Source organism: Coptis chinensis, chromosome 5 (assembly GCF_015680905.1).
Source record: "Coptis chinensis isolate HL-2020 chromosome 5, ASM1568090v1, whole genome shotgun sequence".
Classification (NCBI taxonomy): domain Eukaryota; kingdom Viridiplantae; phylum Streptophyta; class Magnoliopsida; order Ranunculales; family Ranunculaceae; genus Coptis; species Coptis chinensis.
The window spans coordinates 50,480,848-50,547,198 of record NC_141460.1 but is presented as its reverse complement, the minus strand read 5'-3'; the positions used below and the strand labels follow the sequence as shown (position 1 = coordinate 50,547,198).

The 66,351-nt window shown below is 40.0% G+C and overlaps 2 protein-coding genes across 2 annotated transcripts; one reads left to right on the top strand and one right to left on the bottom strand.

Moving 5' to 3' along the window:
• Positions 1 to 9,246: 9,246 nt before the first annotated feature.
• On the bottom strand, positions 9,247 to 22,357 carry LOC147497806 (uncharacterized). Its single transcript, XM_086563015.1, has 8 exons — positions 22,336 to 22,357; positions 21,286 to 21,389; positions 21,163 to 21,219; positions 21,009 to 21,078; positions 10,218 to 10,259; positions 9,995 to 10,036; positions 9,795 to 9,836; positions 9,247 to 9,563 (listed from the first exon to the last, which is right to left on the bottom strand). The coding sequence occupies exons 1-8, from the start codon at positions 22,355 to 22,357 to the stop codon at positions 9,514 to 9,516; spliced, it is 429 nt and encodes a 142-aa protein (XP_086419141.1). The 3' UTR covers positions 9,247 to 9,513.
• A 14,751-nt stretch (positions 22,358 to 37,108) lies between these two features.
• On the top strand, positions 37,109 to 37,717 carry LOC147497805 (uncharacterized). The gene has a single exon (XM_086563014.1). It carries the CDS (start codon positions 37,109 to 37,111, stop codon positions 37,715 to 37,717), a length of 609 nt encoding a protein of 202 aa, XP_086419140.1.
• Positions 37,718 to 66,351: the final 28,634 nt, after the last annotated feature.

Genomic DNA, 66,351 nt, shown 5'->3' with positions numbered 1-66,351 from the left:
GTTCCCATAAACTAGTAGAGCCTCATATCCTGTGACTGGAAATAGGCTGCCAGTAGGACGTGTTGATATGGGTGATCATATAGAATAGTGCTCGTTTCTTGACCCAACTCATGAAAAGTATATACTTCTTCCATAAGCAACTTGCTGAAGCCTAGGCCCAGATTTGTTTTTGGGAATATGAAGTGTGAAAGTCTCCATAGAATATTAAGGGACACCTTTCATTTGCATCTTTTCCCACATACATATATATCAAGATGGATCTATCATGTGCAAAAGAATGATACAAAGTATATAGCTATTAAATCTACATTAATTATATGTCACAAATGCAAAGGTCAACTAAAAAGTAAAATGCCTTTTGAGTGCAGAACATACCTTGGTCATGGGTGGGTGAGAAGATTTTCCTTCAACATCAACAGTAGGGAAACGTTCCACCTCCACTCCATTGTCAAATGATATATAAGTCGGAAGTTGTCCCATGTTCACTACAAGATTATACGCAAGATCGCAAACAGGAGAACAAAAGAAAAAAAATGTCAATGAAAAACTTGGTAGCCAGTGTATAAGTCAGTATATTCAAATGAAGTAACATGCTATTCAAATAAGGTGGTACAATTAAAGGATGCATGTTAATCTGTTAAAACTTAAGAGTATGATGAGATGAGTAGCACTTACCTCCTAAAAATATTCCAAATTTTTCTGCAACATTTGGGAATAGACCAAGATCCACTATCCCAAAAGACAAATCTTTGTTTGAGTATCTGGTAGAAGTTATCAATATAAGAATGTGGAATTATCAGTAATTACTTAAGATGGAGGGCCAGTGCTGACAATGACACTGAGATGGAGTAAAATAAAATCTAACGGAAGAGTCAATTTAGTCAAATCTTGCAAGTTTCTGATTAGGCAAACCCACTGTTGGGGCAAGGCATGCAGGATGATGGTGATGACACAACATGCTTCCATGAATAGATTGAAGCATATTTTTTACACGGGATAATGCCAGAAACTTGCGTTATTGAGAGATCAGAAAAATACTGGCTCGTACGTGTGCAGGCAGACGACCATGAGGCTCGAAATTCAACCTGGAAAGCAATGAGAACGCCATTGATTGTTAATATCCATGTACGCTTGAGCTATCCGTATGTATACATGTTTATGTTGGTCAAAACCCTTAATCAGTTTCAAATATATATCTCTATCCTGCCAACTTTATATACATTCCTGTAATAGTTCTCTTCTTTCTTATAATTTTGATATTCCGATGGTCTAAAGGAAGACTCCTTTTTGTTAACATTTATCTTTATTGTGGATGTGACTATTATTACGCTAATACCAATAAAAGAGATGTGCAACCTAAGAGCATCTTTAATGGTGAGACCTGAAAAACACTAAATATTTTGAGCAAATAAACACCAAACATCTTCAATCTAGACATCAAATATTCTATATCAAATCCCGCTGCTTTGGATACACGGCAAGAAAAAGCCCACACGGCTTTCAGAAAACTGCACCATATAAGCCCGAATAACAGGCCCAAACCCATGCAACTTTCAGAAAGCCACGCGGTGTTGGGTACACCGCGTGCTATCACCTTATAAGTTAACCAAACTGTGTGGCTTTCCTCATTTCTCACCTTCTTCTCTAGAATTAAACTCCTCTCCTTGGCAAAAAAAAAATACTACCGAAAAACTATGGAGAACATGTATGAATACTGGTCTTTATCTTTTTTTGATTTATCGAGCTCTTCAGATGATAATACTGCAATTAGGCGTTGTTCAAAACTGGTGGCTACTGCTCTACTTTTGGTTTAACATCGCATGATTTTATTGGGTGAGCAAGAAGCAGAGTCTTCTTATAAACCACATGGTGGTCCAAAGGAAGGAAAAAAAAAAAAAAATACAAGCATCGTTAGTATGAGACAACATTGGTGCGTATAAATGCTAACTATTTCTGTGCAAATCCTATTTATTCCCCGACCATGACTTTCGACGTCGATTTCGCATGGGTCAGTCATTGTTCATTCGTATTTTTTATAATCTTCAACACAATGTACCATATTTTTAACTAAAAATTGATGCTGCGGGTAAGTTTGGTATTCACCAAAAAATTAAAGCAATTGCTGGTTTACGAATGCTTGCTTATGGTTTGCCAGCTGATCTAATAGATGACATGTTACATATTGCTGAGTCAACTGTTCATGAAAACATGTGCCATTTCTGTGATGGAATTATTAGAATTTTTAGGGATGAATACTTGCCCAAACCAAATGCTAGAGATATTCAGTGCTTGCTCGAAGAGTCGGAGGAATGTGGATGGCCTGGAATGCTAAGAAACATTGATTACATGCATTGGTGTTAGAAGAATTGCCCATCTTCGTGGCAAGGGTCTCACACTGGCCATGTGTGTAAACCAACAGTGATCCTGAAGGCGGTAGCTTATCGTGACACGTGGATTTGGCATATTTTTTTGGATTGGCAGGTTCTCACAATGATTTAATGATTTGAATGTGCTTGACCGGTCACCAATATTTGATGCAATGATGAAGCTGTTCCTTGTAACTACACTGCAAATGGCCATCAGGGTGGGCTATTACTTGGCTGATGGTATTTATCCTCATTATGCCACCTTGATTCAGACAATTTCTAAGCCAACTATTGGACAAGACAAATATTTTGCAAAAAAACAAGAAGCTGCTAGAAAAGACGTTGAGTGGACATTTGGTATATTGTAGTTGTGTTGGGCCATTTTAGCGAATCCATGTAGGTTATGGTATTTGGAGACCATAGCTACGGTGATGAAGGCTTGCATCATTTTACACAATATGATTGTGGAAGATGAACGTACGTAATGCCGATATACCACAGTATCTTCTTGATTATGAACCTCCAAGAAGAGATGGGGCAATTGAAGATGAACGCCACTTTGTTTTGTCTCGTTGGGCAACTGGCGTTGATCGGGTTCATTCATCAGTTGTTCATAATAGGTTGAAGAATGACTTGGTCCAGCATTTGTGGAGTAGGCGTAGTCGACGTTGATTCTACTTCATTTGAACTTTGTTGTGTTCTATGTATTTGTGTTTCATGTTTTATGTATATTTATTTTGTGTGTCGTTTTAAATTCCCATGTTGTATCAATTTTAGAACTCATTATCATCACCAAAAGATCCCTTGTGCTACTACCAAAAGATCCCTGTGCTACTTCCACTGCTAGCACCTATGCCATGAATTCGATTTTTCATTTTTTGTATAATTTTCGCCTTTTTGAATTGTAGGAATTCACGCTCATCTTTAAGTAATCCATCAGAGCACGCTGCTTTTAATACACCGCGCGGTTTTATCAAAACCGCATGAGCATGAATATAAAGTCCACATTGCTTTCAGAAAACCGCGCCGTTGAAGCCTATAATTCACTAAAAGCCCATGCGGTGTTCACAAAACTGCGCGGTGTTGCGTAAACCACGACGTACATTTGGTTCAGTAGCAATCCAAACACTAAATTTCAGTCGATTTGGTGTTTGGTTTGATGTTTTTTTGGTTTAGTGCTCAAGAAGTCTCACCATTAAAGATGAAAAACACCAAATTTTCAAAAAATTTCAAGAATTTGGTATTTGGTACTCAAGAAGTCTCACCATTAAAGATGCTCTAAGGCAACTAAGCTTAGCATTCTTCTTTCTGAATTTTCTTCTTCCTCTCATTATAGTCTCTTCTCTTCTTTATTTCGTTGCCAAAGTTCACTCTCTCTAACGCATAAAGCTTCATTCATCCATTTATAAGATCAAGAAATACCAAAATGAAAGATAACAAAGTTAGGGAGGTAGAGGAGAGCCTTTGTTTTCTTAATGCATCGGTGCAGGTTCAAAATCCTCAGTAATCTATATTAACAATAGAGAGCAGTGTGGGGCCCGCAGGGCTCCCATCCTACGCTCTAAACTTGTTCTCTCAGCTTGTGACGTGGATCATCTAAGAGATAAAGGCCCGTATGCTGCTTTACACAGCAACATACGACCTTATTGGATTTCATCTAATCTAAGTCTCCCGATCATATCTCTCTTCTCGCTCTCTTCAAAATATCCGAATCCTTTAAAATCATCCAAATTTAACTTTAAAACATTACCGCAGGTAATCTTTCTCATCTTAGTTTTAATTTCTAACAGTTTCTTTTGTCAATACCACTATTAGAGCTTTCTGTGTCTCATGTGTAAAGCTTTCTGTTCTATGCAGTCTCGACCTTTTAGAGTCTCTCTTGCTGGCTACGACGAAATGGGCTAAACTTGTAAGTTTTTTTTTTTTTTGAGGTTATAATGTGTGTCTGTGTGTGTGGTTTTCTGTATTCTGAACTTGAAGGTGTGCAGACTCTTACTAAAGCAACTTTGGAAGAAAAGTGGCCAGCATTCCGTATTTTTAGTCAAGTTTTAGAAGCACATTCAAATGCCTTATGAAAATTTTAGAAGCACATTCAAATGTCCACCGTTGCTACTTTACAATTGGAATCTTAGAAGAATTACAACTCTATTTACGTCGTGTTTTTCGACAGGTTTTTTCTTGGGTCAAATAAGGTTATGCAATTGTTAGGCCTGCACTTTATAAAGTCTCCAATGTTTGTATGCATTATTGTCTTTTATAAAGTTATATTTTATTTTTTCTAATGGTTGTTTCTTATTTTGTTTTTCAGCTTCTGCGGGGAAATTCTGGACTTTTCTTTACTAACTTGCCCAAGGAAAAAGTTGTAAGGTGGGTCTGTTTTGCAGAATGGCAAGGATGTTGTAAATTTATAGAATCTTGTGGTGCTTTATGTTTAATGGTATATTATATTTGTTATGAGATGGTTACAAATATCTACTATAGTGCTGTACCAGATATAGTACTATGCACATTCATATTTGGGCATTTTATTTTGTTTGGGAAATAATTGTGCAAGTGCCGAAAACAATGACTGTGGCTCAAAAAATGAGCATGCAATTGAATTTTGTAGAACTGTCTTGTTGGTTTTTGGAGCTATACATTCCCTTCCACACTATGACTTCTGGCTTTCTTTGTTCCAATTATGAAGTTTGGCAAATCCTTTTTAACAAGTTCTTTTAGTGAAAAACTGTTTTTTGACAATTAGAACCTTTATTCCCAAATCCCTTTTCCTCCGGTGAAGGTCGTAATTGAACCTAAGACCTTCCACCAAACCTCCCAAATCTTAACCTGTTGGCCAGTGGACACTTTCATCTTACATCTCTTTGCAAGTTCTTTGAAGAATTTGAAGTGCATGATTTTGCAAGGACAGGAAGCACTATATTTTGAGGATATTTTACTTTTTTGTATATTTTATTGTGTTCTGATGCTGTACCAAGTCCTGCTGACAACAGTGTGAATCCTCACTCATGCATGTTGTAAGTTCTGTTTAACTCTAATTTGGGCCACAGCTGGTTCTCTTGGGGTGTGTGTATGTGTTATTTTCTTATTTTTTTAATGGAATACAACTTGGTTTCTGTTGTAATATAGATGTCCAGTCATGGTACGTGGTATTAAAACCTGCCAGATGCAAATCCTTAAAGCTTTAATATTAACTTTTTATGGAATGTTCTTATCGGTGATCGCCATGGTGGTGGCAGCTGTAGTAGAGAAAAAAAGGCTTCAAGTTGCTATAGATTCTTATCGGTGATCGCCATGGTGATCATTTCGGTTCTTTAATACTCTTCTTTGATTTGTAAATTTTTCTCATGTATGTTGCTCCATCCAATGACCTTGTGTTGAGCATTCTTAATTCTTGAATATCCTCATCTTTTTCGTCATATTTTGGAAGCTTTTGAACCAGTAAAATTCTTACCTAGCCGATTGTGATTGGGAACAGCTTAACTAACTTTGGGTTATCAAAGGTTGGTCTTATCAACAACACCGATGATTTGTGCAGTCCGGCAGCTTAGTGTGACGACACTACTTGAAGAAGATGAACCTCAGCTATCTCAGATCCGAAAGCACTTAAATCAGCGTGAAAGAAGGCAAAAGGGTTCGGTTGTAGGCACACCGATTATTTGGTACCGAGATACTCTTAGGGACGGGGCATGGTAATCTCTTTGATTTTCCATTTTCCCCTTGATCTATTGAACCACTCAAACTCTTTGTAAGATCTATTTAATTACTTTGTGGCTTTTTTTTTGTTAGGTTATTATCTATTTCCCGGAGATGGAGTATTCAGTAGGGGTCTTCTCATATCCAACATGATTTGGCCCTTAATTAACTTAGGTATCTACTTTTCAATCTCGGTTTTAGTTTTGTTTTTAGATGTATGAACTTTTGAAGTATTCGTTGTTTCATGCCTAGCATTTAATCGATATTTTTGTTAATATGGTTCCTGAGTTGTGATTTTATTTTTTGTTACATGAGCACGGATAGGCGTGCTAATTCAATTATCCGCGGTTAAGAAACTTTGATTTGTGGAAGCCTGCATTCATGGGCGGTGGAGTTCTTGAATTCGGGGATGGGCGGAATCAAGAAAGTACCAAATGGCGTTGAATGGATATTATGTTGCTGCCTGTTTGGATTTAGTTATGGTGATGCTTGTGTTATCGATGTTGGATCAACACTTGCAGCGATTCCGTGCTGATTTCGGTTTGGAGTGTATAATGAATCATCATTACCATTTGGGATATTTTCTTTATGGTATTACGGTTTTTGAAGATTGATCCGGCATGGGGTAGCAAGTATAAACCTCAAAGCCGCACTCTTTGATTGCTGATTTCATGAGCTTGGATAGGCAAAGCTAATTCTAATTATCCGCAGCTTAAGAAACTTTGATTTGTGGAAGCCGCATTCATGAGCCGGTGGAGTGGATGAATTCGGGGATGGGCGAATCAAGAAAGTACCAGGAGGCGTTGAATGGATATTATCTTTCTTGCCTCTGTTTGGATTTAGTTATGGTGATATTGGTGAGTTGACCATTATTACGTAACTATTGCTTTCTTTGGTGGTGTCGCCTATCAATGTTGACAACAATTATTTTCTAGAATTGGTTGTCGAAGACTTCAATCTCACAAATAATACAAGAAAGAACTCAAACAAACTTGAAAGGTACTACAATGCATGCGGTCTCGAAGAGAATGTTATCAAGAATATCATTCCCCAGTTGAGAAATTGGCTCCCGCCTTCTCTTAAGCCCCGACACCGCTTTCGTTCATCAACACTTTCCAAGAAATGAAGACGGTCGTGATTAAGTGTATTAGTACTCTCTCTCTCTCTCTCTCTCTCTCTCTCTCTCTTCTATTGAGAGTTACAAGCTCACAAAGGGGAGTTTGAATTCATCCGATTATTGTTTTCGTTTATGCGGGCGCCGCAAAGATATCGTTTAATGTGGCACTACTTTCAATACTTGGCAAGGATGAGATTATGTACGAGAAGAGCTCGAGTTGTTATTGTGTAATCGGAGAAGGGGTACAATTCCATGCCCATCAATCTTCCAGGGGCTCTTCAACAAATCCATGAAAGCAAGGAAAGAGTTGGCTCAGATTCTTGCCGGGATCCTCTGCTCAAGGAGGCAGAGGAAGGAAGAATGCTATGACTTGCTTGCATCTTTCATGGGTGATAGTCAAGCTCTCACCGATGAGCGATCATTGATAATGTCATAGGAGTCGTCTTTGCCGCTCGGATACCACAACAAGTGTATTGACACGATCCTCAAGTACCTTGGGGAGAATCCCAAAGATTCTACAAGCCGTCACCGTAAGGATTCTCGTCACACCCAATAATGCAAACCAAGAGCATCATCTCATCCACGAACCGTCAAACCTGCTTATACTAATCAAACTTTTGTTTTCTTTGTTTGTGACTCCGACTTTTACAGGAAGAGCAAGAGTTTATACTTAAAAAAATGTGCGGTGATGAGAAATTACTGAATTGGTCGGATACAAAGAAAATGCCAATTACCTCAAGGGTGATTCAAGAGACACTGAGGGTTGCTTCAATTCTATCTTTCACTTTCAGAGAAGCTGTGGAAGATGTTGAATATCATGGTTTGTAACGCTATAGCATTCTAATGCCCATGTATTATTATTAGTTTTTCGTCTTTGCAAAATGAAAGAAAAAGAAAAATGACTGACTGCGTATAAAATATTGAATCCAATCACAAATGCCTATGTCTTATTAGTTTTACGTGGTTAGTTTCTCATATTATTCTCTCTATAATAACCTATTCAGGGTACCTTATACCAAAAGGATGGAAAGTGTGACCCCTCTTTAGGAACATTCCCCACAGCCCTGACACCTTTCCAGATCCCGAGAAGTTTGATCCTTCAAGATTTGAGGTAAAAACAATTTATTCACGCCAATTAAACAAGACGAACAGATGTGTCGAGTGTCGAGGTAGCGCCAAAGGCGCGTCGAGGCCTCGTGGGCCGTAGGCACGGGCATACCCTAGTATGATAGACAATTAATAGCATTAAGAGAAATAGAAAGAAAAAGAATGAACGTATATGTCTTGAATGAAAATAGTGCCAAAGAAAGAAACGGGAAGATACGGATGACGGAAGACTGGAAGAGAATCTTATCATTTCACCTCCTGTTCCACAAATGCATAGAGTAAGGCTTTGTTAATGCAAATGATGATTCTTTACACGGTTTGATCAACTCACGTGGATAATTATCGGCTTCCTTTTTTTTCCATTTTGTTGTAAAGCATTTGTGTTATACCTGTGAGAAATGAGTTTCTAGGTCTTTTTTTTCTTTTTACAAAGCATACTGAAGACATGTTTTGAACTCAAATGTTTAATTGATTTGCTTCCGACGAGTAGCAGTTTCTGGAATTGTCGATGCATATATGGTCATAGTATAAAATATCATGATATATCGTAATATTTGGAAATATCTATTCAGATTTTAGAGAAAGATATATAAATATCATGATATGTTTAGAAATATATACGACTGTAAATATCGGTAATATTTCGATAATATTTGTGATATTTATTATATTTGGAAATATTTTGTGTATATAACAATTTTATTTAATATTTATCATTATATTTCAAATAAATATAAATAATGTATCATGATATATCAAGAAATATTCACAATATCCACGATATTTGCTGATATTTTGGATATATCTATAATATTTGTATGTAAAACAATGTCAAATATCTCCAAAGAGAGATATATCTAGAAATTGAATATCGATAAATACCCATATCTTAATATTTTGTACTATGTATATGGTTGTTTCAGAAGATATACTGCTGGAAATTAAATACTTTTGGACATAAGGTTGAAAAAAGAAAAAACATTCTTTAAATAATTAAATTAATACTAAGAGAACTTTCCCCAGTAACTAAAAACACTTTTTAAGGATGACACGATCGTATGAGAAACCATCGAGTCAGTGAGATAAAATTCAATGCATGAGACCAGTAATCAAATTACAAAAAGTTACTAAAGCTCCACCCAGCTATTAAAATATTTCTTTCATTGGAGTAGAAGAAAGTTTGGAGAGAAAAAGGACATACGGCCTTGTATTTGGGGGAAATGAACGGTGTTAACTAGCCAAAATCTGGATGTCTTGCCTTCTGTCAATAAGACTCCCAACTGCAACGGTGTTAACTTACTCGAATTACTTAAAAAAATCAATACAATAAAGAATGAAACTTTTTATAACTAACTGTTCCAACAAGAAATGTTTCTTATAAACAAAATAGAAGTCCAGATGACAGATATAAGGAGGGGATGGAGGAGAAATAGAAATGCCCTTCATTGTATTTTAATTCCTTAAATTGAAACCAATACAACAGATGTACATTTGTAAAAATTACTACATACCTAGTCCTTCATGAAGTGGTTGCTGAGTTAGAGCATATATCACTGCAAAATGACACCAAAGAAAAGTGAGCCGGAAAAAGTCTCTAAATTGAGAATAAAGAGACTAATTTGCTGGTAAAATGTAAATCATTAAACTTCATGAATATATGTTGCTCCACAATCCTTGCGACAGATGTACATTTGTAAAAATTACTACATACCTAGTCCTTCATGAAGTGGTTGCTGAGTTAGAGCATATATCACTGCAAAATGACACCAAAAAAAGAAAAGAATAAAGAGCCGGAAAAAATCTCTAAATTGAGAATAAAGAGACTAATTTGTAAAAAAAATGTAAATCATTAAACTTCATGAATATATGTTGCTCCCAAAGAAAAGTGAGCAATCCTTTGAGACAGATGTACATTTGTAAAAATTACTACATACCTAGTCCTTCATGAAGTGGTTGCTGAGTTAGAGCATATATCACTGCAAAATGACACCAAAGAAAAGTGAGCCGGAAAAAGTCTCTAAATTGAGAATAAAGAGACTAATTTGCTGGTAAAATGTAAATCATTAAACTTTATGAATATATGTTGCTCCACAATCCTTGCTAGTTGATTGTCATGCAAATGATAGGTGAAATGACGTGGCTTCATCTTCGTGACAAAATTCACATATTATTTGGTTGAAAACAAGGAACTTAAAACCGGAGACCATAAAATTGATATAACAGATAAGATGTATTGCAAATTTGTAATACCGTAGGCACTGGAGTCGTGAAATTCTTTTGTAAAGTGAAATTACATTTCTCCTACAGATGTGTTGTTTGCACCAAATACGAAGTGAAATTTGAGCTCCCTGCCATGCCATGATGGAAGAGGCATATTATACAAGGTTTTCTGTTACAACACAAACTGGTTGCTTGTATCGTTTGTATTACTGATATGACGGTAGTTTACCTAGACAGTCAAGGTATGGTGCTTCCATCATCGAGACACAGAGGTGACTACTTGCTATGAAGCAGAAAGTATAGCCCTTGTTGAAGGGATCAGTAAATCCATAGAAATGTGGTTGCATCACTTACGGATTGAAACTGCTTCAGTGGAAACAGCTAAGGCTTTTCAAAGCAACAACGCGAGTTGGAAGGTCAGAGCCAAGTGAGATACGATCAAGAAGCAAGAAGCCTGGATGCACATCATCAGTACATGGATAGAAGTGAAGAGAAGAGCAGACAAGGGTGCTAAAAAATGGACTCTCTTAGTGGAAGGAGTTAAGCAATGGCGTAACGGCAAAGCACCAATTCTCACCAAGATTGAGAGACCGGAGAAAACTTATTTCAGGTTTCTGAATTACTAATGTATAGGGGGGCAAATAACCCTACAAATATATGATTTTGTTTCTCTTACGGATATGTAACACTTATCTCTTTATTAAAGTCAAGTACAATTTAGAGAAGAAAAAATAAATTGCTAGAACACAAGTGTTTCTTATGTTAATAAATCAGTTATTATTCCAGCTATCTTTAGCTAATTCTTTTGCATTTGTGGTTATGTGACCACTATGATCTAAAACAGGTTTTGGCTCTTTCAACCTAAAGGTATTAAATTGCTCAACTAGTATGTATGTTTCAGATTTTCCTCCATATGCTTGAGTGCTTGACTAACAGCCCCAGACATTTCCTTAGCAGATGGTTGCTGTTTATATACTTTTTCGGCAATAAACTGCTTCAACACAAGGAGAGTAATGGTAAAGAACACACTAAGAAACAGAGGAATTTGATGTTGAGGGAGATGAAACTGAACCAAATAATGGCTGCCTACGTACCCAAGATCTATTATCTAGGGATGAAGTTTCAACGTAGTTCCTTATGAAAAATAATGTGGTATTTATATAGGTAGAGTAGAGAGTCTTTGTAGCTCAAGTAATCTTGTTGCTTGAGTAATTGTGATAGAATATAACTGTCAACTGATAATTATCTCTTTGATAAGAAATGAATCTGGACATAAATCAATGCACATTAGTGGCAAGCCATGTGGCTAAGGTTCAACCTTAGGCGGATGAAGTTAATGGGCCCATACATTGATCCATGGTATTGCAAATTGGGCATTAGCCCCGCCGATTAAACGAATAAAGTAGAGATTCCTACCAATAGACGTTAAGCGCCACGTGGGGTGGGGTCGAACACATCCCTTCTTTGGCATGTGAACAAAGTTCATATGGCAAAGAAGAAAGAAAAATGAGCGGAATGTATAACGAAGTGTCGTGCGAAAAGAAATAATTGGAAAATTGACTGTTGAAAAAAAATCCGTGATTTAGAATTTAGAATTCATTATCACGTGAAACAATCAAGATGGTAAGTACAAGAAGCAGACCAAATAGTAGACATATTCCTCCTGCTAATAGGACTCGCAACCCTCGAAATTCAAATCGGCCAATGCAAGAACCGTTGAACAATCAAGTTGCTCCTAGTGGTAGGATCAATTCTCAACATCCAACGGTAGCAGCGCAACCACCACCGCCGCCACCACCACCACCACCGCAAAAAGCAGTATAACCGCCGGCACCAACCCTAACAGTCTTGCAACAAGAAAACCGACAAGTCAGTAATCCTCCATGCGGTCCACCGTCTGTCCATGTCGATCCTTTAGTTGACATGGATATGGACGTGGACATTACTCTCACACCAACTAACGGAAAAGGTGATAGTAACAGCCAATTCACCCATAATACGGTTGAGCGTGAGTTACGACGAGTCAAAAATTTAAATAGAAACTTGAGAAGGAAGCTGGCAAAGAGGCAAAGGCCGGTGGATGATGCTGCAAATTCAACAACATCAGGCGACCACGAAGGGACGCAGGCCATTCCAGTGTATGGGACCATCTTGAAGATCCACTTCATCGTCCTCAACAACGTGTTATTTCTCAAACACAATCAACCAGTGCACACTCTAAAAGTAATGACCCTATTACCCGTACTTATGGGGAGAATCGGATTGGCAGGGATAACTACTACCCTAGACATGTCCGATCTCAAATGGAAGATTTACCTCTGAGAAGTAATTTCAGGGAAGACCGCCATCTGAGATATGTCCGACATGACCGGAAGGCGGGCATCCCGCATAAAACCACAATACATGGACAAGTGGTATAATTATACCGACCACCCGTCCAGGGTGACTACCGCCTGCAACGGGTTGGTTACGAGGGATAGACAAAGACAATCACCGGGTCGAGCCGATCGCGTCGCATCATGAAAGATCTCTAACTCCAATAAGAGGTAATGGAATGTATCCTTCTCGACATGGGCACGGCCACGGGCGCCCAAATTGTTCGAGCCAATACTTTAACTCTAACATGTAACAACAAATGAAAGAGTTGATTGCAAAAGAACTTAACGATAGAGTCGAGGGATGTAAGAATGAAAAACTTGGATACCAATGATGGCGTGATTTGATAAGTTTTAAACCGACATTCGAAAGCTTACCACTATCCCGACTTCAAACAACCCGATTTTGAACTTTATGATGAGTCGGAAGGAGATCCCGGCTTGCATGTTCTATCGTTAAAAATAAGTTGGTGTTATGAGGTGGAGATGATCCGCCACGTAAGCTCTTTCCATCAACTCTAAAGGCGAAGCATTACGTTGGTTTAGTGAGTTGCCTTCAAGATCAATTCACCAATACAATAAACTAGAAAATCAGTTTGTTAATCGTTTCTGCCACAATTGCAAGACGCCAAAGGATGTCGACTCACTTTTGAACATCAAACAACAACGTGACGAAAAGTTACGTACTGTTGTTACTAGGTTCCGGAAGGCTGACCGCCGCAATTACTGCAAACGGTGGTACAAACGCCTTCGAAAGAAGGCGTCGTGGAAGAAAGTATAAGGAAAACCTTCATCCCAGACTGGACCGACCTGACAGGGAAGGCCGACCTTGCAGATTTGAGAAAAATCGCCATCCTAGACAGGTCTGACTAGGCAGGGAAAGAAAGCGTCACGGAAGAAAGTATAAGGAAAACCTTCATCCTAGACTGGACCGACTTGACAGGGAAGACCAACCTCGCAAATTTGAGAAAAATTGCCATCCCAGACAGGTCCGACCAGACAGGGAAAGAAGGTGTCACAGAAGAAAATATAAGGAATACCAATATCCCAAACGAGACTGACCTGACAGGGAAGGCCGACCTCGCTGACTGAGGAAAATCGTGCGTCGCCCTAGATAGGTCCGATCCGATAAGGAAGAAAGGTGTCACGTATAAAACTAGAGGAAGACCACAATCCCGCAAACTACCGACCTAGATAGGTTGGTTACACGCAAAGAAAAGACAATCTCGGTCGGGACCCGAAAGTGTGTACCTCCTAAAATCTCTAACTCTTTGTAAGAGGTAATGGCGGTGTCATCTTCTACATAGCTCAACCGGGCGCCTCAATGCGTCTGCTTAAATCTTCCGGGTGAAATGGATTTCACTCTTCAATACAATTTTTTCCGACTGGCGGGAAAAATAATGGGGCTTATATCGATGATATAGTCGTTAAATCGAAGAATACGGTGATCATCTTTCCGATCTTTAACTTGTTTTTATAGGCTTAACAAGTATAACATGTGACTCAATCCCGCCAAATGTTCTTTTGGGCCTCTCTTCCGAAAATTTCGATACCTCATGACTTGTAGAGGTATTGAGGCTAATCTTGATCGATATGCTACCGTTATTGATATGCCATCACCCAAAAATAAGAAGGAAATTCAACGACTTTTCGAGGTCTTGCCGGCTTGCTTCTTCATAGATTTATTTCTAAATATTTCGATCGTTGTCATCCCTTCTTCCGGACTTTAAAAATGGCGCAACTTGGAACATTGATTGTGAGATGACATTGCAAACAATCAAGAAATACTTGGTCGGGCCCTCCTATATTGACAAGTCCTTCAACGGGTCAACCTAGTGGCATATACCGGCAAATTACAACTCAATCTGTTAGTCTTTTTTTTTCATTGATGATGAAAAAATCTATGGAAGACATTTTGCCGCCGCTTAATCAGGGCTTAATGAAGACCAACATGAAAACGCAATTCCTAATCCCATCGACCTATGGATTGTTTACTCGGATGGCTCCCATAGTAAATCTGGTTTGAATTGGATGTGTTTTGTTAAACCCGGCAAAGAAAAGATTGGGAAATCAATGGCGACTTGGCTTCGCGCCGCTCAAATAATGAAGCCAGAATGAGGTCATCATTTGTGCCTCGAGAACGGCTTTGACATCAGGGCGCGAAGCTCCAGCTATACACCTGGATTCTCGCCTTGTTGTAAATCAATTTGGTGGGTCTTTTTTTGAAGCAAAGAGATAAGCCGTATGACGCCTTTATCTTAGTTTGATACATAGTCTTGCTCGACAATTTGATAGCATCTCTATCACTCAAAGACCACTCGAACGACTTTACGTCCACACGATTCATCGGCTTATCTCTCTCGCTAGTTTAGAAGCGAAGGGTTTGACACATCACTTTTGCGATCATCTTTTCATCGGTCTAAGTTTGAACGCGTTTTAACGCCGTTTAGTTCATTACTATCATTAAAAAAAATCGACGGTTACCACATTTAGCTTTGTCGGTCTAAGTTTGAACGCTTTTTACGCCGATTAGTCATTACTATCGCTCATTTCTAAAAAAATCGGACTGTTACCACATTGAGCTTTGTGTGTCAAAGTTTGAATGTTTTTTACGCTCGCTTAGTCATTACTATCGCTACAACAAAATCTGACGAAGTTACTACGTTTAACTTTGTCAGTCTAAGTTTGAATGCTTTTACGCTCGCTTAGTTCGTTACTATCACTACAACAAATCTGACAAAGTTATCACATTTAGCTTTGTCAGTCTAAGTTTGAACGCTTTTTCGCTCGCTTAGTTCATTACTATCATTACGAAAAAATCGTGAAGTTACCACATTTAGCTTTGTCGGTCCTAAGTTTGAACGCTTTTACGCCGACTTAGTCATTACTATCGCTATAACAAAATCCGACGGTTACTACGTTTAACCCGCCAGCCTAAGTTTGAACGCTTTTACGCTCGCTTAGTTCGTTACTATCACTATAACAAATCTAACAAAGTTACCACATTTAGCTTTGTCAGTCTAAGTTTGAACGCTTTTTTGTTCGCTTAGTTCATTACTATCATTACGAAAAAAATCGTGAAATTACCACATTTAGCTTTGCGGTCTAAGTTTGAACACTTTTACGCCGCTTAACCATTACTTACTCGCTATTTACGACAAAATCGGGACGGTTACTACGTTTAACCGGCGCCTAAGTTTGAACGCTTTTACGCCGCTCAGTCATTACTATCGCTATTTATTAAATCGGCGGTTACTACGTTTAATTTCGCCAGTCTAAGTTTGAACGCTTTTATGCTCGCTTAGTCCATTACTATTGTTCCGACAAAATCTGACGAGGTTACCACGTTTAGCTTCGTCAGCCTAAGTTTGAACGCTTTTATACTCGCTTAGCCTAATTTTATAAAGTTAAGTACGCATTGGGGGAGTTTTTCTCTACGTGGGGGCGTCTCGTTCTATTTCATTTCAACTGCATAAATCTACAACATTGTCAGTTTTTCGCAGGTATGTTATCTGACACAACAATAATATTCAATAACAAACCCATCTTTATTTTTATTTTTCATCAAAAGAAGTTTTAGCTCTATAGTATTATATTTACACAATTATCTAATCAATTGTCTCTGTCAATTGTTTTACGGTTGTTCGATTAAATCTTTATTTTCTTCTTCGAAATCGCATTAAATTTCGGCTTAACTTCGTTAATTATTTTCCGCAGTCATTATTTTTTCTAAGGCATTGTGCTGATCTTTCTACGAAATTTTTTCGTCAACTTCATTATTTTTTCTAAGGCATTGTGCCGATCTTTCTACGAAAAATTTTCCGAGAGAAATTTTTTGTCAGCGTCATTATTTTTTTTCTAAGGCATTATGCCGAACTTTCTGAGCGAAACTTTCCGAGGCTCGTACAACCGTCGTTTCTCCGTGCAGCAAAAATTCACATTACGTTAACCTTCTAAGCGAAAACTTTATTCAGCTTCTTTATTATTATTATTATTTTTATTTTCTTCTACGGCATTGCGGCGCGGTCACCCTGAGCAAAACCTTTCTTCAGCTTCTTTATTTTTTTCTAAGGCATTGAAATCTTTTCGCTTGAAATTTTTCGTCAATATCTTTTGCTCGTAATTCTTCCATTTCTACCTGCGACAAAAATACAAATCTTTTCGTCAGTCTTTCAGACTTAACCAAAATTTTAAGATAACTGATAACAAGTACTAACATACCTGTTTCATGCTGTTGAAAATCATTGACACCGTTTAAAATATTTTTCGAGCTCATCCACGGTGAACGATACTGTTTCGTTAGCTTCATTATTTTTTCTAAGGCATTGTGTCGATATTTCTACGAGAAATTTTCCGAGCGTAAATCTTTGATAACTTCATTATTTTTTCTAAGTCTACAGCCCAATATTTTTTAGCCGACCGAAACCCAACTTATAAAACACAACTTAAGCCTACATGTTTTTAAACCAACTCAAGCCCACAAATTCTAATTAGGCCCAGGCCCAACTGAACCAAAACATAACCCCTGGAGCACTAGATCGTAGTCTCTTTCATCTCCCTCAACAGCACACTTCACCACCGATTTCACCACCGCAACTCTCACTCCCCACCACACCAAAACCATTTGGTTTTGATCCCCCTCAAAAACCCAACTCATTGCCACTAACCAATTTCAATTCCATCACTCCTCAAAAATTCGATCGCGACCGCCGTTAACAAGCTTTTAGAGCTTCAATGTTCCACTCGACAAGATCCACTCAACCCAATACACGCATCTCGATAAACCTGTTTTGTCTCGCCTAATTCCAACGAACAAGTGATGGACGATGACAGTGTTAAGTATTTGTTAGATCACTACATGCCAAAGAAACAGAATCAGTTGAAGAACGATTAGGTAAACGAAGGTTTGAGCTCAAGTTCCATAAGACATATGAAGACATTGTGCTGGGTTCTTACTTGCCACACGTACTCAAGACAGCAGACATCATGAAAGAAGCAGATAAAGCATATATTCCGGAAAGATAACGCGCCTGACTCTTTTACTAGCGAATTTGATGCCCTCTCAAGACTTCGTCACCCAAACCTTGTTTCTCTACTGAAAACAGCAAACTTTATCTACGAGTACGGTTATATAATATTTAGTAGATAAAATTTTACCTTGCTAGTTAGATTCTTATCTAACTGGGATTTTTATCTAATTCGTTCAAGTTTTCACATTCGAATCCAATTCGTATTTCATTTTTTTTTTCTTCCTATTCTTACTAAATTGCCCTTACATTTAATTTCAATAGTCTAATCCTAATATCAGTATTCCGCTAGCATGCGTCGTCGAAATCAACTTTTGTATTGTTACGTAATGCGTTCGGTACAGTTTCCGACACTCAATTTCTTTCGAAATTTTTTCTGTGCATTTTTCAGCAATTTTTTAACTACAATGCGTCCCGTATACGTTAGTTTGACATTATTTCGTTCCCGATAATTAACGAATTTTTTCCGATTGTCCATTTTCCTATCGTTAATGTTCACACGACACTTTGTTATACATTTCACTTACTATTTTCGTATTCCATTTTTTCCTTGCTTTTTCTTCTCTTTTTTGCCATGTGACCTTTGTTCGCATGACAAAAAGGGGGCGGTGTTTTGACCCCCACATACGTGGCAAACGTCCATTACTAGGGGTCTCTATTTTATTCATTTAATCGACAGGGCTAAAACCCAATTTGTAATACTATGGATCAATGTACATGCCTATTAACTCATGTGTCTAAGGCTGAACCTTAGCCACATTGCTTGCCACTATTGTACATTGATTTATGTCCAAATTCATTTATTATCAAAGAGATAATTATCAGTTGACAGTTATATTCTATCACAATTACTCAAGCTACAAGATTACTTGAACTACAAAGACTCTTTACTCTACCTATATAAATACCATATTATTTTTCATAATGAACTACGTTGAAACTTGATCCCTAAATAATAGATCTTGAGTACGTAGGCAGCCATTATTTGGTTCAGCTTCATCTTCCCCAATATCAAATTCCTCTGTTTCTTAGTGCGTTCTTTACCATTTCTCTCGTTGTGTTGAAGCAGTTTACTACCGAAACATATACAATTTCTGATCAAGATCCATAAAGGTTATTGTAGATTTAGCAGCCTTATCATCCTCTAAAAGTCACTCGTATATGCACATTGCAGCGGGATCAACGTTTGCAAGCAGTTTCAGAAATTGGACATATCAAGCACGTAATTAGTCTTTTCTTCGAAAAGAATGTGCCTTATATGCCTTTTCCATGCTTAGAAATTGGTGCTTCAAGGCGTCCAGTCTGGCTAAGCTCATCGCTTATACGTTGGATGTCATGTGCGAAATTAAAGGTTTTATGTCATAAAAAGGAATAAATAATATTAAAAAAAAAAACACAAACAATGTGTAGTTTTCCACAACTATAGAGATCTTTGACTTACTTTCACTAATTCCACGTTCAATATTCCTACAATCTAATTGACGAGTAAAGATAAGAAGGAAAGTAGTAAGAACATGCTAAAGAGTAAAGACTTGTGACAGATTTAAGATAAGGAAATTCTTGATGTACAGCTAGTAGCTCGAAATAGTTTCTTACTGAACATAGGAGTAAAAAGATATAAAACCGAAGCACTGATACAAAAAAATATCTTTCACATACAAAGCTACCTAGTTTTGTTTAGTAGCAACTATTTTCTAGACCATATACACACCAAAATTAGGTACTTAGTGCCACCAAAACTATTGCTACTTCATGAACGCTTATACAATTTATCCTAATCTGTGGAACCAACCACTAAGATTCAAATATTACCTTGGCCACTTGTTTACAAAAAATTGTACATTTTCCTTAATAGACACGAGAAAATTTGAAGGTAAGGGAACTTCGACAACAGGCCTCATTCAAAACTGCAGCCATTACAATTTTAAACGTTGTAGTTTACAGATTGTGAATCCTTCACATTCAGTTCGTTCTTTAAAAGGCAACAAAACAGTTTATCACTTCATAGACCACGTAGGTGGATTTTCAATCTACACCACGTTATAATCTTCACTTCTACAAGATGCAATTCTGAGGGACATCTTCCTGACTGCCATTTACTCCAAAAGTGCTACTAGAAAGAGACACGAGGATCAAGGGTCAAAGAAGTGGACCAACAATGTCAGGAAAGAATTACAGAAAACAACACAAACTGTTTCCTGCCTGACATCAGGTGCTAACTGAAGTGCAACAGTCTGCTAATGGCCAGACGCACTTACTTAGACGGCGAGCTAGTCAACTGTTTGGTGGTGAAAAAAATTGAACACACGTAGGCAATCAATCAATAGTAATAGAGTTCCATGGCTACAACTACCAACAGTTACCCGCCCAGGGTTGTCATCCATTTCAACTAAGTTTGATGGCTTACTGATGCACTTGAGTGCAATGAGACTATGAACGTGATGCTGAAGAATCACGAACTAGTTGCTTGTGAGCCACTACAATTGTTGTGTGTGACAACTAGACTTGAAACCCACAAATTAAGAAGGGAATCACAAAAGAGACGCAGCAATTAATCAATCAAAAACACACACAAGAGAAGAAACCTTTCTCACACAAAAACAAATTTTATTTAATCAACAACCAAGTATAGGTAAAGGTCTACAACTCAATATATAGACTAAAGGAACTATGAACTTAGAAGCTAGCCTTCTGACTCAATTTTAGAAACTAAAATACCTAATTTTCGGAATTAAAAATAATCTATTGTAAAAACATCAAAATAGCAATCAAACAATATTCTAAAAACCCCTATTAATGCACAAACCAATATGGAGTAAAACCAAGGGTTTAGAACCCTAGAATGCATCACTTACACTAAAATCAATCAAATCACAGATTAATGATTGATCTAAAGTCTACTTTCACTTTTATGTTTCATATTTCCTTAATCAAATCCATTAAATGTAGAAAAAAAAAACCTCACTCAAGACGTTCTCTTCAATCTTCACTCATGCTGTCATGTGACAAGACATAATATATACTTCCACAATGCATACGCTTAACATGTTTGCTTATATTTTTTTCTCAATAAACATACTTTAAATAAAGCATAAATGCTTACCAAAGAAACCGACGCCATAACAAAGAGCCAAGTGAAAATCCAATATCAAAGTCACTACAATAAGAAATCCCTACAAAAGTAACATCCATCCATGTCCATAAAACGCGATAACTTTCATACTAAAGCAATAGACTAATAATAATAATAATAATACCTTTGCGAAAAACAAAGCATCAGCTATAAATCCCTCCCACGTCTCCTCTTTCACTAGCTACAAATCCAAAACATTAAATTATATATACAACATTGTAATATATATTGATCTTAAAAGTCTTACCTTAATTACAGTCAACACCAAAAAAGTCAAAAGTGATTGGATTTCCTGAAGACCCAAAAAAAAAAAAAAAACACAATATGAGATGATAATAATAATAATAGAATCTTAATAGAAGGTTTAGCGAAAAAAAAAAGAAATCTTAATAGAACTATATTCCGGTAAGAATACTGTACTACAGTTGGTTTTTTATTCTCATCTGTTTTGGTAAACTGTAATAAAGGTCATGTATAGGGCGTATTCATGACACGTGGGGTTATAGGTGGCAAGTGGGTCGTATGCCGAATAGCGAAGAAAAAACCTAGTGTAACGGATCGTGTCCGCGGCAATACAATTGCCGAGAGCTACCCTATGACGGCAGAGAAGGAGTGGGAGCGACGGATCAAGCCCGCGGAACAGAGATATATCGCGAACCTAGTAAGGCATAAGATTCAAAAGTATCGGGGGCCTAAATGGATGTGGATTAAGGAAAAGGTAGGAGGAGCACATGAGCATTACATGATACTTAGAGAGACGGTTGGACAAGGGCGACGGGACAAGGAAAAAAGATCATGGAGAGCGTTAAAGAAGATAGAGCGGTTGGAGAAAGAGGCGGTTATGGGGATATATATAGGGAACATCGCTGAGAGAAAAAGGAAAAGAAAAGGGAAAAAGAGAAAGAGAGTGAGAGAGATATATCGCGGATCTCGTATGGTTGTAAATTTGATCATACATTTTGGCGCCGTAGGGAACTTGTAGGAGAAAATGACCACTATAAAGCAAAAAGAGGTGTAGGAAGACTTAAGAAAGGAGCAGCTTTAGAGAAGACGCTGAGGAAGTTGAGAGCTACTGGGTTGGAAGGGGTAGGAGGGAAGAATTATCGATGTGGGCGGCCGACGCCACCGACTTCGGCAGAAGAGGTAGTTAGGGCCGAGAAATGAAAATGACGAAGTTGAGGAAGGACAGGGAGACTACCCGAGGGAAACAGAGTCGGGGATCCTAGGGGCGATGAAGTAGAGGGGAGAATGTGGAGTACCCGCCACCGGACGTTGAACCACCAACAAATGGTATCACCTTGGGAGGTAGTTCGTGCCATGATCGAAAAGATAGGGAAGTGAATCGTGTGGCGTAAAAAGTGAACCAGAGTGCAGCTCGAAAAGAGGTAGCGAGCCTCAAGAAAATCCGTTGGCAGATTCAATATGGAATTCGGCACCTAAAGGTTCTCCCACCCCAGATTTGAACGGTATGATGGGGAAAGGAGACCCAACGGATCATTTGCAACATTTTCGGCAAAGAAATGCCGTTATGGCGAGAGAGTAAGTATGATGGGCTCCGGCCAGATGATGTTCCCCACCAGCCTTGCGGAGGCCTGACCGGTATTACAGGTTGGCTTCATGAGCATCAAAGTGTTTGAAGAATTGGAGCGCGCATTTATCGATCACTTCATTCACCAGAAGAGAAGGGTGGTCGATATCGCGGCTTTATTCAATATTAAACAAAGGTCCGTAGAATCATTAAGGGAGTTTCTATGTAGGTTCAAGGAAGAGACGCTAAGAGTGGAAAATTTGGAGGAGCATACGGCGGTCATAGCTTTCCAGCACGGATTGAGATCAGGAACGAGGGTCCATGAGTCGGTTTCTAAAATCGAAATTACTACTTTGCATGCACTATACCCGAAAGTAGAAAAATACATACGGTATGAGGATATAATGCGAGAACGCAAAGGAAACGTAAGAAATCGGAAAGGCAAAGCAAAAAGAGGTTGAGAGAGAAGATCGAAAAGGGTAAAAGAAAAAGATAGAGGACAAGGAGAGGGATCTTACAAAGGAGAGAGCCGAGGTCCGGAGAGGACAGAGACCGGGTAGGAGGGACATACGAGAAAGGAAGCCGCATCGAAGTGAGTTAGAACAGACGCCTTTAGCGCACCTTTAGAGGAAATCTTGCCTCTAATCAAGGGGAACCAAAGATTATGGGGGGCTGGCATCCCGAGGGAGATAGAAGCGGAAACCATTTCATGCGGTATCATCAAGTCGAAAACCATGCTACAAATGAGTGTTACGCCTTGAAATGGCTAGTAGAAAGGATGATAGAAAAGGGAATGCTCGGAGAGTTTGTTGTAGAGTTCACCAGCCGAGAGTGCCACCCGACTAGAATCTTGGGTACCATCAATGTCATTTTCGAAGGAGAGACGCTAGGTAGGAATACACACGGGGATAAGATGAGAAGGGCAAAGTCTACGGCGGTGTGTGTGGTGGTGAGCATACCGCTGTTAGTCGATGGCGATGATGATAGACGGAGCATAATGTTCACCCCGGCGGATTTAGAGTCGGTAATTTTGCCGCGATGAGGATGCCTTGGTAATTACCATAGCGATGGGAAATTACCCGGTTCGGCGGTGTTGATAGATCGCGCGCGCCTCGGTGGATTTGTTGTTCAAAGGGGCCATGGAAGAGATGAACATCGACAGAAACCAGTTGAAGGCTCCACAAACCAATCTGTATGGGTTCAACGGTAGCATGACAGAGCCCGTTGGAGAGTTAACGCTACCCGTGACAAAGGGACCAACCGATCGTATTCACTAGGTTCATGGTGGTGGACAATCGATCGCAATATAATGCGATTTTAGGGAGGAAATGGATTCATGAAATGAAGGCCATTCCATCGACGTATTACCAGTGATCCGCTTCCCACGGGCGGGGGAACATATGAAATCAAGGGGGGATCAAGTGGCCGCACAAGAGTATACGGCCGAGTAATCGCGAAGAGCTTGGTCCGCGAACCGGGAGTGGGGGCGCCTCATGAGCAAGGAGGAGCATGGCGAGCAAATTACGCGGAAGCCGCGAGACAATCGATCGAGCCGCCATTGGGTCCGAAAACGTTGGATCGCGGTTGAAGTAGTTAACCCGGGGGTAGGAGACGATGAAAATTTACATCCGTAGAGGAACGGACTTGCAAGGAGAATGGAAAAATAAACTCGCGGCGTTTTAACCGAAAATTCAGACGCGTTTGCGTGGGGATAGAGGATATAACGGGTTTGATCCAGAGTTTGCATGTCATCATCCGCACATGAATGAGGGTGCTAAACCAGTTCGCCAAAAAAGATGAGAGGCATACGTCCGGCACGCTGGACGCCATTCGTGAGGAGGTTATTCGAATCGAAAGGGGACGGGATAATAAGGGAGGTAGAATACACGGAATGGTTGTCCAACGTGGTCGCGATTACGAAAAAAGAATGGCAAAGTCGAATGTGCGCGTGGACTTTACGGACGTGAACAAGGAGTGTCCGAAAGATTGTTACCCTATGCCGCTGGGTGATGAACTAGTGGATAGAACGGCCGGATTCAAGGTGTTCTTTTCATGGACGCCTCCATGGGATATAATCGATCACCATGTACGGCCCGGATCAGAAAAAGACCACGCTCGCGGGTAGGGGGCCACTTATCGTTACACCGGGATGCCCTTCGGGTTAAAAAAATCCGGGGCAACATTTCAACGAAAGTAGGAGAAAAATGTTCCAAGGGAAGATTCGGAAGGGATGGAGATATATATTGATGATATGGTGGAAAAGAGCATGTCGGAAGACGAACACTTGGAAGGTCTTCGAAACTTTTCGCGATACCACGAAGGCACCATTTGAAGCTTAACCCCGAAGTGTACCTTTGAGAGTAAAGGTCCGGAAGTTTTTGGGTTACATAGTAACACACCGCGTATAGAAGCAAATCCGCAACAAATTAGATCATCGATAGAAATGCCGCCCCGCAAAATGTGAAGGAGGTACAAAGTTTAGCGGGAAGAGTCGCGCACTAAATCGGTTTATTTCTAAATCATCGGACAAATGTCGAATCACCAGATCGATCGGCTGAGGAAAACACAGACTTCCAATGGACCGCGAATGCGAGGGAGCCTTCCGAGAGTGAAGAGTTATTTAGGTAAAGCACCACTTTTGTCGCGCCGAAACAAGGGGGAAAACTGTATTTGTATCCGGGGTTTCGTGAGTACGCGCGAGCTCGGTATTGGTACGAATCGCTGAAAAGATAGAAAACCCGCTTACTTCGAGTAAGACCATGCCGACGCTAAAAAACCGATACGCTGTGAGAATCGAAATACGCTTTGGCAATCGGTATTCTCAAAGATCAAATTGAAACCTTATTTCAAGCTCATTCCGCGGTGGTGATAATCTAACCCGCCCTCGCAGCGCTGAGGGCGAGAGAAGTCGAAGAATGCTGAAGTGGGCGTAATACTCGGTTGCTACTACAAATACGCATGCATCGTAACCGCGGAAAAGGCACAAGTGATGGCGGAGGTGTTAGCAGAATTCTCAGCTGAGGACCCAATGTGGGGAGAAGAAATGGTCATGGATCGCCAAGGAGAGCTTAACCACGACCCATTGGATCCATGGGATGTGCGGAATGGTTGGAGAGTTTTCGCGGATGGGTCGGCTACAGATACAGGGAACGGAATAGGCGTCGTCCTGGTGACTCCTGAGAACAATAGGCTGGAATTGTCGATAAAACTGGGATTTGCGGCTTCCAACAATGAATCCGAAAGTCACGGCGAAGATAGTAGGTTTGGGTATGGCCCAAGATTTAGAGGAGCCGCTAACCGCTCTGCTTACTCGGATTCTAACCTAGTGGTGTGTCAAGTGAATGGAGGATTCATGGCTCGCCGCCCAAGGATGGCGAGATACTTGGAAGTCTTGCGCAGAAAAGCACGTAAGTTCAAGAATATTAAGTTTGCTCATTTGAACCGCGGTGAAAATAGACATGCCGATGCATTGGCATATGTCGCCGCAAAGACTACCAGTGACGAGGGAAGATCTATTGAAGTAAGGGTGTTGAGCAAGCCTAGTACCACGGAAGAGGAAGATGTCCGCCTTTGTCGCCGATATGGAGTCCATTGATAACACCCATCAAAGCTTTGATGGGAGTGGAAATAGAAAACAAACAGAAAGACGCAGAATGGAGCAGTGAGCCAGGGATACACTTTTACGATGGGGATCTCAGATAGAGAAGTTTTGGCGGACCAATGTTAAAATGCATAGGGCAGCAGATTCAAGAAGTTCGGGCCGAGGTGCATGAAGGCGACTCGTGGAAGTCATTCTCGCAGACGCACGCGACCACACAATCGATTGATCTCACAGGGTATTTTTGGCCACATATGAAAAGGGATGCAAAGAGGATATGCAAAAGGGTGTGAAAATGTCGAAATTTGCACCACCGATACATGCTCCAAATTCGAGCCATTGCGACAAAGTGTTTAGTCCGCGGGCCATTCGCCATGTGGGCGATGGATATAGTAGGGCCCTCGCCAACGCAAGCCAAGAGGAGATTTATGTTGGCAAAGAACCGATTATTTTACAAAGTGGGTGGAAGGAGTGGCAATCGCAACAAGTCAAGGAAGAAAATGTGAACAAATTTCGTGGGAAAATATAATTTGTAGGTTTGGATTGCCACATACAGTCATCGCGATAATGGAACCCAATTTATTGGGGAAAGGTACGAAAAGTTCCTTCAGCGCTTAAGGTGAAGCGGGGTTCTCCGCCCCCATACAATCCGTAGGGAATGGACAGCAGAGGCTTCAACAAAATCATAATGGATATTCTTAAGAAGAAGCCGGAGGAGCGGAAGGGAGCATGGGTCTGACCGGTTGCATCATGTGCTATGGGCTTACCGCGACAACACCGCTAACATCTACAAATGAATCACCATTCACAATGGCGCATGGAGTAGAAGCCGTGATTCCGTGGAAATGATAGAGAAATCAACAAGAACCAAATAAGCAGGGAGTCGAAAAATGAGGGGATTCTGACCACAGAGTTGAACTTCATAGAGGAAAAAAGAGAATGGGCGTGCATTCGTCTGGAAGAATATCATCGGAAGCTACAGAGACAGTATGATAAAAAGATGAAGCCGCGAACTTTCAATGTAGGGGATCAGTCTTTGCGACGAAGTTACCCGCCACCGTGAATGAGAACGACGCCAAACTGGGGCCTAATTGGGAGGGACCATATGTCGTGACGGAAAAGGGAACTTCTGGGACTTATAAGCTACGGACTTCAACAGGGAAAAAGATTGATAAACCGTGGAATGTAAGAATGTTGAAAATTTACCGTAGTGAAAGCCTTGTTTAGTTTACTAGTGAGATGTGGGAGTCGGAGTGTAATACTGGTACATTATATTTTTATCCATGAATAAAAGAAGTCCTTCTACTGTATCGTTGGTATGGAAAGCAGAAGGAAGTTTGGCATCGTACTCCAAATCAAGTTGGGGGCAAGCTGAGTTGCCCCTCCAGGCTTCACAGCCATTTGAGAAAGCGGGGGGGGAGGAGCCCTTCAGCCTACATGTCCTACATCAACTTGGGGGCAGCCGAAGTTGCCCTCCAGTTTACAGCCGGGGAAGAAAGCTGAGGAGCCCTTCGTGGACTACAAGTCCGAATCAATTTGGGGGCAGCCGAAGTTGCCCCTCCAGCTTCAAACCGCCGGAGAAAGCGGGGAGGAGCCCTTCATGGACTACAAGTCCGAATCAACTTGGGGGCAAGCCGAAGTTGCCCCTCCGTGGTTCACACCCGCTTGAGAAAGCGGGGAGGATCCTTCGCGGACTATATGTCCGAATCAACTTGGGGCAAGCCGAAGTTGCCCTCCGTGCTTCACAACCATTTGAGAAAGCGGGGAGGAGCCCTTCGCGGACTACATGTCCGAATCAACTTGGGGGCAAGCTGAGTTGCCCCTCCAGGCTTCACAGCCGTCGGAGAAAGCGGGGGGAGGAGCCCTTCGCGGACTACATGTCCGAATCGACTTGGGGGGCAAGCCGAAGTTGCCCCTCCCAGCTTCACACCGTCGGAGAAAGCGGGGGGAGGAGCCCTTCGCGGACTACAAGTCCGAATCAACTTGGGGGCAAGCCGAGTTGCCCCTCCAGGCTTCACAGCCGTTTGAGAAAGCGGGGGGAGGAACCCTTCACGGACTACACGTCCGAATAGACTGGGGGCAAGCTGAGTTGCCCCTATAGGCTTCACAGCCGCCAGAGATCAAGGGGGAAGAAACCCTTTGCGGACTATCGTCCAAATCAACAAGATTGTACGAATAAGTGTCCCATCAGGCGTCACAGCTTAATACTTACACTCATATCGGGCACTCCATCGCAAATTTTGAGTACAACTCAATTGAGAATAAAATACATACAATGGTAAAGAGAAGAGCTCTAGACTGCAAAGTGATTAACATTGAAGACTTGCTGGCCATTCCCAGAAACCAGGTGAAATAGATGGTACATTCAAACACTGTCAAAGTGGGAATCACAAAATCTCAAAAGTACAAGGAAGTACATTTTTTGTACAAAACATCAATAGGAATTCCTAGAAGTTACTGAGGCCCTTCGCCCACATTCTTTCGGTGAGCAGGCACTGATTCCACCTCACCGCGTAAAGGAGGGGAATATCCACGATCATGGGGCAGGGGCTTCACAGAATTAACGGCTTCCACCGGGCATGGGACCGAAAGGAGTCAAGTCGATGCAACGGTTGAGGGGCGCTATTGGAGGATCTCGCGACTCAACAGGAAGGAGGCGACCGGCCGCAGAGAGTTCCTCGAGCTGACGTTTAAGCTCGCGGCTAATCTTCTTCTCCGCAAGGCTACGAAAACGGTCCGCCGCGATCTTGAACAACTTTATCTACGGGCGACTGAAAGTGGCGACCTTAGTCACTTCTTTCGCGGCTCTCCAAATTTGGATGAAACACCAAACATAGTCACGGTCCGCTTCTTCGACACCGGTGCCTTTTGGGCCTTCACGGCCACAATAATGAAGAGCATCGCGATCTTTTTCCAACGCAAAGATATTTGGCCTTCCAAATTCGCCGTCCTTCAATCTCGCGGCTTCATGGTCTCCACAGAGTCCAAATGCGGTTGGTGAGACCGCGGATCATATAACCAATATCCAAGCTCAGCTGAAAAGGGTAAAGGGTTACCAAAGTGTTAAAAAGACTAAGAAGATGCAAGAGACAGAATAGTACCTTTTCCCAACCATGGTATATGGATGTTCTATGAGATGCAAAGCTGCCAGAATCACCGTATGCTTGATCTTTGGGCAAATGAGAACTGAAGAAAAGAGACGCAGCGATAGAGGGATTGCCCAGGGCTGAGTCGCGTATAGTTACTTCGCAATCTCTAGCCCTGAACTGAGGTCGCCATATATCAGGTACGCCAGGCGGCACTGACCCAGATGGCTGGGAATTTATAGAAGGACGGCATGCGTATGCGAGGAGGCCGCAAAGACAAGACATCGATAGCAGCAGTGGGGTTGGGCGCTGCAGTCCTAGCCTTTTTAGCAGGAGGGCTCTTAGCGGTAACTTCAACGGGTTCATCCCCCTCGGAGTCACTATCCCACAATTTGAGGTTAGAAGAGGCCATGGCAGCTTCTTGAACTGGGGAGGAAGGTTGATCTAAGTCGTCTTCCCAATCCGCTACAGCAGAGTAGGAAGAGGGGGCGGTATATGGAGCAGGGGGATGGGCCTTGGAAGCAGCGGCAAAACGTTGGGCTACGGCTATGGAATGCGATATCTTGTTAGTATACTTAAAAGATTTGTAGGGCTTTCTCTTTGGGTGAGGAGAAGGTTTGGGGAGTCTCTCTTTGGGAGGGGCTGGGCGATAAAGTGGACCTTGATACGGACCAATATTTTTCAACGAAGGATCAAGGAGAAGAGGATGGCCCTTTTCTGGATCTATGCCGAGGACTTCACTCTGTTCACTTCCCAAGTCACGGCGTTTTTGAAAAATAGCTGAGTAGACACCGTTGTAAAGTTTGGATCGCGAATCTGGTCTCCAACCTGTGATACAAAAGAAAGACAAGTTAAAAGTAAAGTTAGGAACGAGCACGGCGAATAAAAAGTTTGACGTACCACTAGAAAGGAAATTGAGATGCCTTAGAGAAACGTCAGAGGGAAGATCCGCGGACAGAAAACTACCGGACATATATAACGGATAATGATGCCACACTTTATCAGAGGTAGTAAGGTGGAGGATAAAGGACTTCTTCTACGGACGGGTACAGAAAGACTGATATCCTACACTACCAAATTTGGTACTCTTCTTTATGTAGTAGTGAGCTATCATATCGCAGAGTTGGATTTTGGGAGAATGGGTTTTGTTGTAATGATCTGCGGCATATAAGATACGCCAAAAGTTACCAATGCCTTGACAGGGGGGGATGTTGAAGTGGTTACATACTCGACATCAAGGAGAAGTTAAGGAAATCGCAATCCGCCGCTTATCCGACCAACAATTGCAATGAGACAAACCGATCACGGTGGGACTAGATGCGGAAATGGAGATCGCCGCACGCGTGCTCAAGGATCACGTTGGCGGGGATGCCATAAGCAGCTTTAACTACGTCTAAGTTGGGCCTACAGCGGTAGGATGGGGGGAGAGGCAGAGTGGCTTTCCTTCCTGAGGTGGAAGGTTCCGCGATAGGGCTAGCAGAGCCCGAAGCCGCGGAGTCAGATATGTCCACGGTGTGACCGCTAGATTTGGGAGCGGAGGACTCCGATCCATTAGGTCGGGTAGTTGAGGAACTCGTCGATTCGGACTCAGACATGACAAAATTAAACAACGGAGAAGCCATAAACTGAAGAACAGTAGTGAAAATAGGCTATGGAGGAAGAGAAATCGGAACAATGACAAGAACTAAGGGGGAAAGACAAACCTGAGGAGCAAAGCGGTAAATAGCAACGAAAGGGAAGTTCGAATCTTGCCAAATCAAAGACCCACTGAAGATGAAGAGCAGGAAGAAACGGGAAGAAACCGAAGAAGAGGAAAATGAAAAGGTTAGAGACGAGTTTAGGGGTTTTGAAGGAAGAGAGAGGTTTGGGCGGGATATTGATCGACAAGGGAAAAAGAGTTATTTCATTTGAGAAAAGAACCAAGAAACAAGGGACACGTGGGGCCTTGAAAAATGGAAAAGCAGGCTCGAGGTGCGTGCGCCGAAATGACAGGCTCAATGCACGTGCGGATCGGACATCGAGATACAATGATAGCGCACGTGCCATGGGTGCACGTGCCACAGATGTAAAAGAAAGGGGGAGATTTTTCTCGGTCTCGTAGTTTATCCATGGACTTAAAACGATATCGCAGAACATCAAACGGGACCGAGAGGGGCATCTGTATAGGGCGTATTCATGACACGTGGGGTTATAGGTGGCAAGTGGGTCGTATGCCGAATAGCGAAGAAAAAACCTAGTGTAACGGATCGTGTCCGCGGCAATACAATTGCCGAGAGCTACCCTATGACGGCAGAGAAGGAGTGGGAGCGACGGATCAAGCCCGCGGAACAGAGATATATCGCGGAACCTAGTAAGGCATAAGATTCAGTGAAGTATCGGGGGCCTAAATGGATGTGGATTAAGGAAAAAGGTAGGAGGAGCACAGTAGCCAGACATGATACTTAGAGAGACGGTTGGACAAGGGGCAGACGTGGGACAAGGAAAAGATCATGGAGAGCGGTTAAAGAAGATGGAGCGGTTGGAGAAAGAGGGCGGTTATGGGATATATATAGAGGAACATCAGTGAGAGAAAAAGGAAAAAGAAAAGGGAAAAAAGAGAGAGAGAGTGAGAGAGAGATACTGTGATCTCAGTGGTTGTAAAATTTGATCATACAGGTCAGAACTCGGAATAACCTGCATATTTCCAATAACTGGAAAATGAAGTCTGAATTGTGATATAATTGGGAACTTGATTTATGTGCCAAATTGTATCCATATAACAAATTAAGCAACAATATTTATATAGGCTATCACCTCTTCCAAGATTGGGGACCATTGAGCTGTGGTGTAAGCGCTTTTTGATAATTCGGCTTGGTCATTTTTCTAAGCAGGTTGATCTAGAAAGCGCAGTAGCATTGATGCTCGTAGAGCTGGCACCATTTAACCTAATACCAATTCAAAGTTTGTAAAATGAGTCACAAGTTCGCACCAAAAATAATCTAGTATCTCCTATAACTAACTTGGGCTCTTAAATTCATCCCGGTATTTTTCTTACCCATAATACCTCTAGATGAATAATTAACTCAAAACGCTCAAATAATAATTAGAAAGACTAATTGGTATTTCTAGCTTTTGTGAATTTCTGGTTCCATAGTATCCTTAAATTAAAGTATTGCTTAGAACACTTTAAGCAGGAGTAATTGGTCATTTTATGTGTTGGTGAATAAAAAAACAAACTCCACGTATCATTTGAATTGTACGCTATCATTAATGGCCAACTTTAATTAGCCATTAATACCGACTTTAATTAGCTATTATGCAATCCCTTCCTCTTCCCAATCTCTCTGTCTCCCCTCTCTCTCAAATCTCATTGCTCTCTAAATTCTTGCTGGGGTTTTATGCCCACCTTCTCACCTTCAACAAATCGTTTGATTACCATAAATTTTTTCAATTTCTGATTCCTCAATTAGTTTCGACTATACTGACTTCTAGACTCCCTTCTACTTTTCGGATTTCACGCTTTTCTTCGAATTTCCTAAGAATCATATGAATCGAAAATTTGACATGTATCAACCTTTTGACAGAGAGATACATAATATATATCATTATAATAGAGAGTTCAAAAAATATTCTCCCAAAAATGATAGATGCTATATGACATGTATCATCCTTATGACATGATGATACAAGACATGTATCATCCCACGTGATTTCAGTGCCAAAGTATGCTGGAATGGAAAAGAGCACTGTGGTGGTCATATTCGTGACCTGAGAGGTTAGTGGTAGCAAGTGGGTCGGATGCGGTATAGTACCGAGGAGACATGTTGCAGGGGATTAGATCCGCGAAGTCCTAACTGCTAGGGAACCGACGCGATACGTGGAGAGCGAGAGAGGAATCCTAACTGCTAGGAAACTGATGTGATACGTGGAGTGCAAGGGAACACTGGATGAAAGAGAGGTCAACAAACCACAAGAGAGGAGAGGTGAAGTGGTGAAGAGAGAGAGAGAGAGAGAGAGAGAGAGAGAGAGAGAGAGAGAGAGAGAGAGAGAGAGAGAGGTGATCTTAGAGGTTGTAATATTTGATAATACATTTGGCGTCGTCTATAGGGAAATAGAGAGAAAATGGCCACTGTGACGAAAAGAGGAGTAGGAAGACCTAAGAAAGTAGCAGTTCGAGAGGCGGTAGAGGAACCAGAGAGCACTGAGATGAAAGGGATAGGGGAAGAGGAGATACCAGATGTGGCGGCAGACGCCACCAGACTTCTCCAAAAAGAGATAGTTAGGCTAAGAAACGAGAATGACGAGTTGAGAAAAGAGAGGGAGGTCACACATGGGGAAATAGAACTGGGGGATCCTCGAGGAAGTGAAGTAGAGGGGGAGAATGAAGAATACCTGATACCGGATGCGGAACAAATAGCGGGCATCACACTGGAGGTAGTCTAAGCGATGATTGAGAAAGATAGGGAAGTGAACCGTGTAGTAGAAAAAGCGAACCAAAGCGCCGCACAAAAAGTGGTTGCGAGTCTTAACAAAAACCCATTGGCAGATTTGATATGGAATTTGGAGGTGCCTAAGAGGTTCACTCAACCAAGGTTTGAGAGGTATGATGGGAAAGGAGACCCGATTGATCATTTGCACCATTTTCGGCAACAGATGCCGCTATGGCAGAAAAGTAAGTATGATGGACTCCACTGCATGATGTTCCCCGCTAGTCTTAAGGGGGGAGCTTCAGACTGGTATTACAGGTTTGCTTCGCGGAGCATCAATAGATTTGAAGAGCTTGAGCGCGCCTTTGTAGATCACTTCATACACTAGAAAAGGAGGGTGGTTGATATCGCTGCCCTATTCAACATCAAGTAGAGGTCAGCAGAATCATTAAGGGAGTTTCTATGCAGATTCAAAGAAGAGACACTGAGGGTGGAAAATTTGGACGAACACACAGCGGTCATTGCCTTCCAGCACGGCTTGAGGTCGGGAACTAGAGTCCACGAGTCGGTTTCCAAAATCGAAATCACTACTTTGCACGCTCTGTATCCAAAGGTAGAAAAATACATACGATATGAGGACATAATATAGAGGAACGCGAATGAACAGAAGAAATCAGAGAAGGCAGTGCAAGTTGTTGACCGAAAGGGTAAGGGTAAGACAGAGGAAAGAGAAAGGGGAGCATACAAAGGGGAATCCTGAAGACCAGAGAGGACTGGGGATCGAGGCAGGAGGGATATCAGAGAGAGGAAGCCATAACACAAAATAGAGCAAACTCCTCTTAACAGGCCGTTAGAGGAGATCTTACGCTAATTAAGGGGCAACAATATTTAGAGGGTCCGCACAGTACACCAGGGGAGATAGAGGGGAAACCATTTTGCACGTATCATCAGATCAGGAACCATGCCACTAATGAATGTTATGCCTTGAAGTGGCTGGTGGAAAGAATGATTGAGAAGGGGATGCTTAGGGAATTTGTCGCGGAGGTTCGTCAAACCGAGAGAGTGCCAGCTCCGGCTAGAATTTTGGGAACTATCAATGTCATTTTTAGTGGAGAAACAATGGGGAGAAATGCACACAGAGACAAGATAAGAAAGACAACGAGTTTACAGCAGGTTAATGAGGTAATGAGCATACCGCGGTTAGTCAGTGGAACCATGATGGGCGAGGAAACCATAATGTTCACCCTAAAAGACCTAGAGTCGGTAATCTCACCACATGAGGATGCCTTGGTGATCACTATAGCTATGTGTAATTATCTGGTAAAGAGGGTGTTGATAGACTGCGGAAGTTCGGTGGATTTGTTGTTCAAAGGGGCCATAGAGGAAATGAACATCGGTAGAGATCAGCTGAAAGTCCCTCAAACAAATATGTTTGGGTTCAACGACAGCATGACATAGCCCTGGGGGAGTTAGTGTTACCCGTAATAGCTGGTCCAACGACTGTGTTCACAAGATTCATGGTGGTGGACACTAATTCACAGTATAATGTAATCCTAGGGAGAAGATGGATCCATGAAATGAAGGCAATTTCGTCGACATATTATCAAGTGATCTGCTTCCCTATGAATGGGGGGGATGTATGAAATAAGAGGGGATCAAGTCGTTGTGCAGAACATCCATCAAGTGACCGTGAAAAATATGGTCCGAGGCACAAAGGGGGAGGGTTCGGTTCGCAAAGACAGATCAACATAGCAATTACAGGAGGCGGTCACGAAGGAAGTCTATGAAACCCCGGTGGAGCCGAAAACGTTGGATGAAATTGAGATAGTTAACCTCGGAGTTGCAGACGAGGAGAAATTTACATCGGTGGGCCGGAGGAATGGAAGGAGAAGTTGGTGCAGTTTTTGGCAGTGAATACAGATATATTTGCATAGGTAATTGAGGATATCACGGGGTTAGACCCAGAGTTTGCCTGTCATCGCCTGCATATGAATGAAGATGCGAAGCCTATAAGGCAAAAAATGAGAAGTGTGAGACCAAAGTATGCTGAGGGGATTCACGAAGAAGTTACACTATTGAAGGGGGCTGGGATAATAAGGGATGTAGAGTTCATAGAATGGTTGTCCAATGTGGTCGCGGTTCCGAAAAAGAACGGCAAAGTTAGAATGTGTCGATTTTACGTAAACAAAGAGTGTCCTAAAGATTGTTATCCTATGCCTCGGGTGGATGAGTTAGTAGACAGAATGGCAGGTTTCAAAGTATTTTCTTTCATGGACGCGTCCATGGGTTACAAATAGGTCGTGATGTTCAGTCCAGATTAGGAGAAGACATCATTCGTAGTAGAAGGTGGTATCTATTGCTACACGAGGATGCCCTTCGGTTTAAAAAATATGGGGGCTACATTTCAGCGGTTAGGAGAAAAGATGTTTGAAAGCAAGATTTGGAAGGAGATGGAGATATATATCGACGACATGGTGGAAAAAAGCATGTCGGAAGAAGAATACTTAAAAGGTCTTCAGGAGACTTTTGAAATACTACGGATGCATAAGTTGAAACTCAATCCTGAGAAGTGCACGTTTGGGGTAACTTCAGGAAAGTTTTTGGGTTATATAGTCACTCACTGAGGCATAGAGGCTAATCCCGAGCAGATCCGATCACTAGTAGAGATGCCATTTCCTCAGAATGTGAAAGAAGTACAATGGTTCATAAGTACAACGGTTGGCTGGAAGGGTCGCGACACTTAACAGATTCATTTCCAAATCGTCGGACAAATGCCGACCATTGTATCGTATGCTGAGGAACATGCCAGATTTCCAGTGGACTGTAGAGTGTGAATATGCTTTCAAGAATTGAAGAGGTACTTAGGAAAGGCACCCTTGTTGTCACGACCTGAATAGGGGGAGAAATTGTACTTGTACCTGGGAGTCATAGAATACGCGGTAAGCTCAGTCCTCGTGTGAGTTGTCGATAAAGTTGAAAAACCAGTTTACTTTCAAAGTAAAACATTGTTGGATGCGGAGACCCGATATAGTAGGATTGAGAAATATGCTTTGGCTTTGATATTTTCAGCGTTAAAATTAAAGCCTTACTTTGAGTCACATTCAGTGGTGGTAGTCACGAATATGCCCCTCAAGCAAGTATTGAAGGCAGAGAAGTTAGGCAGAATGCTAAAGTGGGCGGTAATGCCCAGTTCTTATAAAATTCAGTACCAAATCAGAACGCCAGAAAAGGCACAAGCTATGGCAGAGTTTCTGGCAGAATTCCCGGCCGAGGACCCAACTTGGGGAGAGGAAATGGTCATGGAACAGGAAGGGAAAGTTAGTCGCGACCCTTTGGATCCTTGGGATGCGTGGAACGGATGGAGAGTTTTCACCGATGGTTTCACTACAGATACAAGGAATGGAATTGGTGCCGTCTTGGTGACTCCTGAGAACACCCGTCTAGAGTTATAGATGAAATTGGGATTTGCCGCTTCTAATAATGAGTCTGAATACGAAGCAGTGATAGCAGGTTTGGATTCGGCTAAAGATTTGGGGGTGAGCGAATTGTCTATGTACTCCGATTCAAACTTGGTAATTTGTCAGGCAAATGGAGGGTTTGTAGCCCGTTGCCCACGAATGGCAAAATATTTGGAGGTTTTACAAAGAAAGGCAAGCAGGTTCACCAAGATAAAGTTTGCCCACTTAGGCCGCGGTGAGAACAGACACGCTGACGCATTGACTTATGTGGCGGCAGTGCTTCCTGGAACAGAGGGTCGGTCTATTGAAGTCAGGGTCTTGAGTAAGCCAAGTACTTCAGAGGAGGAAGGGGTTTGGCTAACCATTGAGAGGGATATGGGTTGGATGGAACCCATACAGACTTTCCTGATGGGAGTAGAGATAGAGAACAAGCAAGAGAGGCGTAAGAGGGAACATGTAGTTCGAAGGTACACATTAGTAGAGGGGGACTTGTATAGGAGAAATCTCAGTGGGCTAATGTTGAAATGCATAGGGCCACAGCAATGTCAAGAGCTGTTGACTGAAGTTCACGAAGGGGACTGCGGGAGCCATTCGGTAGGGTGAATGATAGCACACCGCATGATATCACAGGGGTATTTTTGGCCCCATATGAAGAGAGATGCCATGGAGTATGCAAAGAGATGTGAAAAGTGCCAGTGATTTGCTTTGCTAATACATTCACCAGCGGAGCCATTGCATAATTTGTTCTGTCCTTGGCCATTCGCTATGTGGGGACTGGATATTGTGGGACCTCTACCCATGGCGAGCGAGAAAAGGAGATTTATGTTGGCTGCTACCGATTATTTTACCAAGTGGGTAGAGGGCGTGACATTGCAACAGGTTAAGGAAGAAAATGTAAAGAAGTTATTGTGGGAGAATATCATATGTAGGTTCGGGCTGCCTCATACTGTCATCGCGGATAATGGCACTCAGTTTACAAGGGGAAAGGTGTGAGAATTCCTTCAGGCATTCAGGGTGAAGCAGGGGTTCTCCGCCCCCTACAATCCTGAAGGAAATGGACAGGCAGAATCATCAAACAAAACTATAATGGATAATCTAAAGAAAAAATTGGAGTCGCAGAAAGGAGCGTGGGCGGATGAGTTAAATCACGTATGTGCTATGGGCATATCGCACAACACCGCGAACCTCTACTAATGAATCTCCATTCGCAATGGCATATGGGGTAGAGGTGGTCATACCTGTAGAGATGATCGCGTCAACGACCCGAACTAGAGCTGTGGAAGGGGGAGTGAATGAGATGATATTAGCGGTGGATTTGAATCTAATTGATGAAAAAAGAGAGGTAGAGCGCATTCGGTTGGAAGAGTACTATCGGAGGCTACAGAGACAGTATGATAAATGAGTGAAACCGCGTACTTTCAAAGTGGGTGATTTCGTGCTGCGCCGAGTTACACCCGCCACCAAGAAAGAGAATAAAGGAAAACTGGGGCCCAACTGGGAGGGGCCCTATGTCGTGATAGAAAAGGGTACATCTGGAACTTATCGGTTGCACACCTCAGCTGGGGAATAGATTGATAAACCGTGGAACATTAGACTATTGAAAAAGTTCCATGGATGAACCGTTGTCTAGTTTTTCATGTAAAAGAGAGGAGACTCGCTTTTAGTTATGGCCATTCGCGCCTAGGAATGATATTTTGTGTTCAATATTTTATCAATGAATAAAGAAAGCACTTCTTCCAATTGTATCATGAGTATTGAAAATAACTTAGGGACAACCCTATCAGGCTTCACAGCTGAATAAAGACAGCGATGAGCCCCTTCAGCGGACTCAATGTCCGAATCGACTTGGGGCAACCATTAGGCTTCACAGCTGAGGGGATGAGCCCTTCGTGGACTCAATGTCCAAATTGACTTGGGGGGCAAATAGAGATGCCCCCACTAGGCTTCACAGCTGATCAAAGATAGCGGGGATGAGCCCTTCGTGGAATCAATGTCTGAATCGACTTGGGGGTAACCCCATCAGGCTTCACAGTAAGATCGAACATTAAATTTCTAGAAGTTAAATGGCTAAAAGACAAATTGAATTGGAAGGATTGTAAAATCTCAAGTTTTGGCATGCGGGGAATTGGAATACAAATTGAAGGGCAAAACGAGCTTAATTAAGACCTGCTGAGCACACCCAAAAATCCTGGCTAAAAGATATTCATCCAAACACAAAATATACAAACATTCAAGAGTATAAACTTCAAAGAAAGAAAGTTACAAGGTTTAATGCTGTCCAACATTTGCTTCTTTTTGAGGGAGAACTTCTGCCTCATCCACAGCTGTCGTATTGTCATCGTCCACCTTGATAGGGGAGGTGTCAGTGCTGGGAGTGGATTGAGGCAGATCAGATATAGTAGCCTCAGGAATCGTGGATGAGGGGTGCTAAGGCTGGAGTGTCAGGGACTGGAGGCGGAGATGGAAGTAGATCATCAAGTTGCTGCTTCAGTTCACGGGCAAATCTTCTTCGCAGCCAGGCTTCAGAAACACTCTAAGGCAGCCTAGGAGGCGAGTCTCTCTGTCTCCTTCAGGCTCTCCAGTTTGGAAGCGACACCCACTCTATAATCGCGGTGCTTGTCCTCAGCCCTCTGGAGTTCTTTCTAGGCCTTTAGAGCTACGATTCGAAGATCGTCCCTGTCCTTTTCCAGCCTAGCATGCTTAGCTTTCCAGCCATCAGGGTCGTGAATCTCTTGCTTCACAACGTCCAGAGTCTCTAGAGTATTGGTTAGTCTGCGCACAACATAACCAATATCCAAACTCAGCTACAAAGAAATAATTGTTAGCAAGAGTTGTAAGAGAAATAAAGAAGGGGGAAGAGTAATAAAACACAAACCTTTTCCCAGCTAGTGTAGATGGAAGCTCGATGTGAGGCGAACAAGCCAGAGTCTCCATAAGCTTGGTCCCGGGGGAGATGAGAGCTGAAGACTAAGGACGCTGCAACTGCTGGATTGTCCAAGGCTGAGTCGCGGGTAGTTACTTTGCGATCTTTGGCCTTGAATTGGGGATGCCAGACTTCGACTTTGACCGGACTTGAAGAAAGGGGGCCCGTTGTGATGAGGTCCTTTCCAGGCGGCGCACTGGAGCCAAAGGCCGCGATGGATCAGCACATGTTTCGGAAGGGGGATGGGGTGCAGTCTTGGCTTTTTTTGCTGGGGGGCTCCTGTCTGCAACTTCGATGGGCGCATTGCCATCTGAATCGCTATCCCAAAGTTTGAGTTTGTTAACATCCATAGCAGCGGCAGGATTGGGAGAGGAAGGGTTGGCAAAATTGTCTCCCAATCTGCCACTGAGGAATATGAAGGAGGAGCGAGGTCAGCGGTAGCAGTGTGAGACTGGGAGGCAGCGACACGTTGGGCAACGGCTCGAGAATGAGAAATCTTGGTGGTATACTTGAAAGACTTGTGAGCTTTGCGTTTCCTTTTTTGGAGGGGGAAAAGTTTTGGCTTTCTTTCTTTGGGGGGCGGTAGGTGATAGAGCGGGCCTTGGTATTTACCGATGTCTTTTAGAGAAGGGTCAAGTAAAAGAGGGTTGGCTTTGTTGGGATCAATGCTGAGAACTTCACACTGGGCACTCCCCAATTCGCGGAGGGATTGGAAGATCTCTGAAGAAATGCCGGCGTAAAGTTGTGATCGCGAATTGGGTGTCCAACCTAGATCACCAAAAATAAAGACAAGTTACAAACAAGTTAGACAGAAGCACTGCGACTCAAAATGTTTTACTTACCACTTGTAAGGAAATTGAGGTGCCTTAGAGAAACTTCCGAAGGAAGGTCTGCGGAAATAAAACTCCCAGACACATACAACGGATAGTAGTGCCACACCTTGTCAGAAGTTGTGATGTGGAGGATAAAAGACTTCTTCCGCGGACGAGTACAAAAGGATTGATATCCCACACTTCCAAATTTGGTGCTCTTCTTTATATAATAATGAGCAATGATATCGCGGAGTTGGATTTTAGGGGTGTGGGTTTCGTTGTAATGGTTGGCGGCGTACATAACACGCCAGAAGTTATCTATACCTTGACATGGCGAAATGTTGAAATGATTGCATACCTCAACATCAAGAAGAGTTAAGGGAAAGCGCAAACCAGCTGCTATCTGTCTTATAGTAGCGATGAGATATATAACCGGGCTGCGGTGTTACCAAGTGAGGAAAGTGGGTGACTCCAGACAAGTGCTCTAGAACCACGTCATGGGGGCTGCCATAAGTGGCTTTAATTGCATCTAAGTTAGGTCTGTGGTAATATGACGATGGGGGAGGAAGAGAAGATTTCCTCCCTAAAGTAGATGGTGCAGCGGCTGGACTGGCAGAGCCAGAAGTCGGGGATTCAGATATGTCAATGGTATGGTTACTAGATTTGGGTATAGAGGATTCAGATTCATCAGATCTGGTGGCAGAGGTATCCACCGATTCCGATCCCGTCATGACAAAATCAGCACTAAGAGGGGAAATCTTACACAAAAAAGGGAGAGAACAAGCTACGAAAGGGGAAAAGATGGTGGAACAGTATCTCAAAAATGATTATAAAAAATAACGATGGGAAGAAAGAGGGTGGAGAACAAACCTGAGGTGCGAAGTAGCCAAGGCAACAGAGTAATATATGGGAACATGAACGGTGCTGGAGAGATCCACAGGAATCAAGAATAGTGGAGAAGAAGTTGAAGAGGTTGAAGAGAATAGAAGGTGAAGAGAAAAGTGAACTGAGGGTTTTGGGTTTTGAGGGAAGAGAGAAGTTTGAGCAGGATTTGAAGGGATAGGGGTAAAAAGAGAATTATCGAGAAAAGGACCAGAGGAAATGGGACACGTGGGGTCTCAAAATTCGAAGAGCCAGGTTCAGATGCCCATGCGCTGTTTCCCACGTGGCAATAAAGGTGGAACACGTGCCTTGAAAACAAAAATGAGATGACAGTGTAAAAGAAGAGAGCTATACCGCGAAAGGAGATATGGAATGAGTAACGGTAGTTCTCGGCCCCATCGCTGTTCGCGGATCATCAATAGGATCGAGAGAGGGCATCTGTGGTGGTCATATTTGTGACCTGGGAGGTTAGTGGTAGCAAGTGGGCCGGATGCGGTATAATACCGAGGAGACATGCTGCAAGGGATCAGATCCGTGAAGTCCTAACTGCTAGGGAACCGACGCGATACGTGGAGAGCGAGAGCGGAATCCTAACTGCTAGGAAGCTGACCCGATACATGGAGAGCAAGGGAACACTGGATGAAAGAGATCAACGAACCACAAGAGAGGGGAGGTTAGAAAGAGGAAGGGAGTTATAAAGGAAGTGGTGGAGAAAAAGAAGGAGAGAAAAGAGGCAAAAATAGAGAGAGAGAGAGAAGAGAGAGGAGAAAAAGAAAAAGAAGACAGGTGATCTTAGAGGTTGTAATATTTGATAATACAAGTACACATCACTTCGATATTAAAACAGGTGTGAATTGGGAGGAGTGAGGGAGAGCAGCCGCGACTTTCAGTGCCAACGTTTTCCTGTTCGAAGAAGAAGTAGCCGCAAGTTTTTTTTTTTTTTGGTCGGGAGTTTCAAAAGAAGGGGGTGGGGTGGGGTGCCACTCTCTATTTCTATCTCTCCAAAAAATAGTGTTGTACGGATAGAGAGTAGGTTTTGTTGAATCAATGGTCTGAACAATCGTATGCCACTTGAACTCGCGTGGTTTGAAACCCAAGTTCTTTTCAACGCGACTTCGACCAGCGCGGAATGAAAAAAAAAAAAAAAAAACATTCGGCGCCTCTTCAAATGGCGTAGAATAGAAACCCAAATTTCACAAAAGACAAAACTGCCCCTGTGCCCTCTTAAACATAACTAGAAAAAGATGATACATCTGTAATAAAATAGAAATAGTGGGGGTAGTGTAGTAATTCGTTGTTCTCATAATTAGCATGTGGTTTGGTGGGGGCACATTGCAAACCACTCCACTTCAAATGGCGCAGTATGAAATTGTATTTTACATTCCACGCCACTTCAAGTGGCACCGTTTGGGTTTTTACAAACCACGCCATTTCAACTCGCGTGGAATGCACTCTTCATTCCTCAATAATACTCTCTATATATAGAGAGTTATATAGAGATAGGAGGAGAAAACCACCGCAACTCCCACCGATTTTAAGGGAATGCGAAGCCATTGCACCCAGTGTTCACCCAATATTTTAATTGGAAAATGGAGTCTGAATTGTGATATCAGTGCGAACTTGATTTATGTGCCAAATTGTATCCATATAACAAATTAAGCAACAATATTTATATGGGCTATCACCTCTTCCAAGATTGGGGACCATTGAGCTGCGGTGTAAGCGTTTTTTGATAATTCGGCTTGGTCATTTTTCTAAGCAGGCTGATCTAGAAAGCACAGTAGCATTGATGCTCGTAGAGCTGGCACCATTTAACCTAATGAATTACCAATTCAAAGTTTGTAAAATGTGTCCCAAGTTTGCGTGTGGCAATCATAATAGGTGCACATATTTTATTGTTGCAATGGGAAGCTTTTACCAACCAAAAAAATTCTCTACGAGTAGTATCTCCTACAACTAACTTGGACTAACTTGGGCTCTTAAATTCATCCGGGTAAATTCATTTGGGTATTTTTCTTACGCATAATGCCCCTAGATGAATAATTAACTCAAAATACCCAAATAATAATTAGCTAAATCTATGGTGCGTGAGATGTACCGAAACTAATGGTGCACGCGATTTCTAGCCACACATTTGCGAGAGTAGAACCAAAACAAACCAGGTGAACAAGTTAATGCAACAAAAAAATAACATAAACTACTATATGTTACAATCAATAACATAGTTTGATGTAAATTATCGTTGTTGTGTCTTCTAGGGTGCACTTGTTTGCATTAATGAATGTAAGACATGTTTATAAAGAATATGAGATTAATTGAGAATATAATCATATTGCTATCTCTAATCTTATTTCTCACTATATTGACAACGAGGTAATAACCAATTTCTCATTACTAATCCTCCATTACTAACAACACAATGTGTGTGAATATTTTGATTCCTCTAAGAGTTGTTGTCAACCATCAAAAACAAAAGTGAAAGAGTTATTGTGAGTGTTAGATTCGTTCCAATAGGCTCACCAAAATTTGTCTAGAATTCAAATTCCCTTGGTTCTTATACTGATTCCTAGTTCGATTAAAATGACTTATGTTGTCACTTCCAACATATCTGTTACATTTTAGTGCCACGAACGACATACAAGAAAAATATGTGTTTAATAGATATATATAATACATTATGGTACTAATAATAGCATACTATAACAATTGTTGTTCGTTCCAATAGGCTCACCAAAACTGGCTAGATTAAAATCACTTATGTTGTTACTTCCAGCATATTTAGCACATTTCGCCCCCATGAACGACATACAAGATCGATATGTCTTTAATGACTCTATATTATGCATTATGTTACTAATAGTTACATACTGTAAAGTTATGCAATAATAAGTTATGGAAGTTGTATATTTTTTATAATTTGAGTCACTTCTAACATATTTGGCACATTTTGCTTCCATGAATGACATACAAGATCGATATGTCTTTAATGATTATATATTATTCATTATGTTACTAATAGTTACATACTGTAAAGTTATGCAATAACAAGTTATGGAAGTTGTATATTTTTTATAATTTGAGTCATATGATTGGAGCCCTCGAAGAAGTCACACATTTATGTTGTTTTTTATTGTATAATACCTTTGCTACCTTTAGTATATTTATAGAGCAATATTTATAATGTCAAACCACCACTTGAATTGAAATCACTTGTCAGCTTGTGTATGCATCATTTTATTAGCAATATACTAATGAGTCTTTACTTTATTTAAATTGGTGCCTAAAATTAGAGTCCCTTTATAGATCTAAAAAATTGAGGATGTAAGAACTAGTTCTACTCAACTACTTATGAGGTGGCATCTCACCAAAATCTGTCTAGAATCCAAATTCCCTTGGTTCTTCTACTGATCCCTGGTTCGATTAAAATGACTTATGTTGTCACTTCTAACATATCTGTTACATTTTAGTGCCACAAACGACATACAAGAAAAATATGTGTTTAATGGATATATATAATACATGATGGTACTAATAGTAGCATACTATAACAGTTGTTGTTTGTTCCAATAGGCTCACCAAAATTGGTTGGATTAAAATCACTTATGTTGTCACTTCCAGCATATTTGTCACATTTTCCCCCAATGAACAACATACAAAATTTATATGTCTTTAATGACTCTATATTATGCATTATGTTACTAATAGTTACATACTGTAAAGTTATATAATAGATGGGAGACCCCAGCCCAACCCACAAGCCCAAGTCACCCCATCAACAAACCTAACCCAAAAAAGCGTCAACTCTCCATCTCCAAAAATCAAAACCTTCAATTTGTATAGCAAACTTAAACACTCTCTCACCAACACTCTCATTCCAAATAACCAGTGACTACTCTCCCTTTCATTCTGTAACATTCTCTCTTCACATCATCAATAATTGGTACATATTTCTTATTCCTTACACATTTCGGTTTAATGTTAAATTGATTATGTGCTTATGAGGCAAAATTGAGTTATACATTAACATTTTAGGGTATTAGTTAGTTTGAACCCCATTATAAAATCTAAATATAACTTAATGTAAAATTTGATTTATGCATTATTTTCTTATTTTTTTACTCATTTTTTTATTTGCACGGGTTTTTATAGTATGGGGAGCTTGAATTCTAAACTGTAGTTTTTCATTTTATAATTATTGTTTTGATGGGTTGTGGATTTTTTTGTAATTGAAGTTACTTTTCTATATTGTATAGCTTATGGAAGAGGCAGGGGATGTAGAAAGGGGGAATATGGAAATTGATTCTATACAGAAAGGTATGAGAAGAATGCCAATGATAGTGAAGATGCAGATATTGGTGAGGATGGCAATGAAGGTGAAGTTGGAGGTGATGGTGGCAATGATGGGGGAGACGTGAATGGTGGAGATGGTGAGTACCGACAATGCCAGTATGGCGGTGGCCCAACGGACTCGTCTCTTCTGTATAACTATTTTGCACACGTGGCTCGCAATGTTTGGAATGTGAATGTAATTTCGAATATATGTACTTATTTATTTAGTATTTATTTATGATTACTTAACTTCGTGTGCAATTTAATTTTGTGTGTTTTATTGTTTTAGGAGCGTGGTCCACTGAAGTGTATTCAACACAATAAGAAGTTGAATCAATGGAACATCATGGAAGAATGCAAAAGTTTTAGATTTGAGCTAAAAAAGACAGGCTTGTATGACTTGGTGATTGGTGTAGACCAGCACCCTCTGGATTTCGTGCTTATCTCAGCGTTCGCTGAGAGGTGGCATCAAGAGACTAATACTTTCCACATGCCATTTGGAGAGCTGAACATCACCTTGGATGATGTGTCCCAGATCCTGGGTGTGCCCATTACTGGGAAAAGTGTTCATGGAAGTACCATAAGGACTTGAAGAAAATGGAGGCGGAGCAACTGCTCCATGAAGTTCTTGGAATATCGTTGGTTGCGGTGAAAGAAGAGTTGGAGAATTTTAGGTCTATGAGTGTGAGGTCGGAGTTTATTAGGAAACAGTTGGCGGAAAAATGCAAACCAAAGGTCAAGAAGAAGGGAGGGAAGACTATTAGGAAGGGATCGAGTAGAGAAGAAATCCAATGTGCAGTAAAGAGATATCTATTTTATTTTTTTGGTTGTACCCTCTTCTGCGAGGAGACGGGACATGCAATTCCCATTGTTTATTTGAGGTTGATTAGGGTATGGAAGGAGATCAAAGAGTATGCTTGGGGTGCCGCTATACTTGCATATCTCTATTGGCAACTGGGGATTGCAACATGTGCTGATGTGAAATCGATTTCTAGCTTATTTTTATATTTTATTTTAGTCACTTTAATTATTGATGCTTTAGTATAGTAAATACCTCTAGTAAATATTATTTAAAAATATAATTGTAGGTATGGGATCTATGATCATTTCCCTAGGTTTAGGCCCCACTCTAACCTAAGGTATAACTTTGAGTTGCCGCGTGTGAAGAGGCACTCAAAATCCAATGTGCAGTATGAGGACCCAGCAGTGTCTTTGCAGTGGATACGAGTGATGTTGGATAGGATGGAGCCAGTTGAGGTAAGCATTGGGCTTTTTTTTATAGCTTCGTTTAATCTCTTTTGGGGACAAAAGTTTTATTTTCTTAATTTATTTTGATGGTTTATTGGGATCCGTATGCCGATGTTAGAGAGTGGCGCCTGGTAGATGAGATAATGTTTTATGAAGGTTGTATATGCTTCATGGATATAAATGAGCATTACAACATTAGTAGAGTAATGCGCCAGGTTGGTTATGGGCAGAGTGTACCGAAGCACACACCAAGACCTAACAACACCGTGGTTACTGTTTCCAGCCTTGGGTATAAGGTTTAATACTCTACTGCGATGCGGTGTTGGGATTTGTGGAACAATCATGTGCTAAGCTTTCCCAGTCAAGGACGTAAAGTAAAGTATCCATCAGAGTGCGACAATGAGTATTTTGCGTGGTATCCCTTCGTAACCCACCTTGTAGTGATGAACCCTGAGCATTTAGAACCATTCAACATTGAGGATCCGACCTACGAGTTGGTGAGTTTTCTTTATGAAGAGCCTTTCTTTATTTGCTTTATTTGCTTATTCTTCATTATTTAATCAGTTTGTATTATTTATTTGTTTTCTCTCTTTTCTTAATAGCCTTCTTAACTATTTTGCAGTATGACATTTTGGAAGAAACAGGGCAAATGATTCAACGCGGTATTGATGCTTGTGCTGATGCAATTCCTGCGGATGCTTTGAGATATTTCTGAAGGGCGTATCAGATGACACAGACAAAGTTCATTCCTGCTGGAGATTGCGGTGATGTTTGATGATGAAGCGTAAAATTGTCTAGTTATGTTGGTCTTGTTTCTCATTTATTAAGAGTCTTTTACTTGTCTGTTTGCTGTCTAGGACTGCTTCTCTGCAACTACCAAACTTGTTTGTTTGCATTGTGTGTATCTGTGTTTTGTGTATTTAAATGCCATTATAAAGAAGAGGAGCTTATAAAGAAAGTGATTTATATGTTGATCGATCAGTTTTCATCTTGTTTGTTCAAATTGAAACATTAACAGAACAGAAAAAATGGAAGAAGAACAACAAATTTCCACCAACATTAACAAAACCACTTTTCACATTCGGAACTGTACTACCGGACATACACTGCTACATGTAAGTCACCAACAGTGTCATACTCTAATTTCTTATTTGGATCTGTTCTATTCTGTAGTGCCGAATAGAAGCATTTCAACATATGTCATCAACAGTGGCATCCTCCAACAATAAGCCTTCACACTTCATTTCAAAGCATTCTGGCCTTCATTTGCCTTGCACAATTTTTGAATTAGCCCCTTATTATTTTGGCGTCTTGACGCAAAACAATCACACAGCTTATGAGCATAATTGGCACAACCCAAGACAAAATGTGTAAATTACAAATGAATGACAAATTATCGATATGTTTTAGACAGGTCATTCCCCAAGTCTATATACTACCGAACAGAAGCTTTTTGCTGTACAAGGCCCAGACAAATTATGTAGAATATGCAGTAGGTATATACTACTTTTTGTAGCATCACTGGATTATGACAAAGATTATGTAATATATTTTTTATGCTTTTCTCATTGACATACTAGATTTTGGTGCATGTGAGAAGTGACAACATTCCTTTTTCTTGCATTTAACAATCGAGGAGCAATAACAATGATGATATTTTTGTATACTTTCAGAGCATTAGAAAACCAATTTAGTTGTTTGTCGGACCCCTGGATATGTTTATGTTCCAAGTCTATCCCACATACAAAACCACTTACATCACACAACTCATATAAAGGACTCAAAGTACATATTCAAGCATCCAAAAAGCAAACTGTAAACTTCCAGATCTTAATGACCTACTTTACAGGTCCTTACATATAGCATATATATCTTTGTTCTAGTTACTTTGACAACTTGTCCTGCTTTTTGTACATCTTCTACACCCTGGTCCAACTTCTTTCCGTTATTGTTTTGGGCCTCAAAATTAACCTCTTTGCGGTCGCTGCACTGCCGGATAATTAGATCCATTGATATGAAGACTGGAGAATAATAGAGCAATGACCATTCCTAAGTTTCACTGCAAAAAAGACATAATGGAAATTCAACAGTTTCAACTAAAGGTCATTCTCGTTACTAATATAAATTCATCAAATGGACAAGACATCACAACTCTAATAAAGTGATAAAGTGTCCAAGCTAATTATTGCAAGTTGAGTCCAAGTAAATGATTAGTAGTTAATCTTATCAATTTTGTTTACAATCATTATCTCACTGTTTTTATTGCTCTACCGATCACTAGTCTGCAATGTTTTGCAACATATTAATTTTTGAACATGAACTAAGTAAAATACTTTACTCCAGGTAACTAAGTGAAGTCATAACCATGGAAATTCCTACTTCTTAAGAGTCTTAAGCTAGACCTAATGCCCTAGTAGGTCTATGATTTAGCGAATCAACGTTTAGCAGAACATATGAAATGTGTGTCTTTCGAGTCAATAGTGAGAGCTCACCTACACCTGATGCAAAGACAATAGTGTTAATGTATTACAAATCTAAAGGCTACATTCTATTGACTTGTTCAATAACCCTAGAAACCTAATACAAATATATACATACCCCAAATATATGCCCTATAGTTGATTACAATACCCTTACAGAATGACCTAAATATCCTTATTATCGTAACAAAGGTAATGCAAGTAAAGATGCAAGCAATAAGCATTTCAAGTTTTTCTGATTCCATAGAGATGGAGGTAATCAGTACAACGCTATGATGCAAAGAACACTCATACAAGCAATTAAATTACGTTGACAATGGTAAATGGGAAAGGCTTAGTCAAATGTAGTGTTAAGAGATCTAACCTCTTATTTTCTTATAGTTAACTAAACTGCAAGAAATTTGAGCCACACAGCAAACTCCAACAACTTGTTTAAGAAGTGTGAATGCAGTAAATGTAATTTTTTTTGTTCTTTTTTGTTATGAAAAGGTTAGGGGTTCAGGGCGACCCAAACATGCATTCAATGAGTTGTATCCCAAGACAGTCTTTTTCCACAATACACTGTAGGCTTTCATTCAGTGGAGGAGAGTAGAGTACATAATTGCATCCCCAGGCATACTCAAATACATTACAAATTGAAAAAGAGATGAACGATATGGAAGAGAATATTTATAAGCAATATTGAGTATTTGATAGTTTAGTAAGTATGACAATAGAGCATTAAAGCTTATTGTTTTTAATACCCATTTTCTACCAATGTAGAATCACTTTCCTTAAGTTAGAGCTATACCAAGCAAAAGCCCTGAGTTAGATTGTTCCCAAAACACTAACCTCCAATGTCATCAATTTACCTTTTAAGTCTGTTTGAAACCCTAACTACTTTAGTAAGTTAGCCACATATTATCCCAAATGATGGGTATGAGATACTAGGAATTGTCCAAGGATTAAAAAAAAAAAAAAAAAAAGGTAACTTAAGTTAAATGTACATCAAAATCAAGAAATTTAGATACAATTCAAACAAATGGGGATATTATATCCAACCATAATTGGGTCAACCATCCCAGGTCTGTCTCAATTGCTTCGTCTCCCACATCCTTTTCTTTCTCTCGAAAGAGACAACTCACTAACAAGACAAGTAAACAAACCTAATCTCACCTTTACAAATTTGAGACGTGGCTATATGCATGCAACACATCCGTGCACCTAGTATAAAATATATGTTTGGTGCGAGAGTGGTATTGTATCCTGACATGGATATAACACCATGACATAACCGATGTGTACCAGTCCAGTCAACATATGGGCATTAGGTTAGCTGTAGCAATGAAATCACATAACATGGAACAATCTATTTATTTTCCATGACTCTTAAACCTAAGCAATTTATGCGTCATTTATATAGAAAAAGTTATCAGGGTCCCCTTTGGTGCATATTGGTTGTGGAACGCACCTATGGTGACTCGATGACGTGAGTCCTCCGAACAAGCCAAGTTGCCACCCATAACACAAAAGATAACACAAGTGCAAAAGCTTTGTAACAAAACTAAACACCACTGTTTCATCGTGTGATGCTATTTACACAAGTTAATATATATAACAAACTTAAAGAAACTACAAATTGTCCAAAATACATGATGAACAACAACAAGATTATACACGACTAGAATATCCTACTCTAACTACGAGAAGTATGGTCGAACACAGAATGAACACCTAAGTGTAAACACACTAAGCAAACATAGATGACCAAGTGAAGTAGTCCTAGTCTGCATCGGACTTGTCCTGCATATATATATTTTTAAATTATTGGCTAAATATTGTAGATATTTTTGGTAGTACCCTATGCGGGACAAATTTATCTAGTTGCATATTTTTGGGCTGTGTTGCTATGTATACTTTGGACAAATTTATCTAGTTTTCATGGAATTTAAACCTTTGTATAACTATGAACAATCATTGTTCATAGTCCAATTGTAGTATGAACAAAAAATATTCATAGCTATGAACATTGAGTGTTCATAGGTCATTGTTCATAGCTACCAAACTATGAACAATCACTGTTCATAGTCCAATTGTATAAACAAAGAATGTTTATAGCTCATGACTATGAACAATCATTGTTTATAGTCCAATTGTGGTATGAACAAAGAATATTCATAGCTAAGAACAATGAGTGTTCATAGCTACCAAACTATGAACAATCACTGTTCATAGTCCAATTGTTATATGAACAAAGAATGTTCATAGCTCATGACTATGAACAATCATTGTTCCACTACAACATAAAGGCTTATTTGCAATGCCATACCCTGTTGCTAATTGTATGAAAATGCGTCGTGATTGATCAACAACGCCAAACTAGGCGTTGCAGAAAAGTGGGTCATAAAAGATCAATTGCAACGCAAACAACGGCGTTGCAATAACTTTTAGTCTTTTGCAAGTGAGAATTTAGGCCCTTTTTGGATCGATATAGCCAGAAATTCAAACCTATATGAAATTATTTTCCGCTAGTCGCCCCTCTAAGCCTTTCTTTAGCATTTTCATAAACCACAAATCCTTACCCTTTTATAAGAAACAAAACAAAATAAAAATCAGCCTACCCATTTTTGAATGAGTCTAAGAATAGAGATGAAATGAAGAAAAGAAAAGAGAAATACCTGTGGAACAACAAGAATTTGTTAGTTGCTTCAAATAAGAAAAGAAAAGAAAGTTTCCATCCAAAGAAAAGAAAAATAAATAAATAAATAAAATAAAAAGTTAGAACTCTAAAAGCAGAATCAAAGGAGTTAAAAGCCAAAAGAAAAAGAAAAAAAGGCTAAGGATGGAAACAAAGTGTAGAAGCAAAGTAAGAACAAAGTTTTATCTAGTTACATATTTTGAAGACTCTATTATCTCAGACTTGTCCTTTTGAATATCCATATCCTTCCTTCTTAAAACATTACCTAATCCCTGCAACACCTAATACAGACCTCTAGCTCAATTAGGAATAGGTTAGTGTGATAGTAAGTAGCAGATGTGTTTGATCGACTTCGGCTTTCTTGTACGTCATTGAGATTGTACGGTAAAGTGTGCCCACTACACACTGGAGTGAGCGAAACTTGAGTGGAAAAATCAGAGTGTTTTTGTCTTGACATATATGTGAGGACCTACTTAAGAACGCTATTCCAAAGTTTCAGAAACAGACCTGTTATTGCATTTCATAGTATATATATATATACTAGTGGACGAGTTATAGCCTCGTGAGAGTTTTTCAGAGAAGGTACTCACAAATTTCATCTATACTACAACGACTAAGAAATAACATTACTATTTTCTTATTTATTCTCAGATATCTGTACATCTCACTAGCAATGAATATAGGATAAATATATATATATATATATATATATATATATATATATATATATATATATATATATATATATATATATATATATATATATATATATCCGTAGATGATTGATTATTATGCATGTATTAGTTTAGATTTCGAATTAATTATTCTATATTCATTGCTAGTGAGATGTACAGATATCTGAGAATAAATAAGAAAATAGTAATGTTATTTCTTAGTCGTTGTAGTATAGATGAAATTTGTGAGTACCTTCTCTGAAAAACTCTCACGAGGCTATAACTCGTCCACTAGGAAATTTCTAGTGGTTTAAGGCCTTATTGCATATGGTCAATGCAATTGCACTCAGCGAAACGAGATTAGTTAGAACTCCATTTTTGGTCACTTATTTTAATTTCTCATATTTTCTTGAGGACAAGCAAAATACTGTTTGGGGGTAGTTTGATAAGAGCCCAAAACTGTAGTTTTAACCCCTTAATAATATTATATTTATACCAATTATGTGTATAATAAATAAGAGTTAGTACTATTTACGTGCTTTTGTGTATTTAAGGTATTTGAGTCAATTATGTGAAGAAATGTGTCACTTTTGCAAGAGAAAGGAGCAAAGGTTGGTTGCTAAGAAGTTCTATGATTAAAGGCCAAGATTCAAGAAGAAAAAGCTTTTTTGAAGCCCAGTCAAAGCTGAAAAGTCAAAGCCAACGCGGGCAGAAATAGAGCATAAAAGTTAACAGAACTTCTGTAGGCCGTATCTTTGGAATCAGACCTCAGAATTAGGCTTATTATATGTCAAAACGACCGGCTCGGAAAACGATTTCTAATGGTCTAGGCCTTAATGCAATAAGAGGAGTAAAAGTGGACAAAAACGCTATTGCAGTAATTTCCAGTAGAGAAACCCTTTTTGGACTTAAGTAATTAGGTTTTAGGCTTGATTTGATAGCCCAAAACATAGCTCCAAAGCCCATGCACGAAATTGTAAACCTAGCCCTCTCCTATATAAAGAGGACTAATGCATAACTCTCTATTACTTAGTTTTAACTTAGTTTTTAATTCATAGATCCCTTCTTAGTTAATAAATTAGATAATCAATTAGTTTTCTTCTTAGTCAAACCGTAGTTATTGTTTTATTAGCCTAATCACCATTAATAAAGCCAAGTTATTTACATTGTTTCAATTATGTCTTATTCTTATTCTCATTCTTCTATTGATGATAATCTAATGAATCTTAGCTAAATCTCTATTAGAGGGGTTTGATGAAGACTTGATGTGTTAGTATAGAATAAGTTGTAGTAATCTATTCCACTTTAGAAGGTAGTTAATTCACCATGAGAATGGGTTTAAATTGCCTCACATGCTAACTATTAGTTGGTAGAGATTGCCATGAATAATTAGAAATTAAAAAGACCCAACCTTCATTTGAAAATATAAAGATTAGGATTACAACAAATCTATGCTAGCTTATTAAAGTTTAATTAAGGTGGAATCAAATCCCCCTAATACCTCTCTTCTCATTCACACCTTATAATCAAATTGTCATAGTTTAAATTAGCATATCGTAATTAGCTATTTTCACCATATTAGTTTAATTCAATTATTGCTCTCGTTGATATTATAGAATTGATAAATTAGTGAAACTGTTACATCTAAGAAACTAGGAGTGGAACGAATTCTTTACTCCACCATATCATAAGATAATCAAGAGTAGATACTTTGATCTAGTGTAAATCCACAAGCTTTTACTTATTCTTACCATAATTAGTTAAGAGTAGGTAAAACCATAGTTTTTATATTTATCAAATGGTGCCGCTGCCATCTTAGTTTTGTTAAGATTAGTTTCCCGTTGTGTTTAAAATTCTACCAATATCCCATTTCACCCACCCACCTAATTGTTTGGTTCTAATTGTGTTGGTTTTTTCTCGACATAGTACTCGGAGCGCGCCCGCACCCTTGTGTGTGCTCTAAATTTGAGCGCGCCGGCGCCCTTCTTTACACTATAATAGAGCGCACCCGCCCCCCTCTATAGAATAGCCCGATTTCGCAGGTTAGTCGTTGGTTCTCATTTTGTTCAATTTATTTTTACTATTAAGTGTTTTCAACTTCTTAAATACACTGGGATTGCGTATAAAAGACGTTATTCATACGCGAAGCAAGAAGGCCTTCAGGTACTCTTTCTTTCACTCCTCGTCTTTTCTGTTAGAGGATTTTTCATTCTAGCATATCAGGGTTGTTTGACTAATGTTAGTGGTTGGTATTCATTTTGGCCTTAGCCTTGCATGAGATTAAGGTCCGGTAAGAGTAAACCATTTTCTGTTATTTATCGTAAATGTCAACGTACACGCCTATCTAGAATATCACACACTGCACTTGCATTAATGGCTGACGAAATAGAGACTCCTCTCTCTGACTTTTACAAAGCCCTAAACGATAGCATTAAGTTTTGCATCGTTCTTGTAGACCCATTGGGGGATTTTTGAATTCCCCCGAATATATTTAATTTGTTATCGGTTTTTCATGGGTTAGACCACGAGAAGCCTTATCAGCATATGCATAGAATTGAACAAATTCTTACCATATTTCATCATCCTACCGTAGGTTCAGAACAAATTAAACTTAGGGAGTTTCCTTTCACCCTAGACGAGAATGCAACATCTTGGTTAACTGCCCAATCGCCTAATTCTGTGGACTCATGGGCCAAACTCGTCAATTGTTCATGGAACAGTTTTACCCACCACTGAAGACAGATGAAATGCTTCAAAATATTCATTTCTTCTGCCATAATCCTCATGAATCCTTTTCAGAGGCCTGGAATCGTTTCACTGATCTTCTTGTCGAGTGTCCACACCATAACCTTGCGAAAGACATGCTTGTTCGTGCCTTTTTCAAAAGGCTTTTACATCACCATAAAGAGGCTCTCGATATAATGACTGGGGGTAGTTTCCTTAGTAAAGGTGCCTCAGATGCTTATAGGTTTTTAGAAGATCAATCTAAGCGTCAAAATAACTGGGGGACAATGACATCCCCCGCTCCAATAATTCTTCTTCCACAGTTAAGGCTGCCAGTATATTTGAGGTTAAATCTGATCTCGAGCTTAGAACTCTAATCGAATCTCTCACAAAAAAGGTAGAAGCCATTTCTATTCAACATAAGCCTACTCCTGTCATGAACATAAACTCTCTTCCATGTAATTTCTGTTACAGCCTTGAGCATACCGACTCCTATTATCCTCTCCTCTATGAACAACCACCCGCACAGCCGGATAATGTTTGCTCCATTAATAGTGAACCTAACCCACCTTGGAGACAACACCCCAATTTCGGTTGGCGGAATAACCAACAAGTTACACCTCTGGGGTTTAATAATCAAAATATTAGGCCAGCGAACAATTAAAACCAAGATCCACCGAGACAAGGACAAGAACAAGGTCATTATAATAATTATAATAAGAATAGAGGTATCATTTCGATTAATAACAACTATTCGCAACCTACCCGTTAATAATCAACGTGAGATAGTTCCAGTCACACCACCGGATTGTTTTGAAGCCTACATGCATGCTAACCATAAGATTTTACAATGCATTAATTACCACATACAACAGTTAACCCAATAGAAAGCCGAACTAAGGTGTGTTTCCAGGTCAAGCTATACCTAATCCTGAACTGCCAAACACAGCCTTTGAAGTAACCGGTAATACTAGTAATGACAATATAAACGTAGGTGAGTTAAATGCCATCACCACTCTCCGTTTTGGCAGAGTGGTTGATAACGCCGTAACTATGCTCGTTGGCCCACCAGTGGTCATTACAACTGAAAATTTACTAGATACCGAAGTAGAAACTAAAGATCCTACTCCTATAGAGGTACCAGTTCAACTGCAACCCAAGAGGAAAGCGGCGAAGGTTAAATCTCCTATAAATCCTTATGCTAAATATTGAGAGACACCACCGTTTCCCCAGAGATTAGCCATATTACACAAGAATACAAATTTTGATGAGATTAGGGAAGTTTTTAAAAATCTAACGATAAACCTACCTTTTCTTGATGCTATTAAAAAATTACCATAACATGCTAAGTTTCTAAAGGAGTTGTGCACTACTAGGCAGAAAACGAACATTCCAAAAGATGCCTTTTTAACTGAACAGTTTTCCACTCTATCTGAACATAATGGAATCGTTAAGTACAAGGACCCTGGTCGTCCTACTGTACAATGTACCTTAGGAAATACCCACACGATGACTGCAGTATTAGACCTGGGGGCGAGTGTTAACTTACTCCCTTATTATCTTTATAAACAAATAAGTATACAAGAGATGCAACCAACTAAAATAATATTGCAATTAGCTGATCGTTCTCTTAAGTATCCTAAGGGTGTGGTTGAAAACCTGCTGGTTAAAGTTTAAGATTTTTACTACCCAGCAGACTTTGTTATCCTAGACACAGAAGTCGCTAACGACTCTGTTCCTATTATTTTAAGGCGTCCTTTCTTGGCAACTGGCAACGTGCTCATAAGTTGTCGCGATGGTTCGATGTCCATATCTTTTGTCCATCTTTCTGTTAAGGTAAATGTTTTCAAAATGATGCAACAGTTACCCGATATGACTATCGATGGAGAAGTTAGCATGATCGAGAGCGTAGCTCAAGATTATTTCAACAACACATTTCTCGAGAATCGCATGCACCAATTCCTTTCCTTTGGAAGTTTCGACTTCGACAATGACTCCTACTTAGAGGAAGTCCATGCCTTTTTCGAGACTACTCCTATCTTAGATCCATCTGTAGCTCCATCTTTCGAGTTTGAAGACCTCTTACCTAAACAAGTCATCACTACTCAAAATGAGGACCCTCCGGAATCCTTTTTACCCATTGCTCCCACCCTATGCTTAAACCTCTTTTTGTTGAGTTGAAATATATCCAGCTCGATCCGGATGGTAGTCATCCAATGATCATATCTTTTCTGTTATCTGCTGATGAAGAGGCACGTTTGATTGGGGTGATTAGGGAACATCGTTCCGCAATCGGTTGGTCCCTGGACGACATTAAGGGGATTGACCCTAGTGTATGCACGCATCACATACATTTGGAGGATAATGTGAATACTTCACGTGAACCTCAACGTCGCTTGAACCCTGCCATGAAAGAGGTGGTCAGGGAAAAAGTCTTACGGTTACTCGATGCGGGTATCATATATCCCATATTCGATAGCGAATGGGTAAGTTCTATTCACGTAGTCCTTAAGAAATCGGGGGTTATCATTGCTCGTAATGCTGCAGGTGAATATGTTTCCACACGAGTTCCTATGAAATGGAGGATCTGGATTGATTATAGATGCTTAAACGCTATGACATGAAAGGATCATTTTCCTTTACCTTTTATAGATAAGATGCTCGAACGTCTAGCTGGTCATGCTTATTATTGTTTTTTAGATGGCTACTCTGGCTATTTTCAGATCATTATTGATCCTAACGACCAAAACAAGACTACCTTCACATGTCCTTTTGGAACATATGCTTATAAACGGATGCCTTTTGGCCTCTGTAATGCTCCTGGTACCTTCTAGCAGTGTATGCTTCATATCTTTAGTGACATGGTGGAGCGCTTTATAGAAGTTTTCTTGGATTTTTTCTATCTATGGAGACTCTTTCAGTGAATGCATGTCTAACCTTTCCCAGGTGTTGACAAGGTGTGAGGAAAAAAATTTGGTTTTAAATTGGGAGAAATGTCATTTTATGGTAAAAAAAAGGAATAGTGCTAGGTCATATTGTATCTCGTGACGGCATAGAAGTAGATAAGGCCAAATTAGATAAAATAGCATCTCTACCTATACCACGGACTATCCGTGACATTAGAGCCTTTTTAGGCCATGCAGGTTTTTATAGACATTTTATCAAGGATTTTTCTAAATTAGCTAGGCCTTTAACTAATATGCTTTTAAAAGATGCCATATTTGATTTTAATTATGATTGCAAATAGGCTTTTAAAACTTTAAAAGCCGCTTTAACATCTGCACCGATTATACAGCCTCCCGATTGGTCTAAACCTTTCGAGCTTATGTGTGATGCTAGCGATTATGTTGTTGGTGCTGTGTTAGGCAAAAAACTAGATGATAAATCCACTGTTATTTATTATGCTAGTAAAACTTTAAACGATGCTCAAAGAAATTACACTACTACGGAAAAGGAATTTTTAGCTGTGGTTTATGCTTTAGATAAGTTCCGCCCTTATTTGGTTGGTTCAAATACCTTAGTCTACACTAACCATGCAGCTCTTAGGTACCTTCTCGCCAAGAAGGATGCTAAATAGAGATTGATCAGATGGATTCTTCTCCTGCAAGAGTGTACCCTAGAAATTAAGGATAAACGAGGGGTCAAAAATGTAGTTGCCGATCACTTATCTAGACTAACCAATGATAGTGATAGTGATTATGAGTCCATACCTGATTCTTTTCCTTATGAGCATTTTTATTCTATTTTTTCTGCACCTTGGTATGCCGACATTGTGAATTATTTAGCTTCTGATATTGTTCCTGATGTTTGGTCAACAAATGAACGTAAAAGATTTTTTGCCAGAGTTAAGCTATACTACTGGGATGAGCCCTACCTTTTTAAGTATTGTGTAGATCAGATTATTCGTCGTTGTATTCTCCAGTGGGAATATAATGAGGTTTTATCCTTCTGCCATGACAAAGAGTGGGGTGGCCATTTTAGTGGTATGAAAACGGCAGCTAAAGTTGCAATGTGGTTTTCATTGGCTTACCCTTTTTAAAGATGCCCAAGTTCATTGCAAGACGTGTGTTTGCTGCCAACAACTTGGGCATATCACTAAACGTAATATGATGCCTTTAAATCCCATTATGGTCGCAGAATTTTTTTATGTATTGGGCATTGATTTCATGGGTCCTTTTCTTGTTTCCCACAGTTTTATTTATATTCTTGTTGCCATGGACTACGTTTCCAAATGGATAGAGGCCATGGCTTGCCGTAGCAATGACCATAAGACAGTTGTGTTTTTTGTTAAGGAATACATTTTCTATCATTTTGGTATCCCTAAAGCCATCATCAGTGATGGCGGAATGCATTTTTGCAATAGAGTTATTGCTTCGTTAGTTAAAAAGTATGGAGTTACCAATAAGGTGGCTACTGCTTATCATCCACAGACTAGTGGCCAAGTAGAAGTCTCTAATAGGGAAATTAAAAAAATATTAGAAGCGACAGTCAATCCTGATTGGAAAGATTGGTCTAAGCGTCTAACTGATGCCTTATGGGCATATCAGATAGCTTTTAAAACTCCTATAGGAATGCCTCCTTTTAGACTTGTGTTTGAAAAACCTTGTCACTTGCCCGAATTGAACCCGTGCTATATGGGCTATAAAGAGCCTTATCTTCTATATTGATGAGGCAGGTGTCAAGCGTAAATTACAATTAAATGAGATTGAAGAAATTTGTAGTGATTCTTATGATCTCGCAAATGATTATAAAGCTAACATGAAACGTGTTCATGATAAACAGATTTTGCGTAAAGAGTTTGTGGTTAGTCAAAAGGTTTTGCTTTACAACTCCTATTTGCATATTTTCGCTAGAAAATTAAAAACCCGTTGGTCTGGTCCTTTTCTGGTTGCTGAAGTCACCCCTTACAGGGCAATCACCTTGGTAAATCCCAAGGAAAACAATACCTTTCAAGTTAATGGCCAACGATTAAAACATTTTCACGAGTTAATGTCCCCAAATGTGGAGGAGGTCATTTTACAGGACCCTGTCTATGAGGACTAACCTTTGATATTTGGTGTACTTCCTTTCATTTCCATATATTGGTGAGTGCACCATTAAGGTAACCGAACCCTTTTTTGGAGTGTGTGGCTGTAAGTACCGGATTCTAAGTTCCACGTTTAACATAATTCACACTTTCCACTCTTGCATGTTTTCTTGGTTTTGGAGTCATGTTTCTCTATAGAGTGAATTGTGTCTTTATTGTTTTATTGTTTTCCTATTTATTAAACTTATTCATAAAAAATATATATATATATTAAAACCCTATAAACATTATTCTAGCAAAACTCGGGAATCTAACTTTAAAAGACCCATGTTTTTAAAACAAATTTTCTAAACTATGTTTTCAAAAATTTGTTTGGGGGTGGAGTGTTTGGTCTTTCCTTTCTTGATCGCTCAACTTCCTATTCTTGTTGTTTATGCCGTTTAGTCGTATTTTGATTCGGGTTGACACTATCTATGAATTTAGATTTCTTGTGATCATATAACTTATGTCATTCACGCATTTCGAAGCATTTTCCATCTTATATGTCAACCACGGTTATATTTAAGTTTTCTATAGATCATTGGATTGTATTTTCTCTGTTGATCATTTTCATAGCTCATTTGCCAAAATCGGACCGTTAACGAATCGGAAATTTTAGTTTTAAATTTTATGAGGCATAGGATAGGATGGGCATTTCAGAATTTGTTTTGAGCTTGGGCCCAAACCGGTTTATCCCTATGTAGTCACCGTGACTCGCACGTGATTTCCAAAAAAACAAAAAAGAGAGAAAAAACCCTTCGCGAGTTCTTGTTCTCTGCCTCCAAGAACACCAACCAAAGTAAAAAAAAAAAAAAAAACACCCTGCGGCCTAACCTCCACCCGAACTCACTCCAAATCTCTAAATTTCGATAGATTTTTAATTCACTCTTCCCAACCTTACATTCACCCCAAATTCAAAATCCAAAACCCAATGGCTCCTCAACCACTAAAGATTCTTTCGGAACAAGTTTTTACTCAAACACAATTTTTCCCCTTTTATGGTGCCGAAATGATTATTAGGAAGTGGCAGGGATTGTGGTATTCTCCGGAGGACTTTTATCACACTGATTTGGTGTATGATTTTTATAAAAAGAGGGAGATTGATGGTGGTAGGGTTTTTGTTAAGGTGAATGGTAGTTGGAGGGAATTGACTAGAGCAGTATTGTCTAAGATTATTGGCATTGACCAAAGACCTATCGCAGTCACAATGCAAGAATCTCAGCTTGGTGGAATTGGTCCTTTGATGAAGGAGACTGTCTTAGAGGGAGTTTACAATCTGAACTCGCATTGTGTTTGTCAGACATCTTTGAGAAGAAACCAGTTGGTTGTGGCTCAGTGGGTTGGTAGGAATGTTATTGCCACCACGAAAGCCAATGACATCAATTTGAGCTGTCTGCACGTTCTCTGGACCCTTCAGAACAGGATGTATGGGTTATGCATCCTTGAATTTTTGTTAAATGAGATTAAGGCAGTTGGTAAATCGACCGTAGCCTTCTCTACTTTGATTACAAAGGTTATGATGTATTGGGGAGGTGTTCCAAAGACTAGTAAGATTAATTTGAAGTTGCATGAAAATGCATGTATCTATCGAGAATGTATTAAGAGAGATTAGAATTTGTCGGAAGCTAGGCGTTTTGAGACGGCACCGGATGAGGACGATGAAGATGACACGACGTGTTTTGATGCGGATGCCTTGGAAAGGGCTACTACGGATGTAGCCCGCATCTCGTTACTTCATCATGGCCTGCAAACTCTCCATACTTAGTATGAGACGATTCGTATAGGCCAACGTTCTCTTAATGACCTATGTGAGGCTATTCAGACTAGGCAGGGTACCGTTCTCAGTAACCAAGCTAAGCTGCAGTAGAATATTTAGTTGCTTAGTGATAGTCACCAGGACATCCAGGATAACATGGAGACTCTCGTCCAGAGCAATACGAAGCGTTGGGAAGCCATGAATGCTTTTATGGAGCGACAACGCACGTTTCAAGTAGAAGTTCTACGACGATTGCCACCTCATGAGGCTTTTTCTTCTGCTGACTCTGGGAGGCATGAGCGTCGTAGACGTAGGACGGATGGCTTTGGCCCATCCTCATCTCGTGGCTAGTTGTTGATTAGATTATTGTTGTTAGGAAATTTCTCTATTTTTAGTAGAATAATTTTTATTCCAAGTTGTTAGTTAAGTAGTTAATAATGACTTATGTATTTGGTTGTTATCTAAATTTCAAGTTAATTTAAATTTTGTCCGAGCATGCTATCTATTTTTCATAAATCCCACCTTCTCGACTTGTTTGGGGGTGGTATTTTTCCCTATCCACTTGTTTTTGGAAGTTAATATTGCAAGGTTGTGAGAATATGGATTATGTGAGCATGTTGCTAATGTGGTGTAGCTATAATGAGCTACTCTTGGGTTGTACAACCTCGAGGATTAGGAATTAGATGATTGCTATTTTTATTTCCATCCTAAAAGCTATTGGTTTGATTTTGGAGTCTCCACTTATCTGTTTCTATTTTGGATTTAGAAATTTTCTTTTTCCATCATCCTGCCTTAACAAGTTGGGCAACTTGTGGAACTTAGATTAAGAAACTAGAGCTCTATAAATACATGGGATGCTCTAAACTTCTCACTTTCACCTCTAAACTTCATAACACATATAACACTCGGAGCGCGCCCACGCCCTCTTTTGTCTATACACAGAGAGCGCCTGCGCCCAACAACCTGGAGCGCAGAGTCAGAGTTGAGCGCAGCCGCGCCTTTCCAAAGGCTATTCTGAGCGCGCCCTTACCTTACCTTAACAAAACCTCCAGTTTTTTATTTTTTCTAGGGTGTTCCAAGGTTACTTCCGGGAGTTTAAGAGTGTGTTTGGTTGCTATGAAATCACCTCGAATCATACTGGAGCAGTCCTTCGAAGATTTGTTCGAGAGTGACACCTTTGGGTCTTGGTTCCGTGACTTGATTATATAGGCAGGATGGCAACCTCTAATGGTAAGCTTTGATGAGCTATACTCTCCTACACTTACATCTTATTTCTATGATCATTGTAAGTTCTTTTATCGACTAGATGGGGAACAAGTGTTCTCTGTCACCATTGATGATGAAACAATGGACTTAACCAAGTTCTTGTTGGCCTTTGCTATTGGACTTTCTATGCCTGCTGAAATCCAAAACTCATGAGGCTATTTGGTTGATAATATGTATATCTACAACTATGATTTTTTGCATGAGACCTATGGGGCAGGGATTTTTCGTGTAGAGGACCAAGGGAAAAATAACGTAACCTTTGGTAGCTTGTCCCTTAACGTGGGCACTGTTATGTTCTTTATCATGCTGAATATCTTAGGGGAATGGCATTTTTCTTTTGCGAATGACGCCACTTGTGAGGTGTTTCTTGCTCTAGATGAGGGACGTATGCTCTATGGTCTCCCCCAGACTTTAGTGTCCAGTTTAGCACGAGCCCATAGTATGAAACATAAGTACCTTCTTATGCCTATCTTGGTTTGTCGCATAATGCTATGTTTCTTTCCTGAGTTCTATACCCGTTTCACGGATTGGGTTGGGGTTGACATTGTGAGACCCACCAATTGCATTATATGCTCATTTCGTGCAATGACTTGGCCGGGGTGGAGTCTACAACCTAATTGGGTTGCGTGGAGGCTACAACCTAAGCGGCGCTTAATAGGTTAGCAAAGGTAGATGATAAATGGCGTGAGGCCTGGCAAATTATCATGGCTTGGCAGAATGCAAAGGATCCTCACTTCTTCATAGAAGAGGAGGACAACGCTTAAATGAGGGATATGAGGTAAGTTTTACTTTTTGTTAGTGTCTACTTATGTTTCAAGCAATTTAATTTTGTTATTCCCATAACGAGTGAAACTCATATAGAGTTGCGTCTATTTTTATTTATCTATATTAGTATGTTCTAAATTTGTTTTGCAGGTGTTCTAAAATTTTCACGCGTTTCCATGATATTTTCTATCCTTTTTTTATTTCTATACTTTGAGAACAAAACATGTTTTTGTTTGGGGGTGGCATAGAAACACACGTACTTTAAGGCACTTATTAGGATATATATATGTATGATATGCACTTGTTTTCTGGTAAAAAATAATAAAAATATAATAATAATAAGTATTTATACTATGCACTTAGGAATACTTCGGCTTCCTTGTACGTCATTGAGATTAAAAGGTAAAGTGTGCCCACTACACACTGGAGTGACCAAAACTTGAGTGGAGAAATCATAGTGTTTTTGTCTTGACATATATGTGAGGACCTACTTAAGGACGCTATTCCAAAATTTCAAAAACAGACCTATTATTGCATTTCATAGTAGACTGAAACCATGGCAATTGTGCAGCAGGTGGAATGGGCATAGCAACTAACTACTTGATTGAAACCATGGCAATTGTGCAAGCAATGAAAAAAGCCTTGGAAATGGGTTGGAGATATATATGGGTGGAATGTGATTCCTACTCGGTGGTTAAAGCTTTCCAGAATAATATGGTACATTGGAGATTCAAGCAACTGTGACAAAGGATGAAGGATGCAGCTGACATGGATCAATGTCACTCCAATATGGAGAGAGACTAACTTGGGAGCGGATAGCTGTGCGCGACATGGAGTTGCTCTTCTACAAAGAAAAAGTATGTGGTGGGACTCCAGACCTCCTTTCATGAAGAATTTAAAAAACCACTATACTCAAAATTTCTCAGCAGAATGGTTAATTTTCTCTTGTACTAGGATTATAATCATGGTGGTTAACATAATGCCAACCTTTTAAATTGTATTTGAATTCATACAACTCTTTATTAAAATTATTAATAATCAAAACCTTTTCAAAAAAAAATATATTTCTCATGAGAAAGTTTTCTTGACCATTATTCCAAACATTCATAAAGTTTCCAATGTAACAAACTTTAAAAAGTAAGATATAATTTTCAAAATTATAAGATAGTTTTCCTTTCCACATTCATAGGAAGTTATATCACTTAACGATAGTTTTCCTTCTTTGGAAGTTATATCACTTAAGCAGAAACACAATGCCAACCTAAGGAGCATAAACATACAATATTTATATAAATGCGCTATTTTTAAAATTTTCAAATTCATACAAAAACTCAATAACATTCCACATTCTTATTTCATAGTTCCAATTTCCGATTCCCTCTAATACCACCAACCAATATGATCAGAAGATCAGAACACAAAATCAGGAATGGAAGATTGACAATGAAAACAACACAGGTGGAGAGGAAGGAGGCACATTTTGGATTTGCTGGAAGGATGAAAATGGCATACAAATGACTTCAACTAAACGAACATGGTGTGATCTATATAAAATATGAAGGTGGTATCTGTGACATACCAGGTGGGGCGGATGTGCGTCGGGGGCCTATCCTACACAAGTGTCCAAGGTATGTAT

Bases quoted from the DNA above. Each gene is read 5' to 3' on its own strand.
- LOC147497806 (XM_086563015.1), bottom strand. From the start codon at position 22,357: ATGGCACGAACTACCTCCCAAG. The intron at 10,260-21,008 runs GTAAGCATTTAT...GTCATTTTGCAG, and splicing joins TTATGGCGTCGGTTTCTTTG to TGATATATGCTCTAACTCAG. The intron at 10,037-10,217 runs GTATGTAGTAAT...GTCATTTTGCAG, and splicing joins ACCACTTCATGAAGGACTAG to TGATATATGCTCTAACTCAG.
- LOC147497805 (XM_086563014.1), top strand. From the start codon at position 37,109: ATGAAATTGGGATTTGCCGCTTCTAATAATGAGTCTGAATACGAAGCA.